The 72,089-nt window shown below is 44.7% G+C and overlaps 1 long non-coding RNA gene across 2 annotated transcripts; it reads left to right on the top strand.

Moving 5' to 3' along the window:
* The first annotated feature begins 42,016 nt into the window (after nt 1-42,016).
* On the top strand, nt 42,017-53,475 carry LOC142776619 (uncharacterized). 2 transcript variants are annotated; one of them, XR_012887684.1, is made up of 4 exons: nt 42,017-42,269; nt 45,167-45,276; nt 48,812-49,021; nt 53,160-53,475. It is a non-coding gene; the product is annotated as an uncharacterized LOC142776619 (long non-coding RNA). The 2 variants fall into 2 exon arrangements; XR_012887683.1 differs by having other exon boundaries at nt 48,812-53,475.
* Nucleotides 53,476-72,089: the final 18,614 nt, after the last annotated feature.

The following is a 72,089-nucleotide window of genomic DNA, read 5'->3' as shown; positions in this document are numbered from 1 at the left end:
AAGTACGCTGTTCTCGTTTGCAAATTGGATTATGATCGAAGGCAGTTAGTGCACGATATAAGATAGAGATTAGATAGCTAGTGACGGCGCGGAGCTGCGGACCCTGTTACGTTCATATGCAATGAGTATGCGAGGTGAAGAACGTGCGCTTCAGCGTGCCGCCCGTGAAATTTGCTTACTTTTTTTCGCCTGCCTCAGCAACAAAAACAAAGCAAGATGCTTGGGGTGGAGTTGAAAGCACTATCGTACAACCTACCTGGGTTAGAAAAAAAGCGCCGCGAATAGTCAAAACCCAAGCATTATTGGGTGTACGTTACGGTGAAAACTTATTGTAATGCGCTTCTTGGATTCTGTTGAGTATAAAACAGGCTGTACCTTGCCATTTTTTCCTGCATTGAGAGCTGCACTTCTGTACTTCAAAATTTTATTGTATTTTGCCAAACTATCAAACAATCAAAATTCATGCACAGCGGAGATAAACTGTGTGTATGATGCAAGTGATCAAGCAGTGTTCTTAACTGAATTTTAGCCCACTATAATTACAGCGCTCCTAAATAATGAAACGTTACCCAAAGCAACCAATTTTTTGTTGTACACAAAACTGCAGTAGTAGGAATACCTAAAATCAGTTTGCAGATTTTCTGCTTTTATAACTGACCCAATTAAAGCATTTTAGGTAAACTTTGGGTGGTTATGGTGCATGTGAGGATATGGTGGACCACTTGACAGTTGCCAGCTGCCATCTGGAAGCAGCTTTCCTTTCTGAGCCTAGTTGACTAACGCAGTAGGGCAATCTTTATTTTGAAGAAGTGTTACCATGTTCTCAAAGGTGGCTTATGTCCATAACCTACTTTCTTCTGCAGGGCCACTACTCCTGCAAGGCCGGAAACTCTGAGCGTACCAAACATATGATTGCAATGTTGCTATATGTGAACAGGCAAGGAACAGTTGTCTCATTTTATTCAGTTGTATAAAACACCAGCCAAACATACAGATAGTAAAACAACGCGATCTAAACTTCCATCAATGTTTTCTACAGTGATGAAACTTGTAGCAGGGCGCTTTAGTTCACACTTGAAGGTAAAACTGGTATGTGCTTATAAACTCGGCAGGGACATGGAAAGAATGAACATGAACACGCGCCAACTTTCACCTTTATTTATCATCACCCTACAATATATATTCATGATGCAGACATTTGCAAGTTCACGTAGTCACATGGTCATGATCAAACAGGTTACAAAAAGGCATGCAAAAATTTGAACTCACTATCAAATGATGATACTTATCTGTCGCTATCACAAGCATTGCCTTTACAGCAACTGTCCTTCTCACACTCTCAGGCATAGCATACACACTATTCGAATCCATGGTGTTCAAAACTCAGAAACAAACAAACATTATAGGTGGTTCTACTTTTCCCTTCGCCACTTTCGGCTTATGGCTTTAAATGCTGCAGCAGCAAGCATTCAAATGCACTGATGCTTCTGGTGCCTCGAGTATGATCAGAAATTGTTCGTAAACTCTGATGGTAGTACCAGAAGCTGCCCCACCAAAAATATTTATGCGAAAACCTTTCGCGGCATTTTTTTTTCAATTTGCCTCTCCTCAATCAAGTACCTCAAGACTGACTGCACATAAATATTTTGTATAAGTAGGTAAAGTTGCAAATGAGTGAAAAAGTAATTTTATGGTTCACTATGGTCTCTTCATGCTGTTTGGTTTATGCCAAAATCACTGCTAAAGACTCATTGATACAGAGCAAAATAAATTCTCAAAACCGGGAACATTCACGTGCACAACAAAATGTACAAGATAACTGTGTAACAGGCATGTCTCAGAAAGTGAGGCAACATCACAGGTTACTAACAAGTAAACCTTTACGTGCGACTTTGCAAAACATGCTGGACACGTGCTTCCCAAGTAATCTATTTCGCAGCACTGCAATGTAGCAGAAGCTATCTTGATTGTTATTTCTGGTTTTTTTTATTTTATTAATAGTACTGGCATCCAGAACTTGGACCTGCTGACGTCTACTGATGTTACACAAGCCTGGGGCAAGTTAAAGACAAATTCACTCTATGAGGCCTGTAAACTCAAAGAACTGTGCCATGTACAGCCCGAACCGCTGCCAATTCTGGGCACCGAACAACAAGAGGAAATACGCCAGTGACTTATTGCGACCGCACACAACAGTGCATTGGCGCAGCATCAGCGAGGCAGAATGCACCATATTGAAAGCAATCAAGTTCGCGAGTGTGCCACTATTCAGGAGCAAATTTTAACTAAGCACATCATGAAGAATAAAATGGAACAATACAGTGAACTGATGTTCCATGACGAGGCATTCAGTGATGCAGCAGGATTGGGAATTTATAAGTTTTCTAAAAATGACCTTGCGAAAAATGAGCTTCAATTCTACAACACACACATTGAACTCACTGAAGAGGAAGCACTTCTAATGTGCACTGAGACAAGGCGTCAGGACAACACAAAGTGGCGAAGAGCTCGAAAAGTGAGCATAACCGAGAGCATATGTCACGCTTATTTTACATACATTTCAAAAGATCCAACATCTTGGGAAAGCTGATGATGATGTTTGATGTTTTATGGCGCAAGGGCCATTTCACGGCTAAAGAGCGCCAGTTCATCTTACTAAAAATATGGACAATGATTGTGATAAGCGGCTGTATAAGGGCCATAAAATTCCTCGCAGTAAGGCAGGGTAAAAACATACAAGTAATAAAATCATGACCATGCCGTGAAAGGTGTGTGTGGTGTGAATAGATGACAAAAGTTGGTGATAATAAAAGACGATGGTGGATATGTATGGCATTAGCACAAGTGCCTCACTCATTCATACCCTTGCGTCCAAGGGCCGTGAGGCATGTGCTTTCTTGTGTAGCCACCGCAGCAAAAACCTCTCTGGAGAGGTCGTGCTACGGTATGCCCGGGTATATGACATGAAAGCTATGAATTTCTTTTAAAAACGCTAACAATGATTTATGACTAAAAAGCGGTTCCCTACCGAGAAACATTGCAGGGTGTAAAGGTATATGTTGTCGGTAGAGTATTGGAAAATGTTGTTTTTTTTGAGTTTCTAAGTCTTTACACTGAATTAACATGTGAAGGACGGTTAAGGATTCACCACATCTGTCACATAATGGTGGATCGCCACCAGACAACAGATATGTGTGTGTCGTGTATTTGTGTCCTATCCTGAGTCTCGTTAGTGTTACCTCTGTATGACGCGATTTCGATACGGGCAGCCAATGAACAAGGTGTGGCTTAATAATGTGTAGTTTGTTTTGTGTGTGTGTATTCCACTTGCTCTGCCAGTAGTCCCTGAGGTTTCGTTTGAGAGACGGCTAAGATCGAGAGCCGGGATTGATATGGTTGTAGGAGCAGTGCTTTTGTGGACGGATGCAGCGAGCTGATTCGCCCTCACGTTGCCTTGAATCTCACGGTGCCCTGGCACCCAACACCCTACAACATGTTGTTTGAGTGTGTAGAGTGTGCACAAAATGGAGTAAAGTGAGATGAGGAGCGGGTTTTTTTGTTTTTTTAAGACTGTGCAGAGCCGTTACCACACTGAGGGAGTCTATATAAATTACTGCTTTTTGTATGTGTAATTGTTTGATGTGTTTAGCTGCCACAAGTATCGCGTAAGCTTCCGCTGTGAAGATACTTGTGCCTGGATGTAGAGGGCCAGCATCCGAAAAGGATGGGTCGACAACAGCGTAGGACACAGAGGAGTTGGACTTGGAGGCATCTGTAAAGAACTCAGGACGTGTGTATTTGTGTTGAAGTTTCAGGAAGTATGTTCGGATATGGGCAATAGGCGCATGTTTCGTAACTTCAAGAAAGGACACATCACAGTCTATAGTCTGCCATTGCCACGGTGGCAGATATGCTACAGGAGCCATTAAACTGTGTTCAAGTGAGACTCCAGTTTCCTCAGCTAGACTTTTCAGGCGAACTGAGAAGGGCTGCCTCATCGAAGGCCTGTTTTGAAACAGAATGGAGCTCGACAAATCATTGACAGTAGAGTATGAGGGGTGCTTCTTATCTGCTTTCACCTTAAGGAAATAAACAAAGGACATGTAAGTTCACTGCAGATGAAGCGACCACTCATTTGACTCAACATAAAGGCTTTCTACGGGGCTGGTGCGAAAAGCACCCGTAGAAAGGCGGATGCCCAAACGGTGCACGGGGTCCAGCATCTTCAGAGCACTTTGAGTTGCAGACTGATAAACAACGGCCCCATAATCTAAGCGGGTGCGAATGAGGCTTCGATACCGATTCATGAGACATTGCCTGTCACTACCCCACGTAGTAAGTGACAACACTTTTCAAACATTCTTGGCTTTTAAACATTTTGTCTTTAGATACTTGATGTGCGGTACGAAGGTCAACTTGTTGTCCAAGATTAATCCTAAGAATTTATGCTCCGCATTGACAGACAGACGTTGACCGCTCAATTCAATGTCGGGTTCTGAGTGCATGCCTGTCTTTCGGCAGAACAAGACACACGTGCTCTTTTGTGGGTTCAGTCGGAATCCGTTTTCCTCTGCCCTTTTGGAGACCTTGTTCAAACCTAACTGAACCTGTCGCTCACACATTACCAGATTGCAAGATCTAAAGCCAAGCTGGACGTCGTCGACATATGTACAATAAAACATATTGCGAGGGATGGACAAGTGCAAGGAATTCATCTTGATGAGAAAAAGTGTGCAGCTAAGTACACCACCTTGTGGCACGCCTGTTTCCTGGGCAAATGTACTGGGCAAATGTTTGGGAAAGAAGCGTGCCCACTCGGACACGGAATGTCCGGTTTGACAGGTAACTTTCGAATATGTGAAACATTCTTCCGCGCACGCCAATTTGGGACAGGTCTCTTAGAATTCCAAAACGCCATGTTGTATCATAAGCCTTTTCGATATCGAGGAATACAGAAAGAAAATATAGTTTATGGACCAAGGCATCCCTTATCTGTGCTTCGATACGAACAAGGTGGTCTGTGGTGGATCTACTTTCTCTAAACCCGCACTGAAATGGGTCGAGCAAATTGTTTGTTTCAAGGAAATGTACAAGTCTGCAGTTTATCATTTTTTTGAAGATTTTGCACAAGCAGCTTGTAAGTGCAAGAGGCCTATAACTCGAAGGTAAAGAAGGGTCCTTGCCCTCTTTCAAAATGGGAATTATAATAGGCTCTTTCCAGGAGTTAGGGATAGTGCCAGAAAACCAGATAGCATTGTACAAACAAAGTAAGGTTTTTCGTGTTTCGATTGGTAGGTTTTTTAAAATTTCATACACCACACGGTCAGAACCTGGGGCAGAAGTACTGCAAGAGTTTAGAGACATTCGCAGCTCAGCTAGACTGAAAGCTTGATTATATGCCTCGTATCTAGTGCATTAGTGTTCGAGTTTGTGCTTTTCTATTCTTGTTCTGTATTTTTGGAAAGTGTCAGTATAGTGGGATGAGCTGGACACCTGTTCGAAGTGTGCACCGAGGAAGTTTGCGTGATCTTCCAAGGTGTCACCCTGAGTGTTTACGAGTGGAAGTGTCTGTACTTGTTTTCCTGCTATCCTACCGACCATGTTCCAGACTTTAGCTTCCTGTGTGTATGAATTGATCCCTGACAAAAACTTCTGCCAGCTTTCTCTTCTGGCCTGCCGACGCGTTCTCCTGCCATGAGACTTTATTTTCGTGAAGGTGTCAAGATTTTCGGCTTTCGGTGAGTTCCGAAGCAGCCTCCAAGCTCTGTTTTGCTGTTTGCGCGCGTTTCGGCATTCAGAGTTCCGCCATGGCACACACCGTTTTCCAGGGTGTCCATTTGTTTGTGGGATGCATTTTGTTGCAGCATCAATCAAAAATGCTGTGAAGTAGTTGACAGCAATTCAATGTTCAAAGTACATATGTCATTCCAACCTAGACGAGCGATGGTATAAAAGTGTTCCCAGTCGGCTCTGTTTATGAGCCACTTGGGAACACGTGATGGACACTCAGTTACTGTATTTGTGCTCAAAACTATGGGGAAGTGGTCACTTCCATACAGATTACTGACGTCTTTCCACTGGAGTAGAGGCACAAGAGATGGAGATGCTATGCTTAGGTCTATGGAGGAGTAGGTGTTATTGGCGAGATTATAATAGGTTGGTTCTTTTCGATTTAGGAGACACGCGCTCGAGGAGAGAAGGAACTGTTCAATCAGTCGACCTCGCACGTCATACCGAGAGTCACCCCATAGCCTGCTATGCGCATTAAAGTCTCCAAGGAGAACATAGGGCTCCGGAAGTTCATCAATTAAAGAGTGTAAATCACGTTTTTGCAGCTGATAGCTAGGAGGAATGTAGATAGTGCAGATTGTGATCAGTTTATCAAAAAGAACTGCTCGAACAGCCACTGCCTCAAGGGATGTTTGGAGTTGTAAGTGTGTGCATGCAATTCCTTGATTCACTATGATGGCAACACCTCCGGATGATGTCATGGCATCAACACGGTCCTTTCGGAAAATAACGTATTTACGAAGAACATTTGTGTGTTTTGAATTAAGGTGTGTTTCTTGTACACACAGCACTTTTGGCGAGTGTTCGTGTAAGAGTTCTTGGATGTCGTCAAGGTTTCTGAGAAGGCCCCTGATGTTCCATTGTATAATTTGAGTGTTCATGGTGAATGTAAAATAGTGCTGTGTGTACGAAAAGCGAGTGGCTGTTTAGACAGGGAGTTTGAGTTCACTTAACAGGGCCATCACCAGGCCCTGTTATCTGCTTTTTGTTTTTTTGACGCTCTCCAGGGAGCCACGCCGCTCTTTCGGCACCAAAGGTGCCGACGTATCTATTGCCTGCTCGGAGGCACTGGATGCCCGCACGTGCGGGCTGATAATTCTAATTTCGGGCCTCGCCTGGTGAGGTGAGGCCTTGAGACCGGAGGACTCTGGAGTCTCCGGTCTCTGTTTGGGAGTAGGCGGTGTAGCCTGGGCTACAGCCGCCTTGGGGGCAGGCGCCACAACTACCGGCTCGATATGTGCGGGCCGCAGGAGTGGCGAGGGCTGGTGCGGCGGTGCCCCCTGACGCGCCGCATCAGCGTATGTAGGTCCATAGAATGGAGCGACTCTTCGCCGTGCTTCCTTAAATGTAATGTTCTCCTTAACCTTCAACGTAATTATTTCTTTTTCTTTTTTCCAGTATGTGCAGGAGCGTGAATATGCGGCATGGTTTCCTTCGCAGTTTACACAGTGTGGCGGTGGTTCGCAGTTTTCAGACATGTGGCCTAGGACTCCACATTGTGCACAAGTCTGGCGACCACGACAGGTTTTAGAGCCATGGCCTTACCTCTGGCATTGGAAGCAACGACGAGGGTTCGGTATGTACGGCCTGATAAATGTCTTTGTATACCCTGTTTGAATAGATTCCGGTAGTTTACTGGATGCAAATGTGAGTATTAAGTGTTTCGTCGGTGTTTCCTTGTTATCTCTTCTAATGATGATTCTCTGTGCATTAGTGACATTTTGGCTTTTCCACCCCTCCAAATGTTCAGTCTCAATCAAGTCAAGTAAGTCCATGTCGGATACCACTCCGCGAGTTGTGTTCATTGATCTATGTGGTGTTATGGTTATTGGTATGCCACCGAAATCTGAAAGACGGTCTAGCTTTTCAAATTGTTCTTTGTCACGGATTTCGAGGAGAAGGTCTCCACTAGCCATTTTGGTTACCTTGTATCCTGTGCCAAGAGTTTCGGTAAGACATCTAGAAACCAGGAAAGGAGAGACAGTTATGGCTTGCTTTTCAGTTTTTTCACAATGGATAACATGATAGTGAGGATATGTTTCTTTGGGCTGGTTAAAAACGTTTATTTCATCGGTGCGTACCCGCTTTAAGCCGGTACGATCAGACAGTAGGGGGAATGCTCTGTGCATGCCTGTCTTAGTTTTGTTCAGCAGCGTTGGCGGCCACCCACCACGGAGTCCAACGAGCGTACGCTACAAGTTTGCGGATGCTGAAACCTGCAGACGCCAGCCGTACAACGCCACTATAACCCAATGCGCCTAGACCAAGGTAGGCTATTTGCACAGGGTTAACCCTAGCCGCCAGGAAGTTTGGAAGTAAAGGGAAGAAAGTAGAAGACAGGACAGATAAACAGTAAGAGATAAAGACGAAGATGTAGGGAGAGAGAGATAGGAAAAGGCGACTGCCGATTTTCCCTGGGTGGGTCAGCCCAGGGTTGCCGTCTACGTGAAGCCGGGGCCAAAGGGGTGTGTTGCCTCTGCCGGGGGGGCCTTAAAGGTCCAATCACCCAGCGTCGGCTCAACCCCCAGGATCCCCTTTTCCCCAGACACGGCAAAGCCACGCACGGCTAGGCGTGGGAGGGAGTCAAAACTCCCCCGTTTTCTCGGGTCTGTGGTGTCGCTACACACCAAACGCCTACTTGCGCAGGCGCCCCTGCGAGGCATCTTGTGAAAGCAAGGTGCCCGAAATGCTCTCCGAAGGCTTCTGCGGAAATAACACTACTCGTTATGGTAAACACTGCGATCAATTAGCCATTGAGAAATACAGTAGCATAACCAGAAAGGACGTTTCAAAGATCGGTTTCGTTGTTCACCCCAATGTTCCATAGCTTGGATACAGCCCAGATGGTGTTGTTTTCAAGAATTCCAAACCTGCAATTTTGTTGGAAGTCAAGAGCCCTGTACTGGGAAAACCTTCAACTGCTGCCCAACTTGCTACGCAAAAGAAGCTTGCCTACATAAAGAAGAGCGGCGAAAACTTCACTGTCAACCCTAGGCATGCATACTTCTCGCAGGTGCAGCTTGGCATGTTTATTTTGAACTTGACTGTTACACACTTCGTAGTGTTTTCAGAACTGGAGTCAATGATATTAACCGTGCATAGAAATGATGACCACATCGACAAACATGTCCGCAAGCTGCAATTTGTGTACTTCAAGCATGTTTTGCCGAAACTTGCTGAGCTTGCTGAAGGATGAGCAGGCTATGCATTTCTGTTCAGTAACATTTGGCCTCGTTTACCTGCTCTGCCATGTTTAGTCCTTACGTACTGAGGGCAAGGTAAATTTGACAAAATTTGATTTAGATTTTTTAGTTGTTTGTGATAATAGAGCTTTCCTTAACGATATTCAATTCCCCACACCTTTTTGTGTGTTTTGATTAAGCTGAACGACCTGGCTTTTGAAGACCAACTGACGAGCAGCCAAGTCCCTTTTTTTCTCGGAGCGTGCACAACCTGGAGTTCCTGGCTCAAGTGAATATAAGGGTACTTGCTTGAGCAAGTTAGTATCTATTCATTGTTTTATTATTGCGCACCACTTAGACGACGAAGATTTTTGTTGGACCACTGTGATACCATACTTCCACAATGTTTCCCATTGCCTGAAAAAGATCGGGAGCCGTGTCTGAGTGCAAGCGGTTCTTCTGGCACCCCGTAAGTTCTCATCACTTTGCAAGGTAACGAAGAAAAATGTGACGGGAACAAATGCTTGCACAACTAACCACACGAACAAGTTTGTGGATTGTGTCCAAAGAGTGGTGATGTGATACCGCTCTCGTGCGGAAAGAATTACGTAGGCCAGATAGAAAGGGGTCCTAATGAATGACTTCGGGAGCAGAACAACACTGTGCACAAATCCGTACAAGGACACCTAGGCTTGCATTGTCGAAATTGCGAATGTCAGCCGAAGTTTCATGAAACCAAAGTCGTCGCTATACACAGTTATTAGATGCGCGAAATCATTGAGGTGTCAGAGATTATTCGACTGCGGAAGGGCTGCGTCAGGATGCCATCTGTGGGAATAACGCAGACGGATGTAATGTATCTGTATTCATAATGTAGGGTTGTGCGATAGGTATGTGGTTTCTCGGCATGTGTGGTTATCGGCAGTGTGCTGTTTACATTTTTGTAAAGCAATCTTTGTCAACATTTTTTTTTCTATCCATGAAACACGATTGTACAAAAGCATCATGTGTCCGTCTAATAAACTCAGTTAAAAGTTTGCGCTTGTGTCTATGTGGTTCAGTCTTTGTCGTCTAAGCGGTGTCTGATAACTTAAAAATCAAGTGAATGGTTTATAAATTGAAACCAGTAGTTCTTATTAGTGTACCAGACTTCCAGAAAAGTATTACGACTACTTAAAGGTACTTGACGCTGCTTTTCCTAACATTTAACATGTGTTGCATTTACCTAGGCCTATTGCCTTGTGTGTCTAGGACGTGCATGTTGGCGCTCTTCTGTGCATCCATTTTAAGTTTAGTTGCAGTATTGTTGATTTTGTTGTTGAATGACGAAATGTACATGCTTCGCTAAACAATTGTGAAAAATATCAACAGTGGATAGATTATTATCATTAAGTCCCACTGCAAGAACATGCTAATGCACAAAATGAAACAAACCCAAACACTTTACATGCAGTAAAGAAACAATGCATGCTACTGAAGCCTTAGAATACATGGGAGATATGGGCCTACCCTCTGCCCTTAAGATATGTGTAATGTCACTCGTCAAGTGTTCTATACACAGCCATGGTGTGAGCAGTCGGAAGCATCAATGGGTTTGTGAATAATAATGTGGTAACTATAAAGAACTCGTTTCACAGATTTTCCGGCGTCGGGATCGTTCGTTATGTGTGAACAGTCATCTTGTGCATGATTGAAAAATCGAGATATATGCGAATAAAATAAGTAATGAATTTCCGGGTACGAGTGAGGATTGAGCTCAGGCCACTAGCGTGGCTAACAGGTGTTCTGCCACACAGCTAAGTATATGCTTTGGAGTACATCGAAAATAACTTCCTCAGCTCGGAAATGCAGTTAAAAAAATTCTTCACAAACACACGTGTCCTGGGTGGGTACAACTGTGTATAGACATAGAAGAAAAACAAGATGGCTTTCGTTTTAAAGTCTTCTTAGGTGATTGCCCAAGGGATCCTGTGTGTCGGTCCGTTAACTCATTAGTCTTTACATAGCACAATGGGTGTTATCCCTCATGTTGTGGTGCTCAGCTTCTTTAGCTTCTTCATTGACTTCAGTTTCTGACCACCTGCATAATAGGTTCTACTACATTTCATTGCGAACACAAGTTCCATAATATCACTCGAACCTTTTCTCAGAGAGAATAGGGGAGGAGAGATTTACAATTCCACCAATCACAATGAATATTTTCTCAAGGGCGCCGACAACTTCCCAAGGTACAGGTTCCTTCAGAACATTAAAAACTTTCCTCATCTCGATTGCACGCTCGACGTGCACACGTGCCCTGGCTACTTTTAGAGTCTTTCGCCGTGAACTGCAGCTGTCCACGAAGATTCGGAGGCTGCACAACCCTCAGCCCAAGGTTTTCACATAGCGAGCCCAAGTTGAAACTTTTGTCAATTAACCATGACATCATTTTCAAAACTGTCGAGGTTTTCTAGAACTCCCGATTTCTCTACGCAAGTCCTGTCCGACGCTCGGCTTCCGAAACCGCAGCTCACAAAAGTAATTAAGCCAGCAGGTGAGACGCCAAGAAGCTTTGCTGCGTGTGTACCTTTGTAATGAGAGTATGTTAAAATTCTACAAGAAGCATAGTGCAATTTTTCTACTGCAACCTCTGTGCAGTCTAGCTCAACACGTACCTCTTTATATTCTTCAAAGCATTGAGGAGGATTGCTGGCAATTTCTTGTTCGTTTGGCCATAGAATCGCACATTTCAGTACCGCTGCAAGGTTACACAGTGTGCTGTAGAAGGGGCGAGAGATGGTTGTGCGGCTCACAGAAAATAGTGGTGCCATACACACAAAGGGTAAGCAAGTTTTCAATCGCACAAGAATGAGAAGACTCGTTAAAGAGTAGACATTTCAGCTACTGCGTCTTCAATCCTGCTCACTTCATTACTAATGGCTACAAGCAAAGTCATTGATGACACCAGTAGAAGCAAGCACAGTATTATCTGATGTCAGCATATCTACAAGCCTAAACTGCTTCCCTGTAATGGAGTCTACATCAACCTGGATGCCTTTGTCTTGTGTGCACATGATGTCTGGTACATCCTTCATGCACTGCGAAAGAATGGCTTCTGCAACCTCCACTGTTGATACAGCTGTAGCAGTTGCACCACTAGCACATGGATGTGATGCAGTTTCCAGGCCCTGCTCTTGTACCTACATGCAAGAAAGATTTCCCATAAAAACGGATTCAAGCCAATGCAAGAGTGCTAATAATCTTTTAATTCTTGGAAGAAATGACGTCAAAATTATTTAACCTGTTCTGGCTCAATTGCTATAAAAAGCAATTACTTAGCTCGTTTGGCTTTATAATTGTTTTTAAATGCTTCATAGCATCACATGTATACACAGTTGCCTAACGCCTGATGATGCGTGCCATAGTGTGATGCCATGATCTTATACCGTTTATATCAATTTGCGCATACGGTTGAACCCTGTTATAAGAGGCATACACCCGGGAGCAATTCTTGTCATGTAGATGAGATGTCTCTTATGAGCAGGGTACCACGTAGGCATTTTCTTACGAACCCTTATTTAAATCTACGCACACTAGTGTCTCTTCCATCCTATTATTTCTTACATTAGTGTCTATTATAATTGCGTTCGACTGTGTCAGTGTTCTGGCATTTCCCTCCCTGCTTATCTTGTCAGCTGCTTGACTCATTGTTTCTGAGATAAAGTGGCATATTGAGGTTTTGACTACGGAGCAAAATATCAGAAAATTTAAGGTACATGCTGCAACAACCCTGTATTGAAACAAGAGTATGACTGTTTGCTATAGGTGAAATGTGGCATATTTTTTTCTTGAAGCGTCTCTAAAAATCAGTAGAAGTTTTCACTTTATATACGATGATAATGCATAAGTTGATATGTACTCCTTGAGCCGTTTTGTAATTTTACCCTGCGCATACCTTGCATACTAGCTCGTGCTGCTCACTTCATTCTCCGCTGTCGTCCTGCCAGCTATTAATCGTGCCAATATCTAAGGTTAGATCAGTGTACGGCTTATGGTGGTAAAAAAGTTGCCAGAGGGCGTAACAACGCTTTGAGGGATAAGTGCTTCAAGCTATTGATATAAAGTTGTTCTTTCTGGTTAGTACAAATCGTTCTTTTATTTTCCAAGCTTTCACCTGGATGCATATAACTACAATAGCACTACATATTACAGCATATGATTGAGCCTCTACATCACAAAGGACTTCATCGGGGTTCTCTTCACAAGGTGACACATGCACGGGTTGAGCAGGCTCCCAACATGTTCCATGAGAAGCTGATCCTGCACAAAAGTAAAATGAAAGAATTCGTTAACATTCTGCTTTACAAAAGAGTATACAGGCACAGTGACAGCTCAGAGTGTACTTACGATATGTTGAACATGCAAGCTTGAGGCAGTTTATATTAAAGAGTGATTGAAAATTGCTTTATCTTGGCCATAGCACGACATGGGTATACTTTGAATAGTTGTAGATTGGTTTACATTTTCTAGCCCCAGATGAGTGCAAGCAGCTCTACTGAGCAGTACATTTTCATTTTTGTTTACAGTGATGTAGTCTAGCCATGTGAGTAATGCTTTGCATTAGCCCTGTTATGTCCTCAATTTCAAGATATTATCTGGCATAAAAGGTTGGCAAACTCACAAGTGAACTCGCTAAAAGTCGAAGTGGTGAGTCTGTGTATGAGTGAGTCGGGGTAACAAGTATTTTAGTCAATTTGAGTCCGATTGAGAAAATACTTTGTAAGCCTGAGGCCGAATGAGCCCTAAGGGCAAAATGTATTTGCCGATTGTGAGTGAGCTCCACATGTTTTGCCGACATACGTCTGGCGTTATTACATCTTGTGACCACCTGAAATCACTGCAAAGAAGCCAATTTTTAGAGAGTAAAGGAGTGTAACTGAAAGCTCTCACTTCCTGTCCTGTCATTTCTTCACTGCTTGAGCTGGAGCACGAGAAAATGCCGTTTGGACAATGTCACAAGCCACATTGTATGCCTTGTTAGTTTTTTTTTTTGCTGCAGACTTTTTACAACATGCACTCGAAACTGCACTGCAGCTCTTTCATGTTAAATAGTCACAGCGATAAGTTTTGGCTTCCAATCAGTCTGGCTCATTTACGTTTCGTCAACCATGCATTTCTGCAGCCAGCTGTTGCATTTTTTAAGACTTAGGCACTTTCAAGTTTCTTTCAAATGTGATTGCAAGGCACAGACTCAACACAAAAGACAAACAGAGACACAAAGGCAGTGTGAACTCTACATAAGGATAAACAAAGACACAAAAACGCGCTCTACGTGTGTCTTCTTTGTGCCTTTGTTTCTCGAAGTGGTGAGTGCACGTTTCAACCAATTGCTAATATTGGTGTCATGCACTAATGACACTTTCCATGAGTTTTGTTGAGTGCGTTCTTAGCAGTTGTATGACGCACAATTCAGTGGTAGCCTTAATGTCGGGTAGCATTGTTTTGCAGTGTCTGCAACATCATGGTGGTTGCAGAAGAAATTAGAATCCTAAGAAATCTAGGAGAGAAGAAACCTTTGCCTATGGATAGTGTAGAGATCGCTGACAGCCAGTAGTGCTTAAATAGCTTGCAGCACTTCCAGAACAGAACTGAATTGGTTTGACATTGCACAACTGACTATTTTCTTACAACTTACTATCTTACATTTTAGTTACATTTCTATTACTTCGGGCATCTATATCTCCTCTTCTACGAGCCGTTCTTGTCAGTTTAATCAGTGTGGTGGTTTGCTGCGCATGCTCTCTGGCGTATTGCATCGCGTATTGCAAGATACTTCCCGAATCAAGGCAATGTTTGGTGGCCTCACTCCCTCTGTTGGCAATGGTTAAAGAGTATCCAAGATTCTACGCTTGGAATGGCTTCGGCAGGCTCACCTGTGCCGTCAAGCCCTGCAAATACAACTTCTCGGGGTCGATCGCACAGCAGCTAAACAAAAGAAGTGTCGTGAACTCTTCAGCCTCGTGCACCCTGTCTTGTCCCTCTTTTGCTGTGTTCACGCGCTGAAAAAACTTGCAAATATGACTATCTACGAGCTTACTATCTTTTCTAATGTAGCACAACAAATGCCGACTAATAAACAATATACCACAGTGCGGCCCACTCACGGTCGATTCCGCAGCCTTCCAAGGTTTCTTTGTTGTATGCCCTGTGTGGCGTGTCATAATAAATGTTAATAATAACAAACGTACCATGCTCATGTCTAGCAGAGGCACGGGCATCGCGCGCTGCTGCTTCCTGAATCCTTGCCAGGTCTTCTTTTTCATGTGTTCTTATGGGCAAGCTCCGCGAAGGCACAGCAGTCTTCTTCAGTCGTCTTCAATTAGGTGTCCACAATTTGGGATCTACATAAAATGAGGATAGAAATGAAATCCTGCAACTTCATGCGCCACAACAACAATCTAATTTAGTGCATTACAGAAAAGCACATTTCGAATACCTGACTGTTAAACGAGCACTCAATGCATTCATGGTAGCCAAGCATTTTACGTATTTCTGCATTCATAATGATGCACCGGCCATCGGTGAAATTAGAAATTAAAATGTTTTGTTGCTTAAACCAGATTGCTAATGCACACTAATCAGTCGCAAAGCTATCGCGCTAAAAAGCGAAGCCTGTGTCACAACGAAATTTTTCTCGCGATCAGGGCCGATTTGCATCGGGCTCGGTCCACATCAATCGCCCCTACAATGCCACTTGCGATTAAGTGTGATTGGAATTGATATGATCGCGGTTTCATTGACGTCTGCACCAAACATGATCCGGACAGGTTTTTGCCGTGTAACAGCGGTCAGTGTTGATTACGAAATCCGATCCGGATTGGCCCTCATCGCAACAAAAGAGCCCGCGAGGAAAGACACTTCAAAGTGCAGTCGCACATTGTGGTCTGGTAAGAAGACCGACAGAATGCCAAAATTAACGCTCCCTTCATTTTATGCGGGCCAGGCAAGTGCCTGGGCCCGACGCCCAGGCACTTGCTTCCTAACTCTCCAAAAGCAACAATCAAGTAATGCGGTGTTTACGTCCATCATCCCGCATCGACGGCACCATTCATTTCAACAATATCGTTAGAGCGTAATCCTAATGCTTTCGTGAACAATGTCAACAATTAGCGTTTGGCTTACCGATGCTGCTCCAGAAGAAGTCTTCGGAGACAAAATGTGGGCTGCAAACCTTCATAAGCGGCGCATCAGGCTTACCTATACGGAGCTTCACCACCCACTCCTTGAGTCGCACGTCAAGCGGAAACGAATGAAGGCTTATCTCATCCTTCACCACTCTGTTCGTGCACTGAGGCGCGCAACACATCCTGTTTCTTTTAGATTTTCTTTCCATCGTGTGCATGAAAGTTGGTAAGAAACGAGAACCCCGCCTGTTTCCACTCTTCAACCGATCATCTCTGAGATTTTGCTCTCGCCGGTCGCTACGTGGCGCGACCGTCTGTGTGCATTGCGAATATGCCTTCGTTGCGTTGACACTGCCGATGTCAGGTATTGCTTAACGACCACGCATTGACTTTGGTGATGTTTTTTCTCGTCGCTCCTGGTAGATACTAGGTGTCAATCACCTGTGGCGCATACCCGCATACAAGCGGCACATACCCACCCGCGGTGTGAATGTTCCACTGCTGGGCTAGAATTGCGTGACGACGTACGGTGACGAGGTTGTCACATCATACATGTCTTGACCAGCGCGCCATATCTTACCATCTTACCCTTCCATGCTAATTTTGGTTCACGCCAAGTTAAGGGGGTGATCATGAGGAGCACCCAGACGTAAGCGGATAGATAGATAGATAGATAGATAGATAGATAGATAGATAGATAGATAGATAGATAGATAGATAGATAGATAGATAGATAGATAGATAGATAGATAGATACTTAACAAAAATCACCTGAAATAACCTCAAAAACTGGGTACACCAATTGTCCTATAGCACACTACCTTTCCTGTTTTTTTTTTACCACCTACTATCGAAGTAAAAATTTTCTATCGTGCTAACTGACTTTTTCAACATGGAAGGGTAGTAATTATTTACCAGAATTATGTTTTGAGCGAGTATAGAGAGAGAGTAAATTTTTATTGCCTTCACAAGTTTTGGAGGTCATTTCTGGCAGTTATTTCCGGTGGTAAAAAATAAAATGAAAGTTGATAGATGAATTCGCCAAAAGTAGACAAATGTATTGAAATCGAATGTTGGCAGAATTGATGACACATGGTCACATACAGACAAACACGCACACACAACAAATGCAGAATAAAACACAACTTGAACAGACTCCACGCGTTACTTGACTGCACCTTTACAATCCGGTATATATAGGCACGACTTCTTGAACGGCCGTGTAGTACCGGTAGGAGAGCTCTTTTTTGCTTCTATTAACAACAACGGTTGAAGGTACAAGCAATAACACGAGGGGGTCTGCAGGCCGCTGTATGTCCCACCGCACTTTTATTATAAATCTACCCGATCTAACCTTCTTGACTATCCAATAATTACTTTGCAAACCGGGCTCTTGGCCCCACATGTGGTAGCACTGCTGATGCACAAGTCCATAATATATACCTAAGTACACACAAATCATGGCAGCTCAATGATTTTCATTGAGCGACGATGCACAAACACAGTAGCAGCGCGTATTCATGACATCAGGCGTAGAAGAGGCGTGCACGCCTGCATACAAGCTGTTTACCAACAGGGTACTAGGCCTTTTCGACGAGCGCGGCTATGCGATGAAACACAGCTGGCGATCAGAGAATACATATTCTGTGCGAATTTCATCGCCATTTCAGACACAAATGAACACGTGTCCACTTTTTGCGGAGACTTACGAGGACTGGGCGAGGTATGTACTTCCAACGAAAGAGACCGACCACTATCTGTGTTTTCTTCGTGCTCACCAGCAGACGTTTGGTGTTTCCGTCGGCCTCGCTCGGCTTGGCGCTTTATATTTGAGAATAGTTGGTGCATGAGGCGGGTGATTAGGGCAGCACTTTACTCCAGCAGACATCGTATTCTGTGGAACAAAATGTATGCGATGCTCCTTTCACCTGCCCCGGTGACAGACTCCCACTGGTAACTGGCGGCCGCGGCTCGCTGCCGACGACATAGTGAAGCGTTTTGCTTATCGCTTCTCCAGGAAGCAACCACGGACTAAAAGCAGATTGATAATGTTAGCACTGGCGGATTTTCGCGATTCGGTACGGAAGCGAGATATGCGCGACGTGCAGGTTCGGAGGCACTCGGAAGCGCACGGTCGCTCGATGATGTAGAGAACACGTGACATCCATCCGCCCAACAAGACACACAGATTCCGAGCTTCTTGCACTTTCTGTCTCCAGGGCCACCGCAGAGCAGAAGCCAAAAGTTTGAGAAAATATGCAAGACAACTTTCCACAGCAGGTTTTCTTTTCTTTTTTTTGAGAGCCCCCTACCAACCCCCCCCCCCCCTTTTTTTTCGTTTACAGAATGCTGTCATTGATCGTTGTGCTTATGCCGCCCCCGGTTCCAGTAAAAGTGCGTTGACTTGAGGTCAGTCATGAGGCACGACGATGCCAAAAAAAAAACATCTGTGGTCCTCGCGAACCTTCAGGATTAACTGAGAGCGTCACTACAGGGGGGGGGGGGGGGGTATGGGGCAAAAGCCGCCGAAGCAGCTGCACCTTGAAGTCACGTGGTAATAAACTCAAACGCAGCTTAAAAATCACGTGATAGAAAACTCTCTACATGGCAAACTGGATTTTGACATCCATTTACTACGTGCCTCAGAGGTGGTGGTAAAGCTTTGTCATGTACCATCTTTTACTGCAACACGAGGTAGTATTTTAAACGCGAGAGAGTTTTCAAAGGTCATGAGCCGCAAAAACCCAAACTCGGATAGTTTTTGCTAACAATATAGAGCTGGCTTTTTTGGGCCGCGAGAGAGGGCGCAACCACCACGCCGAGCGAGACCAGTGTTCCTACCCGACGCGTATCGCCACTGCCATGACGAGCTGGATGTCGATAAAGCGCTGCTGAAAGTAACCCATGTATGTCGCAGACGAGAATGTGAATCTGCCCAACATAGAAGTGTGTCAGCTTGGGCTAGTTTGTATGGCATGGCGATAGTTATGGCGCGAGAACAAAACGACGACAAAGAGACAAGACGGACTTGTCTCTGTGTCGTCGTATCGTTCTCGCGCTATAACTATCGTCCTGCCCAACAAGGTTCTACTCGTGCTGGGGATACCCTACATGCTTACACCAAACATCATTGACGCTTTTGTAAACGGAGCAGGGGAACCACTCCGATCGGGAATCCCTGGGTGTCCATGCGACGTCTTCTTCGGGTTTCACAGCTGTGGAGCCGCCATATGTGTTTTTTTGGGGGGGTGGGGGGGGGGGTAAGGGAGCGTAATGATGAGCAAGAAAAATTAGTTCAGTCACGCTAAACAGTGCGAAGTAGCCGGAACATACGCAAAACACGCACAAATAAAATAACAGCGACAAAAAAAACGCCAGTCAGTGCTAAAGCGCACACCGTCACTCGTGGCGAGAATTCAATTCGTGGGCAGATTGCGTTTTTATTACTTGTAATAGTGGCGTTGGATGAGCGTCGTCATGCATCTATACGGCGATGCAGAGCGTAATATCAACAGTACGTTTCCCTCAGCGCATCTCATTCGCCGACAATCAGCTCAAAACGATGCACTGCTGTTTGAATTCGCAGATGCGCCGCCCATCGCGTAATCGTACTGCCGTGGCGATGGTGTTACGACTTATGAATCGATCTCGCGGCCAATAAGCTACTGTAGCAAGTTGCGGTTATCTCTTAGGAAACACATATTGTCGAAAGCAATAACATATAGCAATATCACAGTGTGACGGTTAGTATACCTGCGTTCTCAAGCATGAGGCCAATAATTTTGGTGTTGCCTATATGCGACTCATCGAAGCTTCTAATTAACTAATCGTCAACTCTATCCTCGCTGCCGGGAGTACGCGAGGAGGCAACGTATTGATTCCTAACAATAGCACGGGATAATGAGTTCAACATTCTATTTTTTGTCTTTAGAAAACTTGTTTTACGATATCCAGTACTTGGTACTCAACTATGGAAGAGCACTGACCCGTCCCGAATAATATGTGAACTGTATTTACAATATCAGTTCACCTTGGTGCAAGAGTGCGTGGTCTACTGTTTAGAATGACCGCATCTTTTAGGCTACGCTGTCCTTGCGACATCCTCAGAAGCCTCCGTTCTTGTTATAGTGAGGTTAAAGACTTGGGATATTTTGTTGGATTCTTTTATTTTGTAATCTGTGCAGTAAAAACATTTTTCAAAATAGTATATGTCATCATATTTACCCTTTAATCAAGCTACTACAAGATTTTTGCCATGGTAAAAGTGAACTCGTAAGACATTTCAAGCTTTAACAGCTACGTACGGCGGATTCTATGAGGACAAGGAATCCAGTTCAATATTTGGGAGATGCTGTACAAAGAAACCAAGTGAATACCCGTCACAAAGCAAGCCCATAAGAAGCGTAAACAATGAATTTCACCATTCTTGAAAATAATGGTAAATTCGCCCGACCTCCGCTCGAAGCGGAGCACAGTCACAGGCGAAAGCTCGAAGAGCACGCTCTCTAGAACCTATTGCCTTCCTCGCGCTAATATAAAACAAGCACTCTCGCAAAGTACGCACTATGCTACAATAATTGATTCGGTGGCTTACAAAGATGAACAATTATGGCTTAGCCCTTTGTGATGAGTTCGAAACATTCAGTGATCCACTCGTCATGCATTTCACATTGCGTAACGCCTACTTACACAATTCGCCTTCTGTGACGCCTTGGTTGCTATATTAATCTTCTGCCAAGATTTATTGCGTACGTTAACGCGGTTCCTTTTCGACGTAACGCTTGTACATGGGGTTTTTTGCAAAGAAATTTGCAGCACCAGCGTGACTCAAAAACAAACTTAAAGAAAAAAAAACATTTGGCTTCAGGGTTGAATACTGGGCTGGCACGAAGCGGATACCGGTTTAAACCTCCTCCCAATATAGATATTTTTTTGTTTAGTTTTTTTTTGCTTTTTATGCGATAACTGTTACGGACACTGGCGGCGGTGGACAATATGGCACCATGATGTGATTATATAACAGCTAGCGGTCATAGTATATAAAATTTAATCTCGCTCGAATACTAAAGGGAGTTTAAGCAACCACTAAATTGTTTTGTACCGCGAAAATTTATGCAACTGTGAAAGAAAGCACGCAGTACTTTTTAACACTGACCAGTATCCATTCAGCGGGTAGAATTGCCGGCGCATGATTACAGTGCGCACCCCCCTCTTCCCCCTTAGTCAACTAAAGCGCCAAATATGACCCCTATATTGTCTTAGAAGGACGGCTGGGGATAGCGAGAGGCGCTTCGATCAACTGTCAACCCCACCTCCCCTCTTGATGGGGAACTCAGCGCAAGGATATATACACCAAACTTCCCAGTCCTCGAAAAACCCCCTGCAACAAATGCGCATCGGTGCAGGTGATGATGACTTGCTGGAAAAATGTAAATAAAAGCGAAAAAAGGACGTGAAAGCAACTTGAAAATTCTACAATTACTCGGCGAAAAAGGAAGCCCCAATCCACTTTTCATGGGTGGAACTGGCAACCTCGCATTATTCCCACGTATTGTGGAAATTGATGCAAGTAGCTGCCTATGCTCCATTATTATTATTATTATTATTGTTATTATTATTATTATTATTATTAATATTATTATTATTATTATTAAATGATGAAATGAACATCATTCAAAACAAGTACAGCAAATAAAACTCCATCCTAACGACCAAGAAATACCCGTAATTTACCTAATTGTTACATTTTCCACCAGCCACTTACCAGAATATCTCGAAACAGGCTACCTGAGGCTAAATATACCGCTATACGTTCCCAATCTGTGCGTTGATTCAAGTGCCTGCGTTTCCATCACAGTTCTCAGAGCTACCGTGGTTGTCAAACCTGTGGAAAATATAGCTCAGCCGACCACCCTGCCGACAACTGAGTGGAAACTTCTAATTGCGCAAACTGCGATGGTGGGCATCAGCTCATTCTAGTGTCTATCCTGCGTGGTAAAACGAAACAGAAATAATTGCCCTCAAGATCAACGACAACATTTCCATTAGGGAGGCGAGCGAACGTCTCCCTGTTTCGCAGGGTCCGTCGTTCGTGGATGTGGCACGCAAGGAAGCAGTGCAGCGCCCACACCTTCGCCACAGAGTTAACGGGTGGGAGCGCTATCCACCCGCTCATCGGCAGCAGCACCTGCTGCTCCGCATCCAAGAAGCTTATGGGCCTGTGAATATGCAGCCTCAGGGGCTTCTGTTCTGACAGTGAGCACCGAAAATCTTGGGGCCTTACACAATATTACACGGACGGACGGTGGCCGTACATCCAGCACACCTGGTGCTGAATGCCTAGGTGTTCTGGATTCTCGCTCAAAAAGGGCGGTGCTCTTGTATTCATGAATAGGCCTGTATATACCGCAGATGCCCGCAATCTAGGGTTTATAAACGACTTGACCATGACCCCACAGAAGAACATAAGTTACTGGTCAAATGCACTATATTATAACTAATTACAAAGAGAGTGAACGAGAACGCATTTAACTCACCCTTTCCATTGCTTCCGGTAGCCGTTCGTTTTTACCTGCTACCAAACATACATAAGGGAGAAAATCCATGGTCGTCCTATATTTTTCGGTATAGGTACAGTGACGGAAAACTTATCTAGGTATGGAGATTCCCTCATTAGCAATATCCCGGCTATATTCCCCACTTTCGTGAAAATCACTCGTTTCCTCTCCGATATGCTAGACATCGCTATGCTGAACGGCTCTCTATTAGTGACATTTGATGAAGCATGTCTGTGCAATAACATTCTGCATGTTGACGGCATCAGGGCTGTCTTCAAATCTTATGTAGAAACGTTGACCGAAAAATTGACTGACAGCACCAAACTAGCTAATCTGCTTGCACTTATTTTAGAACTCAATAACATTCAATTTGATATGATAATGTACACTACATCCAAATCAGTGGAACGTCAATGGGCACACACATCGTTACAAGTTACGCAAATATTGTTATGGATCGTCTAGAAATGAAGTTGTTGCTAAAGCAGACGTTTAAAACATTCTATGACAGGTGCTTCATTCTTGAAATGTTTCTTATGTGGCCATATGGTGAACAGGAGCTTCTTTCATTCCGAAATGACTTTAACAATGCCCACCCTTCAATATCGTTTGCTCATGCATATTGTCCGTGTGCTATTAACTTTCTTGATGTGACCATTTCAGTTATAGAAGACAAATTATTCACTGCGCTGTATAGAAAGCTACCAGAACGACAACCATATTTGCATTTCGACAGCAGCCACGTTCAATACTGCAAAACCAGCATTCCGTATAGCCAATAGTTATGCTTCAAAATAATCTGCTCTAATCCATCCAGCATGCAAATAAATTGTGCAACGCTTAAAAACACTTTGTGTGGAAGAAAAGTATCCGCCGCAAATAGTTAGCAATGCCATTGCGCGCGCAGACACACGTGACCACAGAACGCTTCTTTGTACCGCGAAGCCATCTACTCAGACGTCCCAGACAAACTTAGTGCTAACCTATTGTGCATCAGTCTCACGTGTAGAGGCTGTACTCAGCAAGCACCGTAACAATCTCATGAAATGTGAACGCCTCAAACATATCTTCACTGAACCACCCAGAACAATGTACAGCAGAGCTACAAACCCTCATGACATACCATCATATGTCATAATGTCATTGGTTACCATACATGCCACGAACCGTAAAATAAGGTATGCATCCACAAGTGCACTTCCCAACTGGTTGCCAGTACGTATTTAACATTCAGTCTATAAGTTAAAGATGACTTCGACTATGGCACCATAAACATAATTTATATGCTTGAATGTATGATATGCGGCAAATAGTGTACCGGACAACCAGCAGGTCTTTTACAATTAAAATTTCGAAATAATACGCTATCTCACGCTATCACATTACAAACCTGCCAATATCAAAGCATATGCATCTCCCTGGTCATACTTTTAATTAACTCAGGGTCACGGTACTAGAGTCTGGCTTTCGCTTCAATTATTTCAATTATTTACATACCCTAAGTACCTGGGAGGGAATTACATAGGGGGGAATTAGGAAGAGTTTCAGCATGTGTAAGATACATTAAATGTTCAGAAACATCGTTATATAAAGCTTAAATGGAAAAAATGACAGGAAAGCCAGGGAATTCTTGCTTATTTACAAGTTTGATGCAATCGCATCTGTTTTCAATGAATACGCTGTCAAATTGCGTTGTTTGTCACTGTAATCTACAGATTTAAATGTGCATTTGCATTGTTCCTTCAAGTGTTTAAATTGTGTGTCTTTGGGTTTTTTAGTGCTTTTATCTAGGGCAGTTTCACTTTTTTTTGTTGTATATATTTCTTCTCTTCATCCGTGCACACATTAGGCATCCACATGCATATTGTATCACGTGTGACAGCGATGGTCTTGAGCTATTCGTTTCATTGATAACTTCATGCTCATATATTCACTGTTGTTAGCATATCTTGACTGTGCCTGCTATGGGCATGTATATCTAAACGGCAATGTTTGACTTTTCCGAGTGTATATATATATATATTGTGAGCGCTGATTGTGTTGCTCATCATTTTCACTTTCACCTGCGCATACAAAGCACCGTGATCATCATCATCGTAGCGGCTCGCTGCTTGTTCGGTTGCTGGCTCGCGCGTCTGGGTTGACAATAAAACGGTCGCTCCTTCGTACCTGACGTCGTCACACAAGTGGTGGAGCGTGCTGTGATTCCCAAGTCCTCGTGCACTACCGGTCACCCCTGGAGCTCCGATCAGGTCGACGGCTGTGCTTGCCAACAGTGATGGCGCAAAACGACCCACCCCCTACCGCCTTCTTCGCACCACCCGCTCAGCCTGCTGGGCCTCACCACACCGTGAGTACCTCGCAACGAGACCCTCCAGTGTTTTCTGGCCTTCGCGGTGAGGACGTAGAAGAATGGCTGGACAGTTACGACCGTACCAGTGCTTGCAATTACTGGGATGAGGCACATAAGCTGCGCTATGTACCCTTTTATCTGAAGGAGGTTGCTAAGACGTGGTATCATAACCACGAACGCGACTTTCCTGATTGGTCAGCATTCACGGTGCAGCTGCGTCAAATATTCGGCACTTCTACAGGACGCTCTGAGGTAGCTAAACAGAAGCTCGCTACCCGCATCCAGGGGCCTGACGAATCGTACACATCGTACATTGAAGACGTTCTGGCCCTCTGCCGCCGCGCCCAAAAGGACATGCCGGAGGCCGATCGTATTCGGCAAGTAATGAAAGGCATCAACTCCGTCGCCTTTAATGCTCTTGTCATGCAGAGCCCGACAACAGTTCAGGACATTATTACCACCTGCCAGCGCCTGGACGCACTTTACTCAATGCGCCTTCCACACGCCTCCTATGACACTCGTCTTACTGGCGAGCATGAGCTGCGAGCTCTAATTCGCACCATAGTGAGAGAGGAACTTCACAGCCTTGTTCCTGCCAGCGCACCGACTTCACCTGCCCGCTCACCCCCTCCTAACCTGCGGGAAATTATAAAGGACGAATTGGCGTCGATGACGAGCGTCGCACGTGCCCCGCCTCCTGTGCCCTTACATGTGCCTACGTATGCCGAAGTCGTGTCACGGCCTCCTCCACCTACTCCACCTGTAACTACGGACGTCGTATACGACCATTTGGCCGCGATGGCAGCTAAGGCACCACCACAACCACACTTCCCTGCCTGGCGCCCTACGCGCCCCGTCTGTTACTACTGTGGTATAAGAGGACATATCTCCCGCTTTTGCCGTCGGCGCCAGCAAGATGAACGACGAGGTTATTCTTCGTACGAGAGTGACCGGGCTGCGAGGTCTGACCCCTACGTTCCAGGAACCTACATTTCCTCGTCACGACGTTCGCCTTCGCCTCCTTTGTCCCACGGTGAACCTCGTTCTTCCCGCTCACCCCGCCGTCGTTCACCATCGCCCTTCCGCCGTACTACTTCGCCTTTACGTTCTGCCCTGATGCCCCTCGACAGCCACTCGGAAAACTAGCAGCTGCAGTTTTTGGAGGAGAAACTGCCTGTCGTCGAAGTGTCCCAATTCCTCCTGCGCGCCCTGCAAATTTACTAACTGTTTGTGTAGAAGGCATTTCGGTTGACGCACTCGTGGACACTGGAGCAGCCATTTCGGTCATTGATCGCGAACTATGTCATCGTCTACGAAAAGTGCAAACTCCATATGTTGGTCCGGTGTTATGTGGTGCTAATGAAAATAGAATTTACCCTATTGGACAATGCACTGTTCGTGTTCTGATCGACGGAATTCGTCACCATATACAATTGGCTGTGCTTTCTTCATGTGCTCATCCGATTATATTGGGCTGGGACTTCCTGTCAGCCGCTTCCGCTGTCATTTCGTGTGGTCCGCCCGTTATTCGCATTACGGACACTGAAAATTCTAGTGCTTACGATTTTTCGTCGCCTCACCTTGTTGCAGCTGCAGACTTTGTACTGCCCCCGGCCCAAGAACGTATCCTCACCATTAGATCCAGCGATACCATTGACGGTGACGCAGTGGTTGTCCCCGATCAGCGCTGCATTTTCCGAGGAATCGCCATCGCATGTTGTCTAGTGCGGTTTTCGCGTGGTCATGCCAGTCTCACCGCCTACAACACGACAACAGAGCCACAACTACTGCCAGAGGGGTCCACTGTTGCCAGCCTTATCGACATAGCACCGGTATGTGTCGTCACTGTATCGTCTCCGCCGTCAGTCGCTAAGTGTACGCCACCAGGAGGCTCATCTAATGCGCTTAAAGCCACTTTGAGTCCATATCTCACTCCAACGCAAACTAATGACTTAATGGCCCTTTTAACAAAACACAAGACTTGTTTTGACGTTTGTTCGGATGGCTTAGGTCAAACTACGGTGACCTCTCATCACATCGCCACAGACGGTTCTCGTATTATCCGCCGTCGCCCTTACCGCGTGTCGTCTTCAGAACGCAAGGTCATCGAGGAACAAGTCAATGACATGCTCACACGCAACGTTATCAGACCTTCCACAAGCCCTTGGTCTTCTCCTGTTGTCCTAGTTAAGAAAAGGGACGGATCAGTGCGATTTTGCGTTGATTACAGGGCACTAAACAAAATTACGCGCAAGGATGTATATCCTATGCCTCGAATTGACGATGCACTTGACACCTTACAGGGTGCAGAATATTTCTCAAGTCTCGACCTACGATCTGGGTATTGGCAGATCCCGATGCATGAGTCTGATAAAGAGAAGACAGCGTTTGCTACTCCTGATGGTCTCTTCGAATTCAATGTGATGCCTTTTGGGCTCTGCAATGCCCCAGCCACATTTGAGCGGATGATCGATACGGTGCTGCGTGGCCTAAAATGGAAGACCTGTCTTTGTTACCTGGATGACATCGTCATCTTTTCATCCAGCTTCTCGCAACACCTAGAACGTCTAGACGAGGTGCTCACATGTCTAGCCAAAGCCGGTCTCCAGCTAAATACCAAGAAGTGTCGGTTTGCGAGCCGCAGCATCAAAGTGTTAGGCCACGTTGTCAGCAAGCTTGGCATCGAACCTGATCCCGACAAAGTGGCCGCTGTGCTGCACTTTCCTAAGCCCACCACGCTCAAAGACCTTCGCAGCTTCCTCGGCTTAGCCTCTTACTTCCGCCGTTTTGTCCGTGATTTTGCCACTATCGCGGCTCCTCTTCACAAACTCCTGACCACAAGTGCATCATTTCTTTGGACAGATGACTGTGAAGCTGCTTTCCAGACCCTGAAGCGATGCCTCACGTCAGGGCCAGTTCTTCGCCATTTTGATCCCACAGCCCCTACTATATTACACACTGACGCAAGTGGGCACGGAATCGGCGCTGTTCTGCTGCAGCGTGACCAGGCTTCACAAGAGCAAGTCGTGGCTTACGCGAGCCGTACTCTCTCCCCAGCGGAACGCAATTACAGCATCACTGAACAGGAATGTCTCGCTATCGTATGGTCCGTGCAAAAATTTCGCCCCTATTTGTATGGCCGCCGCTTCACGATCGTCACGGATCATCATGCGCTCTGTTGGTTGTCATCATTAAAAAACTTGTCAGGACGCCTCGGTCGTTGGGTGCTCCGACTGCAGGAGTATGACTACAGTGTCACATACCGGTCGGGCCGCAAACACCAAGATGCCGACGCTTTGTCACGCTGTCCGCTGTTGCAAAATCATGACGCATCTACCTGCTGCGCAGCACCTCCCAGCCAAGAGACCACGCAGATGACCAGTCTTAGTCCCATCGAGCCCACTGCACCGGATGACTTCCTTCAATCCGCAGACCTCACCTCGCTCCAACGTGCAGACACATACTGCCGTACAATCATCGATCGGCTCACCGGCTCATCTCGTGCTCCCAACAGCCGCTTGCGACGACAACTCACGCGTTTCAAACTTCATGACGGAACGCTACTTCGACAAACTTACCATCCTCTCGGTAGCCGATGGGTCCCGGTCATACCTCGCTCACTTCGACTCCAAGTCTTAGAAGCCTTTCATGACGACCCGACGGCTGGACACTTGGGTTTTCATAAAACCTACGATCGCATTAAGACTCGCTGCTTCTGGCCTGGCCTCTCCACTAGTGTTTCCAGGTACGTCACTTCCTGTTCATCATGTCAACACCGAAAACGTTCGACATCTCTTCCCGCCGGCCCTCTACAGCCTCTCCCGTGCCCATCCGCTCCCTTCGAGTTCGTCGGCATAGACTTATACGGACCCCTTCCGCTTACCGCCGCCGGTCACCGCTGGATTGTTACTGCCGTAGACCATCTTACTCGCTACGCTGAGACGGCAGCTCTTCCTACTGGAGCTGCCAGCGAAGTAGCCGACTTTGTTCTGCGTGCCATTATCCTGCGCCACGGCGCCCCTCGTGTTCTCCTGAGTGACCGTGGCAAGACATTTCTTTCTCGTGTGCTCGCTGAAGTTTTACAGGCCTCTGACACAATCCATAAGACCACCTCGGCATATCATCCGCAAACCAATGGTCTTACTGAGCGTTTTCATAGAACTTTGTCAGACATGATCTCTATGTATGTCCAACCCGATCACAAGAACTGGGACACAATACTACCTTTCGTCACGTTTGCCTATAACACTGCCATACAACGCACTACAAGTTACAGCCCGTTTTTTCTTGTGTATGGCCGTGCACCATCTTTTGTTCTAGACACCAGCTTTTTGTCCACGCCTTCTGTCCCATCTGCGTCCCTTCCGGAAGAATTCGCTGCCCGTGTCAACCACTGCCGCACAATCGCCCGCGCCAACACCTCTACCATTCAGGCCCAGCGAAAAGTTCGTTGTGATGCGACACGTCGAGTTGTGTCATTCTACCCAGGCGACGAAGTGCTCCTCTGGACACCTGTTCGCACACCCGGCCTCTGTGAAAAATTCATTCACAGATACCTGGGTCCTTACACCGTGCTTGAACGAACATCGGCCGTAAATTATCGCGTCGCGCCGGTTACTTCGGCTTCTGATCGCCGTCGTCGCGGGACCGAGATCGTCCATGTGTCTCGCCTGAAACCTTATATCCAGCGCTCATACACTTACTAAATGAACGTCTTGCAGACCGCTTTCGTGTAGGGGGGAAATAGTGTGAGCGCTGATTGTGTTGCTCATCATTTTCACTTTCACCTGCGCATACAAAGCACCGTGATCATCATCATCGTAGCGGCTCGCTGCTTGTTCGGTTGCTGGCTCGCGCGTCTGGGTTGACAATAAAACGGTCGCTCCTTCGTACCTGACGTCGTCTCACAATATATATATATATATATATATATATATATATATATATGCTCGGAAAATGAGGCTTTATATTGGCCACGCTATTGTGGCAACGATCAGCGCACGGTTCTTGCCCCCAAAGTGGGTGGGAGCTTCTACCAGCTGCGCACTGAACACAAAAAAGCGGTTTCAAAAGTACATCTGGAGCGGCCGTCGACATTTAGAGGTGCTCTGCACCTAAGAAACTGTCCCCAGAGGCGACACACGACGTATAGCTCTTAGCACTAGCATGATGTCCACGGGAGGCGCTTCTCATCAACACCGCCATGACGCACGAAACTTGTGCGGTCATCTACTGTGTCCCCGTCACTGGAAACTTGTTTATTTAGCAAGCGGATGTTTACTACAGCTAATGCTGCTCCAGAAAATACTAGCCTTGCTTCGTAATACATTCCAAGTTGTTGCTATTGCACTTATTGCTTTGCCCTTTTGTCAAAACTGTGACTTTATTAAAAACGTGAATATTTTACATCGTTACAATATACGGAATATGTTTTATTGCACATATGTTGACGACGTGCACATTGCTTTTAAATCCTGCAACCTCGCAATGTGCTTGCTCCTGCTTCCACTTGGTTTAAATCAGATTGTGTACTCGGCTGACGAGAATGGGTTCACGTCTACCCGCAGAAAAGTGCATGCGTTTCATTTACAAAAAACAAAGGTATCAATTCCAATCCGATCATTGACCTGCACAGACTGCGATTAGCTGTGAAAAGTGTACACGAAATTTACGCATAACTTTCAAAAAGAAATTGGCAGTTTTAAATTACCTTAAAAACCTCAAAACAAGTGCCTCAATTCTAGGAATATACTGAAGGTTTTTATCGTGGACACCATAGGACAGTGATAGAACAAGTTTGATGAATCTTTACAAAAGTCTTTTAAAAATGCGCCTACAATATGAGGCAATAGTTTACAAGTCAACCACACCAAGAGCTTTGAAAATTCTCGACCCGGTCCGTCATTCGGCCATTCGTCTTTCTATGAATGTTTTCGCACTAATCCCGCTGAGTCGCTGTACATAGAATCAAACTAGTGGCCGTTGCAGCTGCAGAGAACCACGTGTATTTTGTGTATTACCGCATAGCGAGAGCAGACAAGGAGCACTCTTCACACTTTATAAGTACTCGTCCAGTTCCACACTGTTTGAAACCGTAGTTCGTTTCTGCAGGAGGCCACTCCGTTTACACTGACCTACTTAGCTGCACGTACGTGCCTATGCTTGCTGTCATCGCTCGACAGACATGAACTGCCACGCCTGATGAACGTTTTCGAGGTGTGCTGCTGGGCTTGTTGATGATTCGGAAAGTCCGTGTTTTTCTGGGTTCGTAAACTGCAGCGTGGATATGTAATGTGCTTGGTGCACTGGATATTCGCAATCTGTATAACTGTGATTCCGAATGGTTGGGCGATGCTGCGTGGCTAAATGTCGCGGAAAATGAATCAAAGTTGCGAGTGTCCTCGTTTTCTAAAGATAACCCAAGATCAAACTTCGAGCGTGTTGTTCGTCGAAATAACGCCGACATCCATTTTCTTCGTGACCCGAAGATACGTGTGCCCTTACTACATATTTCTTCGTCATTTCGATGGCTCCATCTTAATGGCACAGAACTGATTTATTTAACTAGAACCAAAAAAGTGCAGATATGCGGTACGCAACGTATTTACAAACACTATTTCAAAGTGATACACTGTGAATACCGACCGGGTGCGCGCTACACTGCAGAAACTAATCACCGAATATATATATATATATATATATATATATATATATATATATATATATATATATATATATATATAATAAGGGAAAGAAGTCTATACCTAAGGGCTCGTTTTTTCGTTTTTCTGTGTTTTAACACAATATAATGAGATCTAACAGACAGTAATGCCAAGGAATGTACAGGGGAAGTTATTAGAACCAATGGAATGTAAATAAGAAGAAAGAAAAATGGATGAAAAAACATTATATATATAAATATATATATATATATATATATATATATATATATATATATATATATATATATATATATACAGTACCTTCACCTCCACGCAGTGCCGCTGGCAGACCTCTGCTCCACGTACTAAAACAATACGCATTGACGACGTAGTACATGAAACTTTCATAGGCTGAATCATAGCTCAAAAGCGCACCAATCTTTTAATAACAATCCACCTAATTTTCAACATCCCTTCAGTAAGCGAATACGAATTATCAGCTGGCAACCTATCATGTCGGCCGAACCAGCGTTGACAGCGCTGGTGAACGAGTCCGCAAACGCAACCATAGCAGCGGCGTTTATGTGAGAAGGCGAGCGAAGCAGTCGGGCAACCCGGCGATGCTGCCGTGGTGGCTTCTTGGCGACTGCGTCGCCAGGCTTACGAGGAGCGCAATTAAACGACCACTGGCGATCACAAAATGCGTTGCATGTGGAAATTTTGTAGTCGGCAATTTAGTCTCAAGTAAAGAATAGGTACGTGTTCACCGTCTCCGGCGTCTTACGGAGGAACGTACATATATACGAGAACCCTCGTGTATATGATTAATTGATTTGTGGGGCTTAACGTCCCAAAACCACCATATGATTATGAGAGACGCCGTAGTGGAGGGCTCCGGAAATTTCGACCACCTGGGGTTTTTTAACGTGCACCCAAATCTGAGCACACGGGCCTACGACATTTCCGCCTCCATAGGAAATGCAGCCGCCGCAGCCGGCATTTGAACCCGCGACCTGCGGGTCAGCAGCCGAGTACCTTAGCCACTAGACCACCGCGGCGGGGACTCCTCGTGTATATATATATATATATATATATATATATATATATATATATTTATATATATATATATATATATATATATATTTATATATATTTATATACGTGTGTATATATATATATATATATATATATATATGGGATATGGCACAACGGGAGCGTTGTCAACAAGGATAAATATATTTATTTCCCAACAGTTTCGGGAGGGGACCTCCCTTCATCACTGATGAAGGGAGGTCCCCTCCCGAAACTGTTGGGAAATAAATATATTTATCCTTGTTGACAACGCTCCCGTTGTGCCATATCCCATACCTTCACGAAGACTAACTGGCCCATTGAATTATTACTCCCACTATATATATATATATATATATATATATATATATATATATATATATATATATATATATATATACTGTACTTTAAAACGTTAAATGTACTTTAAATGTACTTTAAAACGTTTAAAACGTTTAAATGTACTTTAAAACGTTAATGCCAAACTTTATTAAAAGCGACCCAACAAAGTTCTGGAGTTATCTGTCTGATAACAAAAAGCCAGTGACGTCAATTTCTGTCAAAGGGCGCACGGTTACAAATCGCAGCGACATCGCAAATCACTTCAACAGTTATTTTCAGAGCGTGTTTGCCAATTCAGCAATATGTGTTCCAGAAACGTTTTTGTTTGAACCATGTGAAACGAATTTCATTTCTTATTCTGGTTTAGTTTCAATGCTTTTAAACTTGAAAGCAAAAAAATGCTGTGGTCCTGATGACCTTCCCAATGTGTTTCTTCGGCGTTATGCTGAATGCGTCGCCAAATTTCTTGTTGTAATCTTCCAAGCGTCCCTGTTAACTGCAACACTACCACGTGACTGGAGGATTGCTAGAGTCATCCCTATCTTTAAAAAAGGGGATCGATTAATTCCGGATAACTACCGTCCTATATCTTTAACTTCAACATGCTGCAAATTAATTGAACATATCATAGCCAACCGTATTCTTGAATTCCTTGAAAGACACTCGATTCTAACAAGCTTCCAACATGGTTTTAGGAAAGGCTATTCGACTGTGACTCAACTGGTCACCGTCACACACGAGTTTGCAAAAGCCCTTGATAATAATGTTCAGGTAGACACAATTTTTCTTGATCTTAGCAAAGCATTTGATAAAGTTCCTCATGATAAATTAATTCAAAAATTAAAAAATATAAATCTTCCCGAAAGTTTGGTAGCATGGGTGTCTAGGTATCTAATGAATAGAGTGCAGTATGTCTTGATTGATGGTCATGCCTCGAGCTGTCTTCCTGTCACATCCGGAGTGCCTCAAGGTAGTGTTCTGGGGCCGTTGCTTTTTCTGTTATACATCAATGATATCGTCACTGTAGTTACACCCTCCACTCATGTCCGGCTGTTTGCAGATGACTGTATTTTATTCCGTGAAATCTCCAGCATGCAAGATCAAATAGAACTTAACACAAACCTGGACTATATATACAGTTGGTGCAGGGATTGGGGCATGGTTGTCAACGCAGAGAAAACTGTTTCCCTCCGCATAACGCGCAAAAAATCTCCATTCCAATTTCAGTACACACTGGGATCATGCGCGGTGAACCAAGTCAACAGCTTCAAATACTTAGGCGTAACGTTCACTAGTAATCTTTCCTGGAACTTGCACATAGATAACATCTGCTCCTCCGCTTTTCGAAAACTGTGTTTCTTGAGACACAAACTTCGTAATTCGCCTCCAAGTGTTAAACTTCTTTGCTACCATTCATACGTTAGACCAAAACTTGAGTATGCTGCTGTAGTATGGGACCCGCATACCAAAAATAACATTGATAAATTGGAAAAGATTCAGAGGAAAGCTGTCAGATTCATTTTTTCAAAATTTCGTCGCACGGATTCTCCCTCTGAATTAATGATTGCCAATAACATTCCCAAGCTTCAGTTAAGAAGACAAAAATTTCGTCTCGATTTCCTCTGCTCACTTACTAAACATGAATTGGCTATCGACCCCTCCCTGTATATATCCGCCCTGACCACAAAACACACGCGGCACTATAACCCTAGATCGCTAACACCATATCAAGCGCATACCAATACTTACAAATTTTCATTTTTCCCGCGTACCGTGGCTGAATGGAATTCCATTGCTGAGCCATACTTATTAGATACTGTATAGCCCCATTTTTTGTTAGTGTTGTTATTTGTGTTGGATTGGCAATGCAATGTCCGCCGTTTCATTTTTTGTCCCTTTTGCTATTTTTGTATTATTGTGCTATTCAAGTGCTCGTCCTGCCAGGACCACAACTGTGGTCTGCAGTATGTATTAAATAAATAAATAAATAAATAAATAAATATATATATATCACATATCACCATCATCATCAGCCTGACTACGTCCACTGCAGGACAAAGAGGTCTCCGCCAGTTAACCCGGTCCTGTGCTTGCTGCTGCCAATTTCATTTTTCATGTCGTGTACCCACACCGAATATTGTGTATTCAACTCACCATGACTTTAACCGTGCAGATGACGTCAGTATCCTAACAGTTCTAGAGGCTTCATTTGAAAATTTTGAACGGCTTAATGAATCTAGCGACGTCAACGATTTAGTTTCTTTCTTTGAAAGTCTTGTGCATTCTTGTATCACCCGCTTTATTACAATAAAAACTAATAAAAAAATGTTCGGTTGCCATGGATGACGAGGGAGTTGTTACAACTGACACGTCGCGTAAAAAGGCTACATTGTTCGATTAGACGTCAGACCTACCCGTCACTAAATGAGTTCAATAAACTTAAAGAGGAATTAAGAGCCAAAACTAAAGCCGCGAAAGATTTCTATTACCAAGTGACAATGAAAAACCTGATGGTAACAAATCCAAGAAAATTTTGGAGCTCCATCTTGCCGAGTTCAACGGAGCTAAACACAATGGACATTGATGGAGCCTCCACAAGCGATCCCGTCACAATAGCCAATGCATTTATATCCTAATTTAAATCTGCTTTCACCATTGATAATTTTCAGACACCTACCTTTTCACTGGCCAACCCTGCACCCTCAATTGGTGACGTATGTTTATCTGAAGAAGGCATTCTAAACTTGATACTTAACTTATACACTAAAAAAAGCCCTGGCCCAGATAATATTCCCAACAACTTTTTAGTACGATATGCTTCATGTACAAGCCCCTACCTTATGATAATATACAAAAAATCCCTAGCAACAGCAACAGTTCCATTATCATGGAAGCTTGCTAAAGTGCTCCCCTTTTTTAAAGCTGGATGCAAATCCTCGTCGGCTAATTACAGGCCTATTTCCTTGACCTCTCACTCATGCAAAATATTGGAGCACGTCATATACAAACACATAGTAGAATTCCTGGAAGCTAATAATATTCTAAACCAGTTTCAACACGGCTTTAGACGCGGTTTCAGTACAATCACTCAACTTACCGAATTTAGTCATGATGTTATTGAAGCCATTGACTCGGGTTATCAGGTAGATGCTATTTTTATTGACTTATCGAAAGCTTTCGATACAGTTCTCCATTCCAAACTTTTACTTAAACTTAATTTCATATTAAAAAACCCACTGCTCGTAGGTTGGATATCTAGTTTTCTCTCGCACCGCTCGCACTATGTATTTTTTAACTCAACGGCATCCAGTACCGCTGATGTAACTTCAGGTGTTCCGCAGGGCTCAGTACTTGGACTCCTTCTTTTCTTATTATTTATTAATGACATATCCGGTAATATAACGTCTCAGATTAGGCTATACGCCGATGACTGCGTGATTTATCAAAAAATTACTTGTGCTGAGGATCACGAGAAACTGAACAACTCATTTTCCAATTTTTGCACTTGGTGCCAAACCTGGCAAATGAATGTAAATTTCCAAAAAACTGTGTGCATGACATTTTCTACTCGGTCATCCGCTCATATATTTCCCTACTCATTCGATGGTTATTATTTAACAAGAAAAATGGAATATAAGTACCTCGGCCTTCATTTCACTCACAACATGTCCTGGTCCAAACACATTGATATTACGTATAATAAAGCCCTTAAGAGATTAGGTTACTTACAGCGCGTTCGCCGTGTAGCACCAAAAGAAACCAAGCTCTTAGCATTTAAAACGTTAGTACGGCCATTACTCGAATACGGTTGTGTCGTGTGGAATCCACACAACGCGTCCGACATTGCAAAACTAGAATCCATACAAAAAAAGACGTCCGTTTTATCTGCCGAAGATATGACCGGGATTTTTCGCCTACGTCCAACTTAGCACCTTTGGGTTTAACTCCTTTATCTGCCAGGCGCCATTCAGAATGCTTAAAGCTCCTGTACACCTTGATTAATTCGCCGCGCTTGCCCTCGCTCCACAGGTATCTGCAGTTTGCCACACCACCCTCTGTTCACACCAGGAGTCAACATGCGCTAAATATTACGTCACTTCACCCCAAAACTGATTTGTTTAAGTATAGTATTTTTCCCTTCACTATTGAGCTCTGGAACTTGCTACCCGGCGATACCCGCGGGCTCCCTTTGGAGCAGTTTCTGAATGCAATATCACATGCGTGTTAAGAAAATATTTCCATGTTCTTTTGCTTTCTGTGCTCTTGCTCTGTTCATTCTGTATCTTGTGTAGTACTATGAACCACAAATTTGAGCCATATGCTCATGTTTTTGTTTCTGCTTGTTATCACCTGATCATTTGTATGTATACTCCTGCAATAGCCCTAATAGGGGCTGCAGTATGTATAAATAAAATAAATAAATAAAAATAAAAATAAAATTTATACCCGCAAACTTCTTAATCTCGTCTGCCCACCTAACCTTCTGTCTCCCCCTAACCCGCTTCCCTTCTCTGGGAATCCAGTTAGTTACCCTTAATGACCAGCGGTTATCCTGTCTACGCGCTACATGCCCGGCCCATGTCCATTTCCTCTTCTTTATTTCAACTATGATATCCTTAACCCCCGTTTTCCCCCTAATCCACTCTGCTCTCTTCTTGTCTCTTAAGGTTACACCTACCATTTTTCTTTCCAATTCTCGCTGCGTCGTCCTCAATTTAAGCTGAACCTTCTTTGTAAGTCTCCAGGTTTCTGCTCCGTAAATAAGTACTGGCAAGATACAGCTGTTATATACCTTCCTCTTGAGGGATAGTGGCAATCTACCTGTCATAATTTGAGAGTGCTTGCCGAATGTACTCCACCACATTCCTATTCTTCTAGTTACTTCAAACTCGTGGTTAGGCTCTGCGGTTATTACCTGCCCTAACTAGACATAGTCTTCTACAACTTCAAGTGCACTATTACCTATCTCGAAGCACTGCTCCTTTCCGAGGTTGTTCTACATTACTTTCGTTTTCTGCAAATTAATTTTAAGACCCACCTTTCTGCTCTCCTTGTCTAACTCCGTAATCATGAGTTGCAATTTGTCCCCTGAGTTACGCAGCAATGCAATGTCATCGGCGAAGCGCAGGTTACTAAGGTATTCTCCATTAACTATTATCCCTAACTGTTCCCATTCTAGGCTTCTGAAAACCTCGTGTAAGCACGCGGTAAATAGCAATGGGGAGATTGTGTCCCCCTGCCTTACACCCTTCTTGATTGGTATTCTGTTGCTTTCTTTATGAAGCACTATGGTAGCAGTTGATCCCCTGTATATTTCTTCCAGAATGTTTATATATACTTCATCTACGCCCTGATTCCGCAGTGTCTGCATGACGCCTGATATTTCTACTGAATCAAACGCCATCTCGTAATCTATGAAGGATATGTATAGTGGTTGGTTATACTCTGAGCATTTCTCTAATACCTGATTGATAGTATGAATGTGGTCAATTATTGAGTAGCCTGTTCAAAATCCTGCTTGTTCCTTTGGTTGATTGAATTCTATGTTTTCTTTACTCTGTTAGCAATTACCTTTGTAAATAGCTTGTATACTACAGAGAGCAAGCTAATTGGCCTGTAATTCTTCAAGCCCTTGTCATCTCCTTTTTTATGTATTAAGATGATGTTAGCGTTTTTCTAAGACTCTGGTACCCTTCCCGTCAGGAGACACCTCTTAAACAGAGTGGCTAGTTTTTCTAACACAATCTGTCCTCCTTCTTTCAGCAGATCTGATGTTATTTGATCCTCACCAGCAGCTTTGCCTCTTTGCATGCTCTCCAAAGCTTTTCTGACTTCTTCTATCATTACTGGTGGGGTATCAACTGGGCTACTGCTAGTTCTTATAGTATTAAGGTCGTGGCTGTCTCGGCTACTGTCCCTACTGAAACGTTCCGCATGAAATCTTACGGAAAATATATGGACTCCGTAACATTTCCTTATGCTACATACGGAAAAAATATGGAGTTTTATGGAAATATACGGAAGTTGTATGGCATTTACGGAATGCTTCTTATGGAGTATAAGGAAGGATAAGGAAATTGTATGGCGTATACGGAAAGCTTTTTATGGAGTATACGGAAAGATAAGGAAAATGTATGGCATATATGGAAAGCTTTTTTATGGAGTATATGGAAGGATAAGGAAAGATAAGGAAACTTATGGAGCATACGGAGAGTTCATGATGGAAGGATAAGGAAAGTGTATGGAGTGTACAGAAGCTTTCATAAGGAAAATGCAGAATGTAAGGTCTTACGGAAATATACAGATTTTGTAAGGTGCGTACGAAAATGTGCAATAGTGTATGAAAGGCATGTGGATTGTTGCAAAAATGTGGAAACTCTACAGTTGTCACATTTTAAGCAGGAAATCCGAGCTCTATAAAGTTATAAATGAATGCACAGTGACATATATAGTACAAAAGAATAACGCAGCCTAGTCTGTGTTGTCAGTCACCGCTGTTCGCCCTTTTCCAGAATGAATAACACTTCTGTAGATGACCAGGTGCTAAAGTCTGTCACACGGAAAATGTGTGATTCACAAGGAATGACAATAACTGTCATTTTACTTGCATGCTGTCACACGAAAACAAATCAAGCAAAAAAAGCATAACTTCAAGGGCTCGTTTTTTGGTAGAAACAATAATAATGAGAACTAAATTCAATGTGAATGAACTTGTCAATAATAATGAAACTGTTCTCATTAACATTGGCAAAGAGAAATGTCATTTTAAAATATCGGCCATGAGCTTAGCTCTCCTGAGCACCGACAAAAGAAATGAAAATCTATGAAAACTAATTGCATGTAGCCTAAAAATAATTTTTATTGATAGTATATGCTCCTACAATATAAATACAGCTATACACAACTTGCCACAGCTTCACGACAGAAACGAGGTAGGGGCAGAGGAAGTGGTCAGAAAAATAATTAAGTATGAGAGCACAACTGATATGTACAAACACATAATGGTGCTTATCACTGATGCACGGATGGTTGTGTATAGAGCTGGGTCGTTTTGAGATTGTCAAAAGCATTGTTTCAGACCACCATGCAGATTAAGCTTCAATTGTAGTGCTACATAAGACACAACTTATGGGCCAGCTTTAATGAATAAGAAGATTATAGGTTAAACAAATGCTTTAATATATATCATATCATGGCTGCATGGACGCATACAAGCTATGTAAAGCGCAATAAAGTGAGGACGCATGAGCTTCTCTTGATGCTTCAGTTCTACATAGATGCTTCAACTGTGCTGCAAAGAAATTTAACCAATGTCTGTGTGTGCAACATTGTCCATTTTAAACTATCTATATGTATAAATAAAATTCCTACTGCGAGTTAAGCTACGTAGCACTCCATAACTCTTCCTTTTATTAAGGGCAATTTTTCAAACAATCAACATTATTCATTTTCTGTCTGATGACTTCGTGCCCGCAATTCTTGGTCTGGCTCGATCACAATTGTGCAGCCCTTATTTTGGAGGAATCAAAAAAATCAACCAAAATATATTTTGTAACTGCTTCTCGGTGATATTGCCTTCCCTCAACTGCCACAGCTTGAGATGAGTCATATAGCAAGTCTCGCGCACACCTAGGGCCTACCCTTGAAGATACTGGTCCGGCTGTGAAATGCTCAGTTTTTTCTCAAATAAATTTTTTGGTTTGAGTTTTCTCACTTCTCGAGTCCCTTCACAATCAATCAGACCCATTGTTCCCCTTAGTCCTTAATTTTGTTATATTATGAAATAAATAAAAAAATTAATAATGAAAATAAAAATCATAATAACTGTTGCGCAAAAAACACAGTCCCACATACGTACTTGAACGTAATATTGCTTTTATTTTGTTTTAGAACCTAAGGCATTAGAAAAGATAGCAGTACAATAAAAACGTTGAAAAAAAACAAAAAAAAATTAAACTTCGCGGGACTCGAACCTGTGCCACTTAGTTTGGCTCGCGTACGTGAACTGAGTGCGTTAGCTTGCTAAGCTATTCGCGCTGAAGGTGTCTTGGTGTTTAAGTTATGTATATAAATTTGCTTTTTACACGCTATGTGTTGGTATATTTATGTATGATATGCGATCGTATCTATTGTTGTGTGCATATGTTTTGGGATTGTATATACGTCACATGCTTTTCGCATGTCTTTCAACTATAGATTGCTGCACCGCCGCGGATGAAAACAAGTATTTTTACACCCACACACAAGCTTGAGCAGTTGAAGGTTGTTTCCCGGGGCTCTCATGCGATTGAGTCGGCCACCACAGGGAATTAGAGTGATACGCCATTAATCCCTGCATCTAGCTGTATTCCACTTAGTAGCTCTATCGCTTGATGACACATCGAGCGCGGGGCGCGACGCTATTGCGCACGACCATGCCTCGCGTAGCGGCGACATCAGCTGATTGCGCCGGCAGGCTTGCTTCGATTTGCTTCAGAGCAAAGAAATGTCATACCTTGAAAGATTGCGTACTGCACTATGTCAAAATGTTACTGCTTTGTAGCCATCCTATGATTCATTGAGAATTGATAACTGTGATATCACTACTGTAGAGCTTTGCGTCGGCGACACGCACCGAACGTGAAACCGCACTACGTCTGTCGTAGAAGCAGTAGGAGGCTGTCGTCTGCTAGAACAAAAACAAAACAAAGACCTGCGAAAATATTCATAAGTTGTAACTTGTTTTTTGAATAACCGTTTATCACTTTTAAAGTTATTTTGCCAGATAACATACATTATTTTTTCAGTTTATAGCAGCGACAGATGTTTTTTTTTATTTTTCTCACACAGCTATCCAAGTCAAATCCATTCACAGCTAAAGCCACATGTTGTTTGTCTTCTTTGTTTCTGTGAGCATGCCGTTTCGGTGCGTGTCTCATGTGTTCTCGCTGCTACACACGAGAGCACGAAATGTTAAATTTACGCAAGGAAGCGCCGTTCCTCGTTCGTGTGATGTGCTAAGATTGCGCCCTATTCCCGCGGTTGTCCGAGTGCGGATCAAGTGCGAGTCGTCCAAGGAATCGGCGGGTTGGGCGGGCGCTCGAAGGACTCCGAGGTGACGGCTGACGCCTGTGGTCGCTTCCCTCAGGACAGTGTGAAAGGAACTAAAGGTAAGGGGGACACTTTTTTATGTAGACCAAGTATGCCACTCAGTGCAAGTGTGTGTTGCTGCACTCGAACCAGGCGTCGCGAAACGGCAACCTTACGCGCCTTTGCGAGTGCGGTTGCCGATTCGCTTTGACAACGCTAACGCCAGCAGAGCCATGGCGCATCGGCGCGGCCTTACTGGAGCTAATTCGAGACAACTGCGGCAACGTGCATGTGTATGGTGATCGATTTTTTCATATGTGCAATGTAGTGAGGAAGACGCACACGGCGCTTGCTACGTTGTTGATTAAACGAAGCCTGCAGTGCCATTTCATGCAAAGCAGCATTTTGTTTACGTTCGCGGGCGATACAATTTGTATCTTGGCTCGATTCACCTAGCCAACCGCCTAAGTGGGTTGATTAGCATACGTTCACGGTAGAGCGTTATTATGCCCCTAAACAGTGGCGTGTGCTTGTTGAAAGATATAATGTGTGTGCCTAGTGTAGAGAGAGAGAGAGAGAGGTGTTCGTGCAATCTGCATGTGTACCTGCAAGACGCCTTTGCTTGTAACTAATAATGTACCGGCCAGCACCTACATTGTACACCTGACTTTGAAGAAAACTTGCATGCACAATGTGAGATTTTGTAATCTGCCAGAGTTGCTTTTTATAAAATAGTACACTGCCAGCATGTTCAAAATATGTTTCACTGTTGTGTGGCAGGGGTGCGGTTATCACGCTGTTGTGTAGTTGCTGATGCAAGCACTTATAGTTTTGATGCGTTAATATTTCTCATCTAACTCATCAGGTGTTTGGCTGTTTCAGCACAAACAAGGCAAAGAGAGAAGGAAGACGGGTAATGACAGGACCAGTGCCGACTTTTGTTTGCAGGAGAATACCCATGTTGGTGTATTTATTGTGACAGCCTTTCTGTGTTGCTTTTTTGCCCAATTTATGCAACAACAAAGTTGTCAGCAATATGAGAGAGAACACTGAAATTAGCTTTTAAAGATCATGGTGACTAAATGCCTAGTAACTCACAGCACAAAGTAAGAACAAAAGACATCAGTATGATCAATGTGGGACGAGAACAGTCTTGCATATAAAAAATGTATTGTGCAAAATGTTGCCTAAGTAAAAAACCTCTCTATATTTGCAAATAGTGTGACGTCACTTTGAGCACCGCGCCAGCCATTCCCTCCCACTGTGCAAGGGCTGGTTGGCAAGGAAGTTGTTTGTGACGTTCCAGATAGACCACCGATATGTATGCGATTCTAAACCTGTAGCCTAATATATACGTAATCTTTTGTGCAGTTACATCTCTGCGTCTAACACCTACAACTTATTTGCATATTTACATTGCTCCCTTAGGATCTAACACACAGACTTGTAGTGTGCATTGTCACTTTATGAATATCGAGCGGTAAAGGTACTGAGTATACGTGAAACAAGAATCTCTGCTTATTACATGAAGACATGTGAGGCCTTCGATAAAACGAGTTATACCTTTATTGAGCTTGCGTACTCGTCGGGGCGATTCATACATGCAGCTTCAGCAAATGGTATCTTCCAGCCCGGTGACCTTGCAATTTTTTCTGCACACAGCGCAAACACCGAGATGTACTCACTCGCAGATGGTCACGTCAAGTGCATATTTACCTTGACTAAAATGTCGAATCAAGTTTTTTCATCGACCGGTCCCTGCCATGAGTGCTAGTCTTCGTAAACAAGACACATTGTTATTGACACTGCACACACCACACAGTATTCTCAGTTGAACCGATATTCTCAATACCTTTCAATGCACACTACATGCCGCAATCAACAGTGCACATTTTTGAAGACTATGCCGCTGTTGCTCGCACAGGCCACCACGTGTGTTCACTTCTTCAAGATAAACAGACAGCGTGGCAAATATTTTACCACACAGTTTACCAGATGTTTGCTGGATGTTTGCTGACACATACTACAGCTAATGTCGACATTGTAACGTGAAGTGTAAGCTTTAAAAAATTAAAACTTGCCCCAAACACTGCACGACTGTACCGGGCTGAGCCACCAGCGGGATAGTTTTTCCAGCCACACCTTTTACATGTGCCAGTGACATCATGCTGTGACGTACCTCGGTAGGGGCCTATCGCTGCATACTTTATGTGAATGAGGGTCCTGTTAGTGAAAGCAGGCATTGTTGATTTCGTAACTTGTTCATGCCCAACTGGACCTTCATTTGCACAAGTTGTCTGACTGGTATTCAGGCGAACTTTTGTGTAATAAATTATACAGTTGGCAGTCTGTGCTTGCCCCATACTGTTGTTACTGGTGTTTCTTGTTGTTACTTTGCACTGCTCATTACTACTCACCTACACAAACTAGCCTATCTTGCCGCTGTTTTGGACAAGATGCAGCAGGCAAGTGCGATAGTGTTCATAACTCTAAATTCTCGAGCAAAATTGATCGTTTCATATTCAGTTAGTTGCATTCATATCAGTACATTATAAGAAATCATTGATTAAACATGAATCCGTGTTCCTTTACATAATGCTCACAACTTTTATATCAAATTGAATGGTGTTTATAAAAAACATGGGTTTTAGCTAAACTTCATGCTCTTTTCTCGAAGAGCTGACAAAACGCTATTGCATGCTTACTTGCCATGAATTGGACTGTGTTCTAAATACATTGCAATTCTTCACCGGACTGCCAGCACACTTCATATTGGGGGAACATTTAATAACCATGGATTGATTAATTAAGAACGGAAAGAAAGAAGCGGCAGGCCGGGATACTTGATATTGGCATCCGTTTTGCTACCCAGCGCATTATCATGCAAACTTCCTATAGAGTGGTTATGCGTCTTGCATGTGTGTCTGTAAACCAAGAACTTTGGGTAGAACTATATTTATCTTACAAATGGTTGCAGGACTGTGGAGGCTGTAGGGCTGCTTAGGAATGGTGGAATCCCTGGACATGTGTTCAACCTTGCTGTATCAGCTCCTTGGTGTTTTCACGGCATCTTTACAGATGTGTTAGGTGAGTAAAGCAAGCAGGTTTCAACACAAGTAAAAGTATAATATGGCAGCACCTCTTGTGCGTGCCTTACATCCCAAGTATATCAAATATTTATCTTGCCTTGTGGCCTGTAATTTTTAAAGAGACACTTCTTTTTGCTTTATATTTGAGTCTTGATGCTTCGACAGCAATGTATTTGTGTTTGACAGCAAGTGTTCTTGAACAAATAACTGATCTCAATAATGACAAAACACCCTTCATACTTGGTCCTTAGCATAAGCTAGCACTTATCTGTAGCAGATTCAATTATTCATTTTTTGCTGGGATGATAATGGGCAAGTAGCAAAGGCAAGTTCAGATTGGAGTGGTCGGTGACGTCTGTTTAGGCCCTGCCATATTGCTTTGCAACCAGAGTTACTTGTGGGCACATATACCATACGTGCATTCTAAATGAGATTACCATATCACATTTCACTGCATCTTAGTATGTGCCAAACAAATGCAGATATCATTAGCTTGCCACTATAAAGGGATCCTAAACCAACACAAGGTTGAAATTTAGTCGTGGTGTTGCAGCTGTGTATGACTCTACAATGGATACATAGCCGTGATAATTTGTCTATATGTGGTCGCAATAGTAATGTTACACACATTGTACGATATAAAAGAGGTCCTCGCTTATTTCGCTTTTTTTCGCTATGCTTCTTTCTTGTCTCTTGCCATGTGCTCCTCCTCACTGTACAAGGAGCAAGAGCAGTGGGCATACAAACACGTATTTAAAAAAAAATGTTGTAAGGTGAGCACTGAGAAGCTGAACACTTCCAAAAGGCTCAAAGAGGTAAAGGTATTGTTTCTTGCTACTTTTTGGGCACCCATAGCTAGTTGTGCTGCTGCAGTTAAAAAATAAGTGAAATGTTAAAAATTAATTGGAGATGGTTTGGCACCCATAATTGCAGTTACATACAGAACTAGGTTTCAATGCGTAAGCGAAATCTGTTTACTCTAAATCAATCCTAATGATATCTGAAATTCAGGAAATATTCACAGAAAAGCTCAGGAAAAGGCTAAGTGGTTGCCCCTTGAATGTGAAGGAGATACTCTTCTTCTAAAAGGTCAATAGACAGTCTAGTAGTCTCGATATTACATGCACTATAAAATATTCTGGTGTGGTGCTTTTCATGCATGTTATAATGAGAGGGGTTTTTAATAGAACTGTTGTCACTTTGCCCTGCATTGCTGAAATTGTTCACATAGTTATAATACATGAATCACTTTATGCCTTTTGATTTTATGCAAATGGTTTGCTTACCCAGTCGGTTTAACTTGATCTGGATAAAATCATAAATGCTCTAAATTTTTTTTTACTATACAGCAAGTTTATTTTTAAAATACGCGACCATTGATGTGAACGCAGTTGGTGGCGTGCTTGATTAATCCTTCACTATCACCACTCTAACTACACCTGCTACAGTGCATAGTGTGACAAAAGTAATGGTACTTAACATTACTGGCAGCATACACTTTTATGTCTCAAAATAGGTTAAAAAGCCTGGTAAAAATGTGTACGTTTTTTTTTTCGCTCCAACTATATATTCGGGTCTACTCAAAGTAGCTTCCACTCTTTTAAGTTCCTCAAACATTTAGGTGTTCAAAAGAAGTATCAATGCCATATACTTTCTTTGTCAGCCTACTCACCACTCTAATAATGAGAATTACCCGACAACATTACTCAGGAAAATATAGGGATGTTATAAAAAGTAATGTCAATTCAATTGTCAAAAAATGTCAACCCATTAGTAACTTGCCGCCAAGTTACGTTTTCGTTCACTTTTCTTTTCACAATTTTGTGAAATTTATTTTTGATAACATCACCTATAGTTTGTTTGGCATCATTGTCTGCTAGTTCTCATTATAATGTGTTCAACAAAGACAACAAACCCTTAAATTTATAGTTCTTTCCTTTACTCATGAATCTGAAACAGTGAATCTCAGTAATCTTAGCGGTGTGTGACTTGTTTTTTTTTTTTGATCAGTTGTGCATGTATTCAAGTACATGCATTTAGGTGGGAGGTCGAACTATTGCCTCCTCCTGTGACTAGCAGATTTTCTGAGAACGGACAGATGCATAATGCTGCCAAAGAAGTATAGGGATATTGGAAGTAATCGTAACGTAATTGCAATCGTAATGTAATTGCCAGTAGGCAAAAAAAAGGTGTCCCACACTCGCCATAATGGTAACAGGCAGCGCTGACTGACTCTTCCATGTATAAATGCACATATATACCGTACAAAATGGAAGAGGGATAGCCGCCATGGTAGCTCAGTTGATAGAGCATCGGACATGTTATTCGAAGTTCGCAGGCTCGGTCCCTGTACAGGGCAGGTTATCTTTTTTTTTCCTGCCCCGCCACGGTGGTCTAGTGGCTAAGGTACTCGGCTGCTGACCCGCAGGTCGTGGGTTCGAATCCCGGCTGTGGCGGCTGCATTTCCGATGGAGGCGGAAATGTTGTAGGCCCGTGTACTCAGATTTGGGTGCACGTTAAAGAACCCCAGGTGGTCAAAATTTCCGGAGCCCACCACTACGGCGTCTCTCATAATCATATGGTGGTTTTGGGACGTTAAACCCCACAAATCAATCAATATCTTTTTTTTCTTCTACTTTTCTTTCTTCACAATTACAACACTATTCTTCTTGAAGATTTTCTGGTGTAAAAAAGGTACCTTATAATCTGAAGAGGCAAACAGAATGTGCCAGTGTACGAGTTAGCTCTTGTAGTGGTTACAAGTAAGATATGTTTTGAAGAATAAATCATTCTGCCACTTGCCTAAAGAATGGCTACAGGACATGGCGCTGGATGCACTTTGTTATTTTTGAATCAAGCTATTTTGTATTCTATTTTTATAAATTACATGGGATACACATGACGGTATCACACACTTTAACGCCACAAAGATTATACAGTGAACAATGTTATAAATGCGAAATTGCATAAGGATAAGGTGAAAACTGCACCCTCAACGAGAATGTACAGAAAGCACAGGGTGCAGGCGTCATTCCTTCTGCCCGTGCTTTTCAAGTGCGGGCTGTTTTCACCTCGTTCTGACCAACTAATTAGATTCAGATGTGTTGTTATAGTGCAAGAGGATGCTCCACGGGAAACTAGGTTTTTCTCAAAGTCTGTGTGTGTCTTTCAACCTATATGGTGCCCGCTTCAAGAGTTCATGCAGACCAGATCGTGTAAAACAGGACCGTGTAAAATGGACCGTGTAAATAAAATAAAATGGACCATGTAAATAAACAGGATCGTGTAAAATGTCGTTTTCGTGTGCAACTGTAGTTGTGGTTGTGCTGAATGACCTTTCTTTATATACACTACATAACAAACTTGCTTCTTTAGAGTCGAGTGCATCTTCGGATCGATTGTAAATGTTTGCATATGCGAGGCCTTAAGTTTTATAAGAAATTCCTCAGTGTGCCACGAGGAAATGTGTGTTCAGCGAAAATTTGTATATCATTATATACAACTCTTAAAGCCTCGTCTACAACTTTATGCAGGTTGACCTTGAGCAGAAAACGAGGAGCGGCTGCAGCCCCCAGAAAAGAGCAAGCACCCTCCAAGCTCCCGAAGCTCTCTTCGACAGGAACAGCAAGGTCACTGTGTGGCATTGAAAACCATTGCAAGGAGTGCCTTATCAGTACACTGTGCTGCTCTTTCATCGCAGAAGACGAAGTTGACCACTCCAGAGGAACTTCACGCTGTGTATTGTGAGTGCTTCAGTGGTTTTGTTTTTGTCCAGCCACCAGTTAAGAAATCATGTGTCAGATTCAGCCAGGATGGCTAGAGGGAGTCGGGCAGGCATGTTTGGACATTTGTCTAGCCAAGTAGTGCCAATTTTCGCACTGGTCCTGTTGGAGTTACTGCCAGAATCACAGAAGCTACGTCACCTCTCTAAATGTACAGATGTGTCGGGGAAGATTAGCTGCATTAGGTTTTTCTATAACTGATAGCTGCCAACATTCTTCATTATACAGGAGTTTTGTTCCTCACTTATGGGTGTAAAGCCCTCTACAGAAAAAATGCAACACCTCTACTTCCAGAAGACTCCAAGGCCCTATTTGTAGGTTTTTTCGGCTTGTATCATAAGCACCTCGTTTGGGGTACATGAACATTTTATAAACATGTACAGCGAAAATTTTGGGTGGCTGGTCGTTTTGTCGTTATCTTGTTCCTCGCAGTATTCTTAAGCATGTTGTGCATTACGTTGTCAATCTGGTTCATGTGCATAGAAGACATTACGAAGTTTCAGGCTACAGTATAAAAAGCCTGGAAGCAAGCTATCAACAATTTTTTAACAGAGTTGCTTAATCTGATACATGATACATCACTAAACTTTCGTGCGTATTCATCAATGTAAGCTCGTCTTAGTGTTATCCAAAATGAAGATGTGAGTCGACAGATGGAAACATCTAGTGGGGTAATCAGGGTGAACAGTAGAAGTGCTTCAGACAGGCTGGCCGATGTTACGATAGGAGGACCTATTTTTAGAAGTCACCTTGTCATCCTTGGCGTGTTAGTTTAAATGGGGTCAGTAATGACATCATCTATTGGTATAGGCGTGTGTGCCTGTTGGAAATGTTTGTCCGAAAAAAAAAACCTATAACGCAGAAGAGTGCAGCCCTTGCTTCTTTTCAAGTTAGGTTGCGCTGATACAAAGTGTTCTCCTGTTGGAGGTTGGGGGTAAGGGAAGCAAAAAAAAGATAAATGATAGAAAAGAAGAAAAAAGAAGAAAAAAAGGGGAATGCAAAGTAAAAGTAGTGCTACACTGCTCCTACTTTGCATCCCCCCTTTTCATCTTTTTTTCCCTTGTTTTATTTTTTCACCTTTTTTGTTACATTTGCATTGTCCCATCTAGTGCATGAATCAATGACACATGCTTTGCTATAGCAAAGATGCCTATGTGGTGTTGGATTGAACAGTGCATTGTACTTCATTTAGTTAATTACAGACTGATCAGTCTTGCAATAAGTGCTTCCTGTCTATCACCACACATGTTCAATTGAAAAGTTTGTGCTTGGCTCTTAGATGCTGGTATATAGCTTGTGTCTTGGACTACTCAAAATGAATGTTATTTTGCTGCTGTTTATGGTAATGAACTTATCCAACATGAAAATATCTTGCCTTGTGAACTTTGTCGGACCTGCCTTTCTTTTTCTTTCCTATGCAGGCATTGTATGTGAGGGAGGCAGTAACAGAGAGGTGATAGCTTGAGCTTCGGAAGAATAAATGCTGGCAGTGAGGCAATTACGCATCAAACATCCCAGCCATTTTGCCAACCATCCTAAATGTGTTTTGTAAAAAAAATTATTGTGCTCGTTTACTGTATTTTTCTGAAAACAGCAAAATGCTAAAGTATATCGCAGAGAACAAAATATTAGGCCACGTTGGTGCCTTCTGGACTTCCCAGGATGTCGTCTGGGTGTTGTTTGTAAAAAGTAAAGTGTTTCAAAAATACTGCCTCTTCTACACCAAATTCGGTCTTGGTATTAAGTAAAGGTGCTTGTGTGTAGTGCATGAAGCTCAGTAATATTAGTGCAATTTTTTCGCCACATCAAAAAGCAAGGAAGTAGTTCTCTTTATATGGCAAGTTATATGATTGCACTTTGTCTTAAAGTAGAAATGAATTTTTGAAGTTTTCTTATGATGGCTGTTTTCTGCATTTGATGTACGACAGCTTTCGTTCCGAAGTTCCCCATGGCCCTCAATAGGATACTTCAAAAATCATTTTCCTCATTTAAACAAAATTTGTAATGATAACACTTGCCATGTAACAAGAACTGTTTATTTGCTTTCAACTTACATGTAAAAGTAATTTTCAATTAGACAAACACACAGCTCAAATTGCATCTCAATGTGGACAAAAACGATTATATAGTGATATTTGTAATCTGGACCTAACATTATTTTTTTCGTAAAATATAACTTCTGTGCAGTGAGTATTTGTGGCTCAAATATTCATACAAAATGCAGTATTGCCATACAAGAAATGCAAACGATAAACAGTTTGGCGGAATTCTTCAAAGCCTATGTAGCAGAAAAATTGCACTAATGTTACTTGACTTCGAATACTTTAAGAAGCATCTTTACTTAATATGTAGATCAAATTTGATGTGGCAAGAAAAAGCGGTACTTTGAAATTTTTCTCACAAATAACACCCGCACGACATTCTGCGAAATTCTGAAGGTACCCACGTGACCACTACTCTTTTCTCTTCAAAACATTTCTGCAAATAACTATTTTCAGAAGAGTAAATTACCATCATTTTTTAAACTATACATCTGTGATGGTCGCCAGGCAGTATGGTTTGTATGTTTGGTGTAGAATAGCCCAGTGCAAAAAACAACAAATGGATGAGCATCCTTTGACGCTCGGGCAATTTCGAAAGCATTTGTTTGTTAGCAGCAATTCAGTTAAGCCCTTGTCTTTATGCTTAGGCCCAGAAACAAAACACAAGTAACTAAAGTAGTCCTAAGAGTCATGTAGTCTCACTGTTTCAAGGCTTGTGGAGCCTAATTTAGTGCAAGCTTCGCCATTTTTTTAAAATTCAGATTCAACCAACAGGTTTTGGAGGCACAGTGCATTTTCAGCTAACTTGTTTCACACCAGTTACTTAGATAAAAAGCGAAAAGTAGAGGTAAAAATACCATTTTAAAGGCATTGTAGGTAATAACAAAAAGGACTGCTTTCTTTTTTTGTGTGGTGCTTTGCCTGAACGCTGTGCTTTTTGTGGTATAGTTCATTGTCTAGTGAACATAGGCCTTAAAAACTAACATTAGCCATGTTGAGGTCGATTTCTTGGTTATAGTCATAGGAGACATATAAATAATTATGACTTCAAACTTGATTGTTCTTTTGAAGATTTTTTCCTTGCATAATGATATTTGAGAGTCTCAGTCAATTTTGTTATAAGAAAACGTGATGTCATAATAGGGTCACTTTTTGTAGAGTCGTTCAGTTCTACTTTACCTTTTACATTCCTAATAGAGCAGTTATTTTCAATATCGGTATTTAAAATGGAATGAGCATGCTGTATGTAGTAAGGTGTAAGCACTTACAGATAGCACATGCAACCAACTTTTCTGTTGGCAGTTTATTTCTGTTATTCTTGATTTATATGTGGGGTTTCACGTCCGAAAACCACTATATGATTATGAGAGACACCGTAGTAGAGGGCACTGGAAACTTCGACCAATTGGGGTTCTTTAACGTACACCCAAATCTGAGCACACGTGCCTACAGCATTTCTGCCTCCATCCGAAATGGAGCCGGGGTTTGATACCGCGACATGCGGGTCAGCAGCCGAATTACTGTTACTCTTGCTCCCCTATATGTGTGCAGTTCGGTTATAGTTATCTGGCTTGCACAGATTTTTAATGGCACCTGCCTGGTCCTGCTAGCTTTCATGGTGATTTTAACCTTCATAAGTTGCCTAGGTTTAACTCTCAAAATTGTTCAAGATGCCAATTTTGTGCACAAACTGTATAGTATAAAGGCAGCAGATGTACATGCACACACTATTAAATGAACACTGAGAGCTTTCACTTGCAGTTTCTAAAGTTTTACTGTGCAGGAAGCGTTTAAATCATAATTTCATAAGGACATAATAATCGATTATCTAATCGTGACAACCTAGTTATTTTCACTGTGATAAGCATGCTGTTTTTTTTGATGTGGCAGAACTAATTTATACACTCATTCCTTCTATTATTCACATATGCATAACATGAAGGATTGTGTGCCTTAAATTTTCAGTTTCATTCTGTGTGTTATATTTCTTGTGCATGTAAACTATTGTGCTAACATGTGTCTCTGACATTATTTGTGCCAATTATTTTCATTTCCAGGTACCTATGAAGGACACATAAGTTCTATCGCAGTGACCTTCCAAATTTACAGTGGTGCCGGAGCCTCAAGCAGCATTTCGCCGATCTCCACAAGGCATTCATGAGATAAACACAGCGCCACACTTTCACAGTGCTATGATTATTATTTATGTTTAAACATTTCGTTTTAAAATTGCTGTTACATTGTGCCACCATCCTGTGGCTTAGGTGGAGCTCGTGAAATTGCGGTGCAGTCACCTCATTTGTGTACGATCAAACTGCAATGTCACTATTCACAGCTGGAGCATACAGACAAATAAAAAACATATTGATTGTAGCAGGGCTGATGTGTATATTAATGCTTCTCTATTGATAATAATAACTTTATAAGTTCTTTAAGTCTTGCATAGAACACTGCATTAATGTGTTGCAATGTAACCACCATTTATGATCGCTAGCATGTTAATTTAGTAGTTTTGTAATGTGTTTTATTTAAAAGGTAATTTTCTTCTGCATCACAACAATCAGTAAGCTAGATGCCGATGATTCAATCCCTCATCATGCACATTTAAGAAATATTGTGATTTGTACACAGTATTGCATGTACTCAAGATGTGGACGTCTATACAATTTACACATTATATTGCTTTGCACTAGATTCAGACGTAACATGCACACATTTCAGTAATTTCCGCATGATACGTCTTTCCATAAGATGCGGAGTCCGCATCATACGTCTTATGCGGAGTCCGCATCATACGTCTTCCATATTCCAATAATTCCGTATGTGAGGTCTCCGCATCTTACGGAACGTTTCAGTAGGGGTAAAGATTTCTATAAAACTCCTCCGCTATTTTAACTATCCTATTCATATTGGTAGTTATTTTGCCTTCTTTTTCCCTTAGCGCATACATCCGACTTTTGCCTATCCCAAGTTTCCTCTTCTCTGCTTTGACGCTTCCTCCGTTTCTCAGAGCGTGTTCAATTCTCTCCATGTTATACCTTCTTACATTGCATACTTTACGTTTATTAATCAACTTCGAAAGCTCTGCCAGTTCTATTTTGTCTGTTGTACTTGACACTTTCATGCTTTGACGCTTCTTAATTAGGTTCTTTGTTTCCTGGGAAAGCTTGCCAGTGTACTGTTAACTACCCTGCCTCCAACTTCCACTGCACACTCCGTAATGATACTCGTCAGATTATTATTCATTGTATCTACGCTAAGGTTGGTTTCCTCACTAAGAGCCGAGTACCTGTTCTGCAGCGACACTCTGAATTCCTGTACTTTCCCTCTCAGTGCTAGCTTATTGATTGGCTTCTTGCGTATCAGTTTCTATCGTTCCTTCTTCAAGTCTAGGCGAATTCGAGACCGTACCATTCTATGGTTACTGCATCGTACCTTGCCAACCACTTCCACATCCTGCACGATTCCTGGATGTGCAGTCATTATAAAGTCTATTTCGTTCTTATTTTCGCCATTAGGGCTTTTCCATGTCCACTTGCGGTTTTCTCGTTTTTGGTAGAAGGTATTCAAAATCCGCAAATTATTGCGTTCTGCGAATTCTACTAGTAGCTCTCCTCTGGCGTTTCTAGTGCCGATGCCATAATCTCCTACTGCCTGGTCTCCAGGCTGCTTCTTCCCTACCTTTGCATTAGAGTCGCCCATCACTATAATATACTGTGTTTTTACCTTACTCATTGCCGATTCCACGTCTTCATAGGAGCTTTCAACTGAAGCGTCATCATGGCTGGATGTAGGTGCGTAAGCCTGCACTACCTTCCTCTTGTATCTTTTATTCACTTTAATTACAATACCTACCACCCTTTCATTAATGCTATAGTATTCCTCTATGTTGCCAGCTATGTTTCTATGATTTAGGAACCCCACTCCCAGTTTTCTTCTGTCTGCCAAGCCCTGATAGCAAAGGACGTGCCCATTCTGTAGCACAGTATAGGCCTCATCTGTCCTCCTAACCTCACTGATCCCTATTATATACCATTTAACACCCTCTAGCTCCTCGAATAGTACAGCTAGACTTCCCTCACTAGATAAGGTTCTAGCGTTAAACGTTGCCAATTTCCGGTTCCAATGGCAGCCTGTAGTCCAGAGATTCCTAGCACCCTCTGCTGCGTTGCAGGTCTGACCGCCGCCATGGTCAGTTTCTTCGCAGCTGCTTGGAACTGAGGGCCGTGAGTTATTTGAAGTATGCATGTGGGAGGTAGTGGCCAGATACTGCACCAGGGTGGCCAATTCTTCTCTGGTGAGGGAGTGCGTTCCCGGCGGTGGTTACCGGTGAGGCCGCACCCCAGGCCTCTTAATGCAGTTCCATCAACACGCGGATTTTTTTTCCGGTTGGGAACTGCGCGGCACCGGGATTTGAACCACGGACTTCTTGCATGCGAGGCGGATGCTCTAATCACTACGCCATCGCCGCACCCTGTATATATATATATATATATATATATATATATATATATATATATATATATATATATATATATATATATATATATATATATATATATATATATATATATATATATATATATATATATATATATATATATATATATATGTATGTATGTGTATATATATATATATATATATATATAATGTCACGTTCCATTCCTCAAGCTTTGTTATCACCCCAATACACTACACAATTCCCAGCGGAAACCGCGCCTGCAGTTTTCGAGAAGCTTCGGGACTGTAGTAGATCATTTCGATAAGATCACGCCCACTCCGCGAGCTGTGCAGATTGTTCGGGAACACTCGTCACCGCCAGCGATATCGCTAGAACATTCTATGGCAAGAGTATAAATGCCGGCGCACTTCACCGTACCACCGGCAGTACTCTGGCACAACCCGGGGTCGGTCTCCTAGCCCGTATCCGGGAAACTAAGGCCAGCAACTGACGGAGGTGCGGTTGCTGTGCGACTAACTACCGAATATCCTCCGACGACGACGATGCCACGACGGAGCTTTCCGAACACCACGCCAACGAGGCAAAGTCTTGACGACGAAACCTCATTCACCGAGTGTGACCTGACGGGAAGCAGTGGAACAAGCCGACGCAGCCGTGACCTGACGCCACGGCCTAACTGCAACGTGAGACGGCGAACTAGCGACCTCGACGTTCTAATCGACGGCCACAGAGTGACCGCTCTCGTCGATACTGAAGCCGACTATTCCGTCATTATTCAGTCGTTCACCACGAAGTTGAATAAAGTTAGGACAGCTTGGGAAGGCCCCGAAACACGCACAGCCGGAGGTCATGTCGTAACGCCAGCAGGAATCTGCACAGCAAGAGTCACTATTAACGGCCGTATTTCTCCTGCAGACTTCGTAGTTCTACGGCGTTGCTCGAGAGATGTCATCCTTGGCATGGACTTCTTATGCCTCCATGGTGCTGTCATCAACCTAAAAACAAAGTCGATAACGTTATTCACTGAAGAAGCACTACCACACCGCACGCCGTCAGGAAACCATGCATTGACTGTGCTGGAAGCACAGGTTACCATTCCGCTTCGCTCCAACGTCATTATTCAGTCGGCGCCCATAAATCACCCGACTTGTAAGGCGTCGTTGAAGGCAGTCAGCATCTGTTCGTCACCCGCAATATTTGCGTCGCAAGAGGAATTGTAGAGCTGCGGGGAGGCAAAGCAACGGTTATGCTCGCAAATTTCAGCAATTAATACAAACATGTGAACAAAGGAACGACGGTCGCATATATCGAAGAAATTGTGGAAGCCACCAGTGCTTTTGCCCTCGCCAATTCTGCAGATTCTGCTCAAAGAAACCAAGCCCATCCCTCAACTTTCGACGTCAATCCCAGCCTTCCGAACCATCAGCAAAAACAGCTCAAGACCCTGCTGCTGCAATACGAAGATTGCTTTTCATCGTCGTCAGAAATTCGGCAGACGCCAATCGCGAAACATCACCCCATAACCGAGAAAAATGCCAGACCACTCCGTCAGGGTCCGTACAGGGTTTCGAGGCGAGGCCGTACAGACACAAGTTGATGAAATGCTACGGGACGACATCATGCAGCCGTTCAAGAGTCCATGGGCGTCCCTCGTGGTGTTAGTGAAGAAGAAGGATGGGACCCTACGTTTCTGCGTCGATTATCGTCGCTTGAACAAAATCACAAAAAAGGACGTGTATCCTCTCCCACGAATAGACGACACAATGGATCGGCTCCATAACGCCAAGTACTTTTCTTCAATGTACCTTAAGACTGGCTATTGGCAAATCGACGTCGACAAAAGAGACCGAGAGAAGACGGCGTTTATAACGCCGGACGGCCTCTTCGAGTTTAAGGTGATGCCCTTTGGTCTTTTCTCAGCGCCTGCAACTTTCCAACCTGATATGGATACAGTACTGCCAGGATTGAAGTGGCAGACTTGCCTTGTGTACTTTGACGACGTCATCGTGTTTCCCTCGAGTTTCTACGAGCATCTTCGGCGCCTTGAAGCTTTATTAGAGCCATCAAGACGTCCGGACTCACACTGAAGCCAGAAAAGTGCATATTTGCGTACGAGGAGCTCTTGCTTCTCGGGCACGTGATTAGCAAGTCTGGAATTCGTCCCAATCCACAGAAAACAGCCGCCATGGCCTACTTCCCACCGCCCACTGACAAGAAGGTGGTGCGCCGATTTCTGGGCCTGTGCGCCTAATATAGGCGATTCGTGAAAAATCGCCCGCATCGCCTATCCACTCACTAAGCTTACCAAGGCCGACGTGGAGTTGAAGTAGGAAAAGCCGCAGGAACACGCTTTCCAGGAGCTTAAACATCGCCTCCAGACGCTTCCGTTACTTGCCCATTTCGACGAATTCGCCGAGACAGAAATACACACTGACGCACGCAACATAGGTCTTGGTGCCTTTCTTGTGCAGAGAGCTGACGGACTTGAATGGGTTATTAGTTACGCCAGCCGATCGCTATCCAAAGCAGAAGCCAATTATTCCACAACAGAAAAGGAGTGCCTCGCCATCATGTGGGCTACGCCGGAATTTCGCCCCTACCTCTACGGTGGGCCCTTCAAAGTTGTGAGCGACCACCACGCCTTCTGTTGGCTAGCCACCTTGAAGGACCCTCAGGTAGCCTCGCACGATGGAGCCTCAGACTTCAAGAATATGATATTACCATCGTTTACAGTTGCGGCAAGAAACACTCCGACGCCGACTGTCTCTCTCGTGCGCCTGTCGACCAACCACCACCCGACGACCCGGATGACGACTACTTCTTGGGAACGATAACTACTGACGACTTCGCTGAACGACAGCGGGCCGACCGGGAAGTTAAGGCCCTAATAGAATACCTCGAAGGCAGGACCGCTGAAGTCCCGAAGGTATTCAAGCGCGCACTTGCATCGTTCTTCCTGCAAAACGATCTTCTCCAAAAGAAAAACTTTTCACCGCTTCGAGCCAAGTACCTCCTTGTGGTGCCTTCAGCTCTGCGACCAGAACTCCTGCTGGCCCTGCACGACGATCCGACGGCAGGGCACCTCCGTGTTTCTCGCACGCTCGCGAGGATGCAAGAAAGGTACTACTGGCCACGTCTTACCACCGACGTCACTCGTTATGTGAGGACATGCCGGGACTGTCAGCGACGCAAGACACCACCGACAAAGCCAGCGGGACTTCTGCAGCCAATCGAAGCACCTCGCCACCCATTCCAGCAGATTGGTATGGACCTACTGGGGCCGTTCCCGACGTCGGCTTTCGGAAACAAGTGGATCGTGGTAGCTACCGACTACCTCACCCACTACGCCGAGACAAAAGCCCTGCCCAAAGGCAGTGCATCCGAGGTAGCTAAGTTCTTTGTCTAAAATGTCCTACATCATGGCGCCCCGGAGGTCCTTATCACCGACAGAGGAACGGCATTTACTGCTGACCTAACTCGAGCGATCTTGGCATACATTCAGACAAACCACCGCCGGACGACAGCGCGTCCCCAGGATTCCGGCTCACGAGCAGGAGGTGCGCGTTCCCGCACGGTGGGGGCGGCGCTCCGCGTCACTCTATGAGACCAGAGAAGAAAACGTTAATAACTCCTCTCCTTTTCTGATTTTCTCATTGTTCTCACGGTTTCGAGTAGCTACTGTATGAACCTTTCTTTTGCCGGAGCTACAGTATCGTGGTTGCAATAGTGCGAGTTCCCTAGCCTATTAAAGGATAATGCACAGCGCCTATGGGCGCTCTCCGAAATATCGGCTGTTTTACCGCATTTGAATCGCTGCCCTGGAGATGTGCTTGAAGATATTCAATTGCTTTCTGGGATTTATGTACTGGCATATGTCTAGTTCATGATGGTATAGAGCGTGTTTGAATCGCGTGGTAAAAAAAAAGTTCCCAGGCCAGTTTTGTTCAGGGTGCGACCGCCGTCAAGTTCTCGTAGCTCCATCTAGCGTTGGGATGGTTTACTATATGGTGCCACGTAAAAATTGAAATAGTGTGCGCGTCAAAAGAGAGGATTCCTGTGGAAGGCACTTATGACCCCGCGAAACGATATTTAGGGTTCGTTGAGGTAAATATCTGTAGTATAGCACATCAATAGGGCATTGTTAAAAATGACGAAATGCACGTTGCTGAACATCCAGTGTATGTACGACATAGACCCCTCAATATACAGCACATTCTCGAGTTTTACAGGTTGCATAGTAGTTTTAGCTATTACTGAGTAGTTAATTAGTGCTAATTAACGAATGCATCTTAGGTTAGGCATTGAAAGCGCGAGTAATATTCACCGGGCGCGGTATTACGGATGGTGGTATCAACTCGCCGTCTGTACCGCTTAAATCCGGCAGAATTCAGGGATCCGTCCTCGGGCCTCTTTTCGGTTTATATCAATAATGCCACCCGTGATAATATATATATATATATATATATATATATATATATATATATATATATATATCTTGCCCACGTCAAGTTATCTTTTCACCCACTTTTCTTCCTATTTACTTTACTATTTGCTCTAATATTTTCCTCTATACTTTCCTTGGCATTAATGTCTGTTAAATCTCTTTAACATTGTGTAAACACATGGAAAAACGAGCCCTCCGGTATACACTTCTTCCCTTATATATATATATATATATATATATATATATATATATATATATATATATATATATATGCTGTCTCGCTGCTGTTCGGCTCATAAATGGCTGCATCACCCCGGCGTGGCGTCTAACAGTATTCTTACATTTGGTGGAGAGTGCTGGTTGTCTCAAACTGGAACTCTGTTCCCGGACTCTACCTCAACCCCCCGCTTCGCCAATGCCTGATGACATGACCCAGCCACCTGCAGTCATAATCCCATCCGTCACCTGTTTCGGAATGCCACGACAGCGAGATCCAGTAATTTTCAACGCGAACGACGACCAAGACGCCGAAGACTGGCTGTCCCAGTATGAAGCGGTAAGCGCCCACAATAATTGGGATGACACCGACAAGCTCGCTTAACTTGATTTCTATATGGCGGGTGTGGCAGAACTGCGGTTTAACAACCACAAAGCGGAAATACCCTCTTGGTCAACCTTCAAGACGCGCTTTGCAGAAGTCTTTGGCCGACCCGCTGTTCGCAAGCTCCGCGCCGAACAGCGCTTGCACGGCCGCGCACAGCGCTCTGGCGAGACGTTTACCTCGTATATTGAGGATATTCTGGACCTCGGCCGTCGTATTGATTCCCACATGGCTGACACTGACAAAATACGGCACATCATGAAAGGTATCGAGGACGATACTTTCCACATGCTCGTTGCAAAAAACCCGCAAACCGTCGCCCAGCTTATTCAACACTGTCAGAGTTTCGACGAGCTGCGGAAGAGCGCACTTCTACTCGACGTCCAAACCTCGACACGCGTTCTACATCTGCGTTCACCATTGGCGCTGTTTCTACCGAACAAAGCACCTTAATGCAGCAAATTCAGCAGTTCGTCCGAGAAGTGGCGCGCCAATTGTCTCTTGTGCCGCACGTTCCGGCCCGTGCGCACACGCTGACCCCAACGCTCCGCAAGACAATCGAAGAGCAAGTTTCTGATGCCCTGTCTCCTACATACCATCCTTCGCCTATCTCCACCCCTCTCACTTACGCTGAGGCCGCCAGACGATCGCCGCCATCGCTACCAAACGCCACGGATCTTGCTAGACAGCCCCGTCCCATCTACGCAGCAAGTCTCTTTGTCCGTCCCCACCCACCTCCTGTTCGCCACCCCGCGCTACCATCAACTAACCCTTGGCGCACTCCGGACAACAGGCCGATTTGCTATTTCTGCCACCTTCCCGGTCATGTAGCATGCTACTGCCGTCGTCGAGATTATAACCCAACTGCTGGTGAGGCGACTTACGGCTATCGTCCAGAGCCACCACAGTCGTCTTCGTCCCCCCCCCCCACGTCGGAACAATGGCCGCCACGTCGCCACGGCTTCGACAGGGATCGGTCGCCCTCACCACGGCGCCGTTCGATTTCTCCTATGCTTCCTCGATCAGCACCCACCCAAACGGAAAATTGACCATCGCAGTTCTCGAGGCAAGAGCTGCGCATATATCGAAACTTTCAAGGCCTCCGTTTCTACCTGCTAATGAAATTACTGTGCGTATTGATGGTGTACCGGTGCAAGCACTCGTTGATACTGGGGCTGCCGTGTCTGGGCTAAGTGATGAACTGTGCCGCAAGTTGAAGAAGCTTACACTGACGATTTCCGATGTCTCTCTCCGCACAGCCACTGCGCATCACATCCACCCTTCTGCGGCGTGCACAGCTCGACTGGTCATCCAAACTATTTTGTATGTAGTCGAATTTGTTGTGTTTTCTTCATGTTCGCATGATATCATCTTAGGCTGGGACTTCCTCTGCGCTCATCATGCCGTCGTTCACTGTGCGCGTGCCGAACTAGAGTTGTCGACGATGTCTGAACTGCCCCTGTGTGAAGCGCCGATGTCTGAAAGACCTTTCAAGCCGCTATATTCCCGAGTCACCGTGACCGTGTTCACTCACATCCCTCCTCTATCCTGTGTTCTTGTGCCACTCTTCTGCGATAACGCGCCCTCTGTCACCGCCCTCTTTTACCCTTCCGACACCTTTGGCTCTCGCAAAAGCTTCCTTCTCCCGTTCGCAGTTGTCACCGTAGAAAACTCCCTTGGCTCCACTTATATAACGAACTCGCTTCCTTCCCCAGCCATATTATTTCGTGGCGAAGTCCTCGGTCACCTTGAAGAAATTGATTCTGTTTCGTCCAGTCACCTACGTGACGACTTGCCATTACCTCAATTAAACACTACCTCTGATACCACTCCAACTTCATCTCTGGAGGTTTTTGTTTCATCGATTGACCCTAAACATCCCGCTGCTCAGCGCACCCAACTCCTGGCTCTGCTAGATCGCTTTAAGATGTCATTTGACCATAGCCAACCTTCTTCGGGTCGCACATCTGCAATCGTTCACCAAATCGACACTGGTAGCCATGCACCTTTGCACCAGCGCCCATATCGAGTTTCCCACGCTGAACGCCATGCCATTGATGATCAGGTGAACAATATGCTTCGACGTGGCATATTACAACCTTCAAACAGCCCTTGGGCCTCTCCGGTTGTACTGGTAAAAAAGAAGGACGGTAGCATCAGATTTTTCGTTGATTACAGGCGTCTTAATAAGATCACGAGAAAAGATGTTTATCCGCTGCCAAGAATCGATACGCCCTCGATTGCCTGCAAGGAGCAGAGTTCTTTTCTTCTTTAGACATTCGATCGGGCTACTGGCAGGTTTCTATGAATGAACCGACCACCCAAGACTGCGTTTGTAACGCCTGACAGATTTTATGAATATAATGTGATGCCATTCGGCCTCTGTAATGCACCTGCCACCTTCGAGCGTCTCATGTACAACATCTTTAGAGGCTTTAAATGGAACACATGCCTGTGCTATTTGGATGACGTCGTCGTTTTCTCGAAGGACTTCGACTCCCACCTCAGCCGCCTCGCAAGCGTCCTGACTTGTCTTTCGGACGCTGGACTGCAGCTGAATTTGAAGAAATGCCACTTCCCTGCCCACCAACTTACCATAGTTGGGCATGTTGTTAGCAAGCATGGTGTTCGTTCTGATCCAGCCAAGCTTAGCGCTGTCGCCGACTTTCCCAGGCAAGCTACACTAAAAGAACTCCGCAGCTTCATCGGCCTCTGCTCATACTTTCGCCGTTTCGTTCGCAATTTCGCCACCATAATCGCACCCCTGACGCAGCTACTTGCGACAACCAAGACATCTCGGCGTGGTCCCCAGCATGCGATGAAGCATTTGCCTCGTTACGGCATCTTCTGACATCACCACCTATCTTACGCCACTTTGATCCAGACGCTCCAATCGAAATACATACGGACGCTAGTGGAGTAGGCCCCGGCGCTATTCTTGCTCAGCGTAAATGTGGCTTCGATGAGTATGTTGTATCTTACGCTAGTCGCACCATTACTAAAGCGTAAAAGAACTATTCAGTCACCGAGAAAGAAAGCCTTGTCATTGTTTGGGCAATCACGAAATTCCGACCTTGCGAATATGGCCGCCCATTTGACGTCGTGACTGATCACCACGTATTGTGTTGGTTGTCGTCATTAAAATACCCATCTGGTCGCCTAGCTCGCTGGGCACTACGTCTCAAAAATTACGACATTCGTGTAATTTATCGGTCAGGCCGCAAGCATTCAGACGCCGACGCTCTTTCTCGCTCGCCAATTCCCCACGATTATGTTACAGCGTTTGTTTCCCGCTACTAATGTTCTTCACTTGAACATGTCGACATGTCCTCTGAGCAACACCAGGATCCATAGATAGCGTCTCTCTTAGAGTACCTGTCTCAGACGTCTCCAAGTACCGACAACCGTTTACTTCAACGAACTGCTCGCCATTTTACCATCCGTGACGGTCTTCTGTACCGGCGAAACTACCTATCTGATGGCCGCAAATGGTTGCTGGTGATACCTCGCCACTTACGTTCTGACGTCTGTGCCTCCTTCCACGCGGATCCACAATTCGCCCACGCAGGTGTAGTGAAGATGTATGCTGGCCTATGAATTCGATATTACTGGCGCAGAATGTACCACTTTGTTAGGCAGTACGTCCGTTCATGTACCTTGTGCCAACGCCGGAAGAGCTCTTCTCGCACAACCACAGGACCACTTTAGCCACTGCCGTGTCCTTCTCGGCCTTTCGACCGCATCGGAATCGACTTGTGCGGTCCCCTACCATACACACCGAATAGAAACCGCTGGGTCATCGTAGCCGTGGACCACCTTACGCGTTACGCCGAAATTTCGGTGCTTCCCGAGGCCACTGCGCGTGAAGTCGGCTTGTTCATTCTGCACAACCTCGTCCTCCGGCATGGGGCACCCAGTGAGCTTCTTAGTGACCGTGGGCGTTCCTTCTTGGCGGAAGCTGTAGAAGCCCTCCTACGCGAATGCAACATCGTGCATCGAACAACCACCGCATAGCAACCCCAAACGAACGGGATGACCGAGCGATTTGTTCGCACGCTAGGTGATATACTTTCTATGTATGTTTCCGATTACCATACGACCTGGGACCACGTACTTCCATACGTTACGTACGCTTACAACAGTGCAATTCAATCTACGACTGGATTCTCTCCGTTCTTTCTTATTTATGGTCGGGAACCTTCATCGTTCTTGTGAACTATCCTTCTGTACCGCCCAGACCCTTCTGAATCGACGACTTTGGCCGAAGCCGCCACATATGCTGAGGAATGTCGGAAGCTCGCACGTGCGCTTACTATGCACGATCAGGCTCGCCAGAAGGACTCCTATGACCAACGCTCATCTCATTCATTATACGTGCCTGGAGCAATCGTGTGGCTCCGCGTGCCATCGTCTGCTCCAGGCCTTTGCTCGAAGTTCACACCCAAGTATGACGGTCCGTACAGGTTCTTGCACCAGATATCACTAGTCAACTACATGGTTGAACCTATTCAGCCACCTACAGATAAACGGCGCCGTGGGCGTGAAACTGTGCACGTCGACCGGCTAAAACTTCACTACAACCCACCAGTCGTGTCTGTGCCATAGGTCGCCAGGATGGCTCCTTTTGCACCGGGGAGTCAATGTAGTGACAAAAATACGGGCTTTCTAGAGACGGCGAAGATGACGTTTGTTGTGGCAGAGGCTCGTGCTGCTGCAGCTGCTGCTGAAACCGCTGGCTGCTGTCTCGCTGCTGTTCGGCCCATTAAACGGTTGCATCACACTGGCGTGGCGTCTAACAGTATTCTTACAATATATATATATATATATATATATATATATATATATATATATATATATATATATATATATATATAAGGGAAAGAAGTGTATACCTAAGGGCTCGTTTTTCCGTGTTTTTAACACTATAATAATGAGATATAACAGACAGTAATGCCAAGGAATGTACAGGGGAAGTTATTAGCATTAATGGAATGTAAATAAGAAGAAAGAAAAGTGGATGAAAAAACTACCAGCTGTAAGCAGGAATCGAACCTACGACCTTCGAATTACGCGTTCGGTGCTCTAACCACTGAGCTATTACAGCGGCACTCCCTCCATCCACTTTTTTGGGTTTATCTGTGAATTTTTAGAAGTAGGAGCGACAGTCAGCGCCATCTATAAGCCAAACAACGAGTGTGAAGACACTCTTATGCGCATGTTTGGCGTCACGTAGCACGTGAACTTATTATAAGCGGGCAGCTGATTAATTGTCCCTCTTATACAACCTAAACACACCAAGTCTGCCAGTACGAGACCCTCGTTCAATGAAATAAGGGAAAGAAGTGTATACCTAAGGGCTCGTTTTTCCGTGTTTTTAACACTATAATAATGAGATATAACAGACAGTAATGCCAAGGAATGTACAGGGGAAGTTATTAGCATTAATGGAATGTAAATAAGAAGAAAGAAAAGTGGATGAAAAAATTACCAGCTGTAAGCAGGAATCGAACCTACGACCTTCGAATTACGCGTTCGGTGCTCTAACCACTGAGCTATTACAGCGGCACTCCCTCCATCCACTTTTTTGGGTTTATCTGTGAATTTTTATCTGTGAATTTTTTCATCCACTTTTCTTTCTTCTTATTTACATTCCATTAATGCTAATAACTTCCCCTGTACATTCCTTGGCATTACTGTCTGTTATATCTCATATATATATATATATATATATATATATATATATATATATATATATATATATATATATATATATATATATATATATATATATATATATAGATAGATATATATATTGACACGTGCGGTTCTTTTGGTTTACGAAGAAAGCCGCTATCACTTTCTCTTAAGCGCAACGCAGGCCGCGTTTATCTTGTATGCCACTCTGGAACGCGTTATGACGCGTGTATAAAAGACTGACACGTGCGGTTCTTTTGGTTTACGAAGGAAGCCGCTATCACTTTCTGTTAAGCGCAACGCAGGCCGCGTTTATCTTGTATGCCACTCTGGAACGCGTTACGACGCGTGTATAAAAAGCCGGCGCAGTGCACCACTGGGGGGGTCTTTTTTTTCCGTCGGCCGACGACTGTTCACGCCGCTGTTGCTGGGCACACGTTCGCCAAATAAACAGTTCGCCTGACACCGCCCTGACTCCTGCGTGCTTCCTCTCAAGTGCTGCGTGTATCACAACCTCGTGACATCTGGTGAACGTGCTTCTCGGTCCATGTACCGTACGCTCCCGTCCAGCCGTGAGCCAAGCCCAAGCCGCCAAGAGGACGACGCCGACCCGGTCGTTCGAGTGAGCCGAAGACAACAAGGACTACCGCCCGAATACCTGCCGCTCCCCGACAAGGACAAGAAAACAAAGGCTGCTACGAAGCCGGCATCCACGATGACGGAAGCAAGGTCTTCGGCAACCGTGGTCGTCAACCAGCCCAAAGAGCCGCCTACCTTCCGCGGATCGACCTACGAAGACCCGGAAAGCTGGCTTGACATTTACGACCGCGTCACAGCCCTCAATAGGTGGGACCCGGACGACAAGCTGCGTCATGTGTATTTTTACCTGGAAGACGCCGCAAGGACTTGGTTCGAGAACCGCGAGTCAACGCTTCGAACCTAAGCTCTAGCCGCTAAGCTCAAGAAGGTAAAGACTGCATGGGAAGGACCGGATATCCGAACAGCAGGGGGCCACCTTATAACACCGACTGGAACCTGCACGGCAAGAGTCACGATTCACAGCCAGACGTATTCTGTGAATTTTGTGGTCCTGCAGCAATGCTCGCGAGACGTCATTTTAGGCATGGATTTCCTGGACCAGCAAGGCGCAGTCATCGACCTAAGATCCAGGTCAATCACGCTGTCCACGGATAATGCAACGGCGTCAGACTGCAACGTCGCTCACAATGCCTTGAATGTGACAGAAGAGTAGGTAACCATCCCGCCACTGTCGAGCGTCATCATTTCCGTCGGCACCAAAGCGTCTACCAACTTACAAGGTGTCATTCAAGGCGACCAGCACCTGCTCCTAAACCGTCAGATGTGCGTCGCAAGAGGCATAGCCAAGCTTCATAACGGCGAAGCCAAGGTAATGGTGACGAACTTCAGCAACGAATATAGGCACTTGAATAGGGGCACGACGGTAGCACATCTAAGCGAATTTGTGAAAGCGAGCAATGCCTTCGCCCTCACCGATTCTCGGGGAGCCGCAACGTCGACAGCAGTGTCCGCGCCCGCCTTCGACGTCAATCAAAGCCTTTCCAGGCAGCAACAAAAGGAGCTCAAAGCCTTACTCCACCAATACAAGGACTGCTTCTCGTCGTCGTCGAGGCTTCGTCAGACCCCTCTCGCGAAACATTGCGTCATAACCGACGAATATGCCCGTCCGCTCCGCCAGAGCCCCTACCGAGTTTCTGCACGGGAACGCGAGGCCATCAAGCAACACGTCGACGAAATGCTGCGTGACGACATCATTCAGCCGTCTGCGAGTCCGTGGGCATCACCCGTGGTGTTGGTGAAGAAGAAGGACGGAACCCTACGTTTTTGCGTCGATTATCGTCGCCTGAACAAGATCACGAAGAAAGACGTGTATCCCCTCCCACGGATAGACGATGCTCTGGACAGACTCTACAACGCCAAGTATTTTTCGTCGATGGATCTCAAAACCGGCTATTGGCAAATCGAAGTAGACGAGAGAGACCGAGAGAAGACTGCCTTCATAACGCCAGACGGCCTATTCGAGTTTAAGGTCATGCCCTTTGGTCTTTGCTCGGCGCCTGCGACGTTCCAACGGGTTATGGACACAGTACTCGCAGGTTTGAAGTGGCAGACTTGCCTCATCTACTTGGACGACGTACTCGTATTTTCTTCCAACTTCGACGAGCACCTCCGGTGCCTTGAAGCTGTTCTTCGGGTAATCAAAGCCTCGGGACTTACCCTGAAGCGAGAAAAGTGCCGCTTCGCCTACGAGGAACTATTGTTCCTTGGCCACGTTATCAGCAAGTCGGTAGTGCTCCCTGATCCACAGAAAACAGCTGCGATCGCCGACTTTCCTGCACCCGCCGACAAGAAAGCAGTACGCCGATTTCTTGGCCTCTGCGCTTATTACAGGCGCTTCGTGAAGAACTTTTCGCGGATCGCCGAGCCACTGACGTACCTCACGAAGAACGACGTCGACTTCAAATGGGAAACGCCGCAAGTCAAGGCATTTCAAGAATTAAAGCGACGCCTGCAAACGCCGCCAATACTGGCGCACTTCGACGAAGAAGCTGACACCGAAATTCACACGGACGCAAGCAGCACAGGGCTTGGTGCCGTGATCGTGCAGAGGACCGACGGACTTCAAAGGGTCATCAGTTACGCTAGCCGGTCACTTTCGAAGGCAGAAGCCAATTATTCCACGACAGAAAAGGAATGCCTTGCCATCATCTGGGCTACATCAAAGTTCCGCCCCTACCTGTACGGCAGGCCTTTCAAAGTCGTGAGTGACCACCACGCCTTGTGTTGGCTAGCTAACTTGAAAGATCCATCAGGGCGCCTCGCACGGTGGAGTCTCAGACTACAAGAATTTGACATCACCGTCGTCTACAAGAGCAAACGAAAGCACTCCGACGCCGACTGCTTGTCTCGCGCCCCTGTCGATCCGCCGCCCCAGGATGACCAGGACGACGACTCTTTCCTGGGACCCATAAGTACCGACGACTTCGCGGAACGCCAACGAGCTGACCCAGAGCTCAAGATCCTCATGCACTACCTGCAAGGAAAGACCGCCGACGTGCCGAAAGTATTCCGCCGAGGACTGGCTTCGTTTATCCTGCGAAACAACGTCCTCCTGAAGAAGAACTTCTCGCCGCTCCGCGCCGACCACCTCCTCGTGGTACCTTCAGCGTTACGTCCAGAGGTTCTGGAAGCATTACACGACGACCCGACAGCCGGAAATCTTGGTGTTTCCCGCACACTGTCACGAATACAAGAGAAGTACTATTGGTCTCGCCTCACTGCCGACGTCGCCCACTACGTAAAAACATGCAGAGACTGTCAGCGACGCAAGACGCCGACAACTAGGCCAGCCGGACTTCTGCAACCCGTCGAACCACCTCAACGGCCATTCCAACAAATCGGCATGGACTTACTGGGGCCGTTCCCGACGTCAACTTCTGGCAACAAATGGATTGTCGTAGCGACTGACTACCTCACCCGCTATGCCGAAACAAGGGCCTTGCCCAAGGGCACTGCCGCCGAGGTCGCCAAGTTCTTCATTGAGAACATCGTCCTCCGCCACGGAGCCCCCGAGGTCCTCATCACCGACAGAGGTACGGCCTTTACGGCTGACCTAACGCAAGCGATCTTGAGGTACAGTCAGACAAGCCACCGCCGAACCACCGCGTACCACCCACAGACGAATGGCCTCACCGAGCGTCTAAATAAGACCATCGCTGACATGCTGGCCATGTACGTGGACGTCGAGCACAAGACGTGGGACGCCATACTCCCGTATGTAACCTTCGCGTACAACACGGCCGTGCAGGAAACGACGCAGTTTGCTCCATACAAGCTCGTCTACGGACGGAGCCCAACAACGACGCTTGACGCCATGCTACCGGTCGGCACCGACAAAGAAGACCTCGACGTCGCCAGCTACCTGGATCGCGCTGAAGAAGCTCGACAGCTAGCCCGCCTGCGTATCAAGAGCCAACAGACGGTCGACAGGCGCCACTACAACCTTCGACGACACCACACCGAATACCAACCCGGCGACCTTGTCTGGGTCTGGACGCTAATACGACGCGGGAGATTGTCTGAGAAGCTCCTGCGACGCTACTTTGGACCCTACAAGGTAGTCCGACGTCGTGGTGAACTGGACTATGAGGTCGTGCCCGATGGCTTAACGTCATCCCAACGACGCCGTGCACGACCTGAAGTCGTACACGTGGTGCGACTTAAACCTTATTACGCGCGCTGATTAGCTGTGACGCATTGTTAATGTAATTTATTGCATGTACTCTCTCTTATGTTCTGTCTTTAGCATCGGGACGATGCTTTTTCAGAGGGGGGTAGTGACACGTGCGGTTCTTTTGGTTTACGAAGAAAGCCGCTATCACTTTCTGTTAAGCGCAACGCAGGCCGCGTTTATCTTGTATGCCACTCTGGAACGCGTTATGACGCGTGTATAAAAGACTGACACGTGAGGTTCTTTTGGTTTACGAAGGAAGCCGCTATCACTTTCTGTTAAGCGCAACGCAGGCCGCGTTTATCTTGTATGCCACTCTGGGACGCGTTACGACGCGTGTATAAAAAGCCGGCGCAGTGAGCCACTGGGGGGTCTTTTTTTTCCGTCGGCCGATGACTGTTCACGCCGCTGTTGCTGGGCACAAGTTCGCCCAATAAACAGTTCGCCTGACACCGCCCTGACTCCTGCGTGCTTCCTCTCAAGTGCTGCGTGTATCAACACCTCGTGACAATATATATACGACGTTTAAGTAAATATTTGTAATTCAACATTTATAAAAATCGATTGTAAAAGTCGTGGACACCAAGCTCCATGACCTGCACAGTACAAGCAACTATTTAGCAGCCAGCACTACACACAACATTTTTAATTTATTTTTGCTTTTTGGAGGTCGTTTTTTGTGGAGTGTGAATTTTATAAGCTTAAATGTAAGCATTTTGACTGAACTCTGTTAGGCTCGATAGAAGATTTAAGAAGTTGGGAAGTTCGTAGAGGCCCTGGGGTGTGAGGAACGACTTTGTAACTTTCTCGGGAACTGTCTGTGTTTGTCACAAAAGCATCTCCGTGTCTTGTTTTGCCAAAGCGGCGGCTTCCCGTTTCCGACACGTTTCAAAAGCCGTGATCGTATACTGAGGAGATTCTTCCTTGAGAGCGGTTCAAGTTTGTTGGAATGTAATAAATGTGCCAGAATTTGCGCAAAGACATCCTTCCGAAATTCCTCCCTGTTTCTGTGGAAATCAAACATTGCGTTGCACTTCTGCCTTCCTGGCGTCGTTCTTAAGTTGGTGTAATCTTAACAAGTGGGCGCGGAAGTGTATTGCTGCCCGGCAAGGCGCACGTTAGCGCTCAGCTGCTGACTCCCTCGTCAAGAATGCCAGTTCAAGCCCTTCGGCCACTCGACGGGCTTTCTCAATGGAAACATTCGCTTTTGCCTACGTAGCTGGCTGTACACTCTGAACACGGCAACTTGCAGGCTACTCGCTGGTGTTGCTTCTTCCTTCGGCCGTGGTAGCAAGCGGGTCAGCATCGAAGCAGGCTTGCGAACCACCTCGACCCCTGATTTTCCGAGAATCGCGGAGAGCTCTTCACTGGCGCCCGGCCCATATGTGATGACAATGCCCTTGGCTGGCTTCAACTAGTTTTCTGCCAGTGGGGTGACCAGCGAGGGAAGGTTGTCGCGTAGTGTGTCTTTCACGGGTCCCTCTACACAGTACAGTGGTCGTTTTCTACCCATGCT

This window comes from Rhipicephalus microplus, chromosome X (assembly GCF_043290135.1).
Source record: "Rhipicephalus microplus isolate Deutch F79 chromosome X, USDA_Rmic, whole genome shotgun sequence".
Classification (NCBI taxonomy): Eukaryota; Metazoa; Arthropoda; class Arachnida; order Ixodida; family Ixodidae; genus Rhipicephalus; species Rhipicephalus microplus.
The sequence above is the reverse complement of the archived record's forward strand: the minus strand, read 5'-3'. Positions and strand labels throughout refer to the sequence as shown.